The sequence below is a fragment of the Dermacentor silvarum genome, chromosome 4 (genome assembly GCF_013339745.2).
Source record: "Dermacentor silvarum isolate Dsil-2018 chromosome 4, BIME_Dsil_1.4, whole genome shotgun sequence".
In the NCBI taxonomy this organism is placed as follows: Eukaryota; Metazoa; Arthropoda; class Arachnida; order Ixodida; family Ixodidae; genus Dermacentor; species Dermacentor silvarum.
In genome coordinates, this window is record NC_051157.2 from 26,460,099 (window position 1) to 26,532,187 (window position 72,089).

Here is a 72,089-nt window from a genome sequence, read left to right on the forward strand (position 1 = left end):
ATTGACAGAATCTCATTGGGAGGCCTGCATCTCACAAGAATGCTTTAAGCAAACCTTAGTGGATAGCAGTTCATGTCCAAGAATGTCCCACAGCTCAAGTCGCGTGTCGTGTCGCACGTTGAGAGCGTTTCCTCAAGACAACCCTTGAGGTTGTAAAGCGTCCGCAAATACAATTTAAGTGCTCCAAGTCCTCGTCACCACCGCAAATTTGAAGCAATGGCGCGCTGAACAGATGGATTTTAAATAAATAATATCTCGTGTAAACGGAATTCAGGCGTATGCTTGAACGTCTTCTGATGAACGTCTATACGAAATTATTTCTCGACGAACACCCCAGATGTGTCCACACGAGCGATCGCAATTGTGACTTTGTTCACAATGGACTTATGAAAGCAGGTCGTCATGAGAAGTTTGCCGTACGGTTACGGCACGTCATGAGCATGCTCGATCGCTCATACATTGTCGTTACATTTGCTGTCATCGCCGATCATGTCGGGGCTACTCGTGGTATCGAGCAGTGGGCGGTTGTCGAGAACAGGGCTGGCGGGCTCGGCGCCGAATTCTTGGTCTTGTTCCGTTTTGGTCACGGTTTCGCGCTGAGTACACAGTTTATTGTTCACTTCCTCCAGCTGTTCGTTGTCCTGTTCCGCCGTTGAAAGCCTGGAGCGACACATGAGAAAAAAATGTTAAACGGAGATCGAATACAAACTTAACACGACATACATGTCCACGATTACTTTCTTTCGACGTTATCACTTTCTTATCAGTAGGAGCACCGACTTGGCTGGTGGTGATGTTATAACAGGAGGTGGCCAGTCGGTGCTGAGGACAATGCGAAGACAATAAGGAGGCCGACAACGAAGCGCCAAAAGCAACGCAATTAGCATAGAATAGCTGTATTATCCCAGCCGAGGCCAGAACTGGGGCGCTATAACGTAAAATGATTCCAAACTGCTTTGATTCCAAACTCCTGACGTCAAATTTACGTAACCACCGACGCAAGCATCGGGCGGTGACCCGCAGCGTTGTCAGAACAACCCAATCAAATACTCTCCTCGTTTATAGGAGGTCACCTTTGTTCGCTTTCAAAACCAATAACATTGTCTACACTCAGCGGTTTTTCTTATCTATTATAATTGGCTGAAAAGAGGCGAGGAGCACGCTCTAGTGCAGAGGGTTTCGATGGGGCCGAGCCAGCACAGTGAAAATAGATAACAGCACGAGGAAGGTGGTGCCGGCTTCTCCGATTGGTCCGCTTCGCCTTACTTAGCTTGCGGTGGCTGGTCGAAAATTGCGGCGGCGTGCAACGGAAAGATAAGAATGCCGCTAAAACGGATCCTCAGCAAGGAAGAGTTGGCAGAGCGATGTCGTATGCATGCCGAAAGGGCTCGATAGCGTTTTGCTGTCGCGCAAAACGGTTTATCATGCGCAAATAAATACATGCTCACCGGCACGTGCGAGTAGCGAGGGCCTGAGCGATCGGCGGGCAGCCATCTTCTATTCCTTTCGGAACGGGGCAGTCTGTGGCAATTCCGAAAAATTTTCAGTTTTGTTCGGCATATTAATGCATTTTTTTTCGCGTGCACGTCACTTTGACGTGGTGAGTTTTCGCGGTTTTTTTTGAGGTCGCGTGACAGACAGGCGAAGTGGGCATAGCCAGAAAACATTGGACCAATAGCAGAGGGCTAATGGTGAAAAGGCGTCGAATTCAGGAATGATTATTTTTCTTTTCTGCGGTTTAATCATGCATAATCAGTGTGTACACGTTATATCAGATGGGGAGCTATCGCGGATTTCGTGACGTCGCGTGACAGACAGGCGTAGGTGGGAGTGGCCCGAAAACGTTTTGACCAATCGTGGAGGCTGATTGCAGAAATTGGAAGTCAAAACAGTTTGGAATAATTTTACGTTATAGCACCCCTGCATGCGCTATTTACTCTTTGAGAGCTCTCGCAGGTGTTCGATTCGTTAAAAAATAAATATAGGATGATTAATCAGCGGAGAAAATTGAAACTGAACGGTGAGCTTCCCTTTTTTCCCTTTTCTTTTTTACCAACGGTGGTGTCGATGACGTGATTGCGCGATGTTACAGATTGCGCGGTATCTATGAAATGTGGTTCTCTTTCTGGAAGTAAATGTTTACGAATGTTGCAGCGTTGACTTAACTAGGTAACTGACAACACCGAAAGCATTACGCCGGATTGATTTTTCTCGACTTTGTTTCTTTAGTTAAATGAGTATCACGGAGATACTCGCGCATCGACGTGCAGGGTGCCGATTACTCATTGCCCCATAATGCTAATTCGGTGCAGTGCTCACAAGCATTCAGCTCTACATGCATGTAGCGTGTAAATAATGCACACGAGCAAAAGAAACAAGAAAGCACAACCACAAAATGTGCACAGAAACGTTCTTTTCGGGGACACTGGTATAACATGCATATATATTATCCGCTGGTCATTGAAGATATCTACCAAAGACAAAGTTAAAATCACATTTGCAATTTAATTGCAAATTCACAAAGAGAGAGAGATATGAGATGGGAAAGGCAGGGAGGTTAATCGGAAGGTGGATATCCAGTTTGCTACCCCAATTCACAAAAGTGCGCATAATCACTATTGTTCTAATTGTTAACAAGCTGGTGTAGGAGCCAACGATGTTACCAGTATGTTAGATAGCACAGGGATTTGTACTTATTTTTTATTTATTTTTATTTTTTTTTGGGGGGGGGCAACAAGGCTTAGGTCAACGCCACTACAACCACGGCGAGCACGATTCCCTCTGCTGCCAGTCTAGCACGCGCCTGTTACATATCGCATTCGTTTAACACGGGAAGGCAGCTTGTGTCTCGCGCTGGCACGCTGCTTGCCCATAAGAAAGTCCCTTTGTCCCCAAACTCGGATTTCACTGAGCCTAATAACGAGAACGTAGAAGCATTTCGCAACGTAGTTTGTGGACGGCTGTTCTGCCATTGCATCAGCACGTTCCAATTAACTCTAGCCTCGAGGGGAGCCCATCCACTGGCTGGCTTCATTTTCACACCTGCCACAAAACTACTAAATTGAAACTAATTTGAGTTATTTTACCCTTAGAAAAACGATAAAGACACTGCTCTGTTGCTATTGGCTTTTTGTTGCCTTCAGAAGAATGTCTGTTGAGGTGCAATTGAATATCACGCATAATTTCGATAAGGATAGCCAATGTTGCTAACTATAGGACGTATCAAACAAGTGCACCCTCCAGTGCTGCTTGCTATTAGTTTGCTGCCAACGAAAAAAATATGCCTCGTTCTAAACATTGATGCCCCAATGATTTGAAAACATTTTTTTTAACATGCGGCCAGAGAAGTACTTTAGTCAGTCCAAACTTCTTGCAGCATGCGAGAAGTATAATATGAGTGACAAGTCAACAGCGATGCAGCTATAATCACTCCCGATCTCGATGACAAAAACTGTAATAAAATTGGTACACGGGGCCATAGTTCCTGGTTCTGTTCTGGGAACGATATCCAGCTGCCTTTCCCGACGTCGGCATGATGCGCTGCTCCGATTTATTGATCATGAGCTCTTCTTCCAAATGTGTAGTGTTTTTAGGGCTAGCCTTGGTGCCTTTGAGTCGTCCTAGAATGTGGCTTCGGCGGAGAACAAAGTAAATGAGACTTGGTGAACGAGGCACAGAGAGTGAAACACGAGCTTAGCCGATGGTGCATGTCTGGGAGAACTACGGCGCCGGAGGATCTCGGCAAATAAGGGAACACGGCGCCGATATAAATTGTGCGGGTGCTTTGTTGCACAAACGGGCGAAGCGCAGAGCGGCCGCGATTATTTTTATGGGGCATGACGCAACATGCGGGAGTATATGTCTTCCCACGCCTGACGATGTCTCGCCAAGGCTTTACCCACTTCGTCTAGAACACACATTATTTCCCTTCTGCAGTATATTCTCAAGAAAGACGCACTGACGCAAGGAGCATGACGTGAAAGAACAAGATCCAACACCCTTGAAGCGCTCGCCTTTTGTGAACACGAAAGTTAACGATGTGTCGTGCTTTCAAGCGCACGACAGCTTTGCTGCCGTGGATCTCCTAAAAAGCGGACAGCAGCTCTCTACAGTGCATTATTTAAGAGTGCAAATAGATCTGTTAAGTGCATGAGAGCAGAAACAACTGGCCTTAAATATGGCCGAAAGTGCGCCCTTGACATTCAAAGAGTGCATGTTTGTTCTTGAGGTTTATGTGTAGAATGTATGGACCGCACTCATCTTTTCGCCAGTTACACAACTTCTTGCGCTTATGGATTACGACAGCGACACATGCTTTGCCGTCTATATGCGAGGCCGTCTGAGACGGAGCTATCGATTTCTCTACAGGAAATGTAAGGCGTTACCGGCGAAGCGCATGCTGCAGTTTTACTCGTCGTCTCCAGACGTGCACAGACACCCTCAACGCTTTCTCGCACGCGGCAGAGCTGGAGGGCTATGAATTAAATTGTGGCGTGGATGAGCACCTACATCGCATAAAAAGCGTGCGCGCTTCCGCGCCGGTGGTTAGGCATGATGACACGTAATTAATTTAGGTAATGTTTTTACCATCTCAAAGCAAGACCTTGACTATGAGGGAAGTCGTGGGAGAAATCTCGTGGTTAATTTCGACTAGCAGGAACCCCTTGACTGTACATAGAAAGACATAAAAGTCTCGGTTCAAAGGCACTGCCTAATTCAGGGCAAAACAAACTGCTACCGCTGAGGCCGGAAATAGAACCAGCTACCTGCTGTTTAGGAGCAGACAGTCATAGCCGCAAAATTATCACAGCGGAAGCTTTGGAAAAGCAACCCCCCCCCCCCCCCCCCTTCTCTCGTACAATGTACTCGCACAACTATTTCAAAAGAAGGGATGCCCACGATATTTTCGCTGTTTCGCCGACTGACATCATTAGCGGCGGACTGAGAGCCGAACGACGGCGTTTTTATGTGAATTAGCTTTGTCATTTACCAACTGGAATGTCTTCTTTGCTTTGAAATAATTACACATATGATGCCGAATAACGAGGCAAAAAGATTTAAAAAAAGAAAAAGGAACTGAGTCATTGTGACAACCGCGAATAAACAAAAAGAAAAAAAAATAGAAAAATAATTGATATTTTCGCATACCTTTCTTTTCCCTCTCGTTCAACCACACCAGTCTACTCCCTCTTCCCCAGGCAAAAAAAAAAAAAAAAAGCTTGCTGCAGCAGAGAGCGTTCGATAATTAGAGATACCAAGTGATACACAGGGAATGTTTCGTGCACGCTACCACAAAATTTTTTTTTCCAGGCTACGCCAGTTCATCTTCCCTGTAATTTATTACCCATAAACTTGTGGTTCCTCTGATTCTGATGCATTGGTGCAGAAATTTACTTTAGCTCACCTTGTCATCATCTACTGGGAACAAAGATCGAGTTGAAAATGTGTTATAGTATGGCATCGACCGCACGGTTTCATTTACATTAAGATGTTGGAAGCGGCAACCTTGTACACGGACGCAATGGGCGGAGTATCCCGTGGCCAGTAGTGAACGACGCAAGATTTGTGAGGAGTGATTTGATGCGCGATGCCCTACATACAAACAAAATCCCGTGTGACAGTTTGGCTACCGAAATTACTGCAAGACGCAGTGCTGTTCTCGCTGGACATTTTTACGCGCATAGCTCACCGTGTTGCGAATGTCCTCTGGTAGGTCAACCTCTTCACCAAACGGTTGGAGGGACGTCTCTGCCGTGGAAAGCTGCAGACCGCTGGAGACATCGTCTGTGCTGCTGTAGCCGTGCGGAGCCTCAGGAATGAGGAGGTGCTCTCTTGCGATGCGAGTCACGCCGTTCGTAACTTTGCCTGAACACGAGAGAAAACAAGAGTTATACTCACTCAAGCTGGCCCTAACTTGAAGTTGCCCAAGGTAGGCCATGTCCCATTGCCATTAGCGATCTCGGTTACTGCACGTTTGTTTAATGACATGTACATAACTTTATATTTATATAGTTATATTTATAATATATTTATATAACATATTTATATTATTTTAGTCTGCCTGTCATGCAAGCAATAACGAAAAAAAAGAAAAAGAAAAAAAATAACGTTCTTTCCTTCACAGTTCAGCGTCGTAACCAGAAAGAGGTGTTACTTTCTCTGCTTGCTCTTTTGGCTAACACAAATCGTATGAAAGCGTATATTGTATGAGGATTCACAAGCATTGCGCTCTTTGTGTTGAACTTTTCCCAGTGGGGAGCTTGTAGTATATTAATAGTCGTTCGCCCTCAATTCGGACGACTCAATTTCGACGTAGCCATGATAATTTCATTTCTAACATTTTCAAATAATAATATTTCTCGCTTGTCCTCACTTGCGTTAGTATAGCTTACAGTCTTCGAACTTGTGCATTTGCGATCTGATTGCGCGAACTTCGAAAAAAAAAAAAGCAGTACGTTACAAAGTGCAAGTACCAGAAGCAAACGTTTTGTTGGTACTGCCGTGCTGCAGTGACTAGGTAGTACCACAGTATTCCGTTGGGATAACTTTCCTAAGCAACAAAATACATAGGCATTCTGCGGAATTTTGCCCCAGTGTTCTTAGGGAGGATTTGTGGGAGAGTAATGCACAGAACATCAATGGATCTCGCCGCCACTTGGGGACAGATAACTCAAAACTCGTGCGTGTTTGTGCTGTAACTCCAGGCTTGCAATATCTATACTCGGTAGGTTTAGTTAAACTTAGAAATTGGAAAACCTTATTGCCGGTTATTGCACGCTTTATGACATCTGCCACTGCTATGAATTCTGACCAAGAACACTTATCATCTTGTCCCTAATCCCGTATTTTTAATAATTCGAGGCACTTGTCACTGAAAAGCCAGGTGTGTCAGGTTACTTAGAGCCTGTATTTATTACACATGCATGATTGCATATGTAATAAATAAATACTTTATCCCATGGATGAATGTTGAGCGAAAAGAAGGACCCGGTGTGGGTTGAGAAATTCAAAACGGACAGGGGAGAAGGCGGGGAGAGATTATTGCGGGAGGAGGGTTGTGAAGAGAGATTTTGGAAACTCTAAGCTATGTACCTTGTCTCCCAGCTAACATTAGCCTAGTTGTTAAAAAAAAGATTGAATAACATGGTGCAAGATACAATTATAGGACATACGGCGTTCGGTCGTCAGCCGTCATGACAACTGAACACTGTCTTGAAATCATACCTCACACCGTGTTTTTCTAATAATTTTCTTTCGTTGAACAAATTGGTTACATTAGGTGGGACACGCTATATTTGGTGGGACACGCCATATAATAAACTGTGTGGTAACGGTCTGTGGCTTTGTAGTCAGTGCAATTCACGCTCTTGAATAAATTAAGACTTTGTGAAACGTACGCGTTCTGTCTTTATTTTCCCGGTATCAGCACGAAGAAAACTTTGCCACAAGCTGGGATACTACAAATCGCCCTAGGCCATATCACTAAGGAATTATCGAGTTGGACTTCTATCTTCACCGATGGGTCTTGCTCTCAGCAGAGTTCATCGTGCGCTTTGTACGTATCGTCTACTGGTCATTGCTTCTCTTACCGTCTTAATTGAACGTTTAACCTGAAGCACATCGGCTTAAATTTATGGCATAAAAGAAGCCATTCATCACATAATTCAGCAATCACCACTACGATGGGTCATCTTCACTGACTCAAAAGCGGCGGAACAAATCATGTGCAATATGAACAGGAATCGTAACCAACATCCAGTGACACAAGATCCCATTCATCATAAGGCCGCTGTCGCTGGCCACGCTATCGTATTTCAGTGAATGCGCGGACACTGTGGCATATGCTGAAACGAAAAAGTGGTTCTAGCTGCCCGAAGTTTCGCAATTAAAAATATTTCAGGCGAATGTATTTTACAAAATACGATGCAACAGCAATGACAAGGAAATACGCCCACGCCGAAAAAGAATCGCCTGTGGTGTCGATCCTTTAACATCCTTTTCTTTCACTCAATAGACCCAGTCCTAAAATCAACACTTCGACACCAGCTTCTCCGTCACCTCAGTGTTTCCTGCCAGTGATATTTTGTTTGAATAGGGAGTTCGAGGTGACACTTCATCGCGAAAGTTCGGGCGGGCCATTTCAGTATTTGCTCTTAATGTTCTGTCCCTACTAGCCTTTAACTGTTTTGCTGGCATGTACCTGAGCGATTGTGATGAGGTTATACTGCTAAAGCCACTGTCCAAGGCGGGAAACATTCATTCGCACATTAAAGGGAATTGTTCCCAGTGTGGGTGCTTGCCGCTTTTAAGCGACACTACAGTTCTTTCTCACCATAAGGATCAGTTGACCAGGGAAATAGCAGAAGCGTTACACATCTAACAAAAGAAAAGAGGGTTGTATCAGTCAGTCATATGTTCTACTGAGCCATCGTGAAGTCACCTTTTATTGCGATAGCAATTATATGGACACTTCAACCGGATTTCTGCCGTCGGCGTCGCCGTCGCCGTCGCCGTGAGGTTCCGTATAGATAAAATCTTCGCCGCGCGCCGTATGCCCCAGAGGCAGCGTGCGGGGACGCGCGCTATCACGGAGAGCGAACGCACTCAATCTCCCACGCGCAAGCAAGGAAGCGGAAAGCCAGCGCCGGAGGGAGCAGGGGGGGGGGGGGGGGGGGGGCACTTCTCTGCCAACAACCGCGCTCGTCGCTCGTCCGCACAGTCTCTTATCTTTCCCACGCGCAAGCAAGGAAGCGGGAAGCCAGCGCCGGAAGGAGCGGGGGGCGCACTTCTACGCTGCCAACAACCGCGCTCGTCGTTCGTTCGACCGCACCGTCTCTTATCTCCACACGGCTCTGACCTTTATGCGCATTCGCCGCTCAGTTTCCGTTGAAGCGATAGACCGCACGTACCTTCGCCCGCTGCTGCGGCGTATATATCCGCTCGCTGCCAGCGTTTTGACGGTCGTTGTCTGCAGTCATTCAGTGTGATCTATTCATGTTTGTTTGTGCGCGCTCACACCACGCTTCTTCAATCAGTTAGTAATAGTCGGGCCACATTTTCCAACGCACGCTACACATGCAATGCTGCCCGGGTCGGCAGTGCAGCGCTACAGGTGTGTCCCTTCGCACGCGCTGCCCACGGGAAGCGCTTCTCATCAACACCACCGTTTCACACGCGCCTTCTCGTGGTCATCGAGTCTCTCTTCATGTCGGTCTACATACGCCGCAGCACACCTGCTTACTTAATCAGCTCATGTTTACTACAATTCATATTGCTACCAAAGCCGCTCACCTTACTTCGTATGACATTGCTGTGTTGCTATCGCATTCATCGCTTCGCCCTTAAGGCGAAACTGTGACATTTTTTTTGGAAGGTTACTACAGGATACATTTGTTAATAATAGAAATAAATGCGTTAGGGTTGCAACGACTACAGAGCACACTGTGATAGTTTCGATGCCTATCTTTGACGCCCGAGTGTGCGCGGGTATATGATTTTATTAGTGCTTTTAATCTTGTTTTGCATATCTTTGACGTCCGAGGGCGCGTGGGCATATAAATATGAGGTGTTCGTTCTGAATATAGTTGCCAGTGCAGCGAGTGGTCGCGTATTCTTGTGTCTCTCCGCTTTGTCCTGGTCAGTGCGTAGTTTCACCCACAGGAAATGATGATTAGTCAACAACTCGCCCAGTTTTCCCCATTACTGAACTCCATATAAAGTATCCCGCTAACTGCCCACACTGCCTCCTTTTCATGCATTCATTCCCGTGTAGGCAATAAAGAGACATCTATGCACATTCACGCTTCAGGCCTGCTTTGTTTGCACCAGAATTCTTTTTTTAAGCGGGGGGAGGCGAGTGTTTAGAAACATTATACTCATACTATGAGCACCAGTAAACAACAACAGCGCCGTTTGATGGTTGTTAAATGTTCTTGAAATCGGTAGCCGGGAGTTTTCATACTTTTGAACACGACTGCGCGTGAAATTGTTTCTTCCCGCAAAAAAAAAAAAAAAAAAAACAAAAAAAAAAACACAAAAAACAAAGAAGGAGATGTTTGATTTAGTGGGGAAAGAAATGCATATTCAACTCGCATGTTGGAAACTATGTAAAGCAAAGCGTTTACGAAGCTGTTAATTGATTACTCTCAAAGTGTTCGTCGTCTGCACCGCGTTTTGCAGCATAGCGATTATATCTATGCTTGCCCGGCAAGACGGCATGCATGACGTGGTGACCCCCACCATTCGACCCAGGCGACAGCATATTACACTGTCTCCGGTGTAAGCTCAATATTCGTTACATCATTTATTGAAGCTGTCCAGTTTACTACTACACTATCTACAGGATCGGCCGAATTTACTCGGCGAGAAATCGACCGAGCAGAGACGCCGAACCCCGAGGAAGAAGGTGTAGAAAGTTTCACTTTAATAAAGAAATTATGCGATTGAAGGCGTATATTTGTGGCAGTGTGGATAATTAGGTACCCTTTGTTATTTCACTGCGCAATTACGCAAAGAACCGAGACTGTCACTGGTACGTCTGCAGGGGTATTTCAGATATAGGGCTACATATACAGAGTGCCACAACTATCATGCACCAAGATTTAAAAATATGCAAATGCCACGTAGCTGGACAGAAACAAGGTAATGTTGTTTGCCGTCGCTTGGAGATACTCAGATTGATTTTTTTTGCATTCCGCCTAATTAATAATTCGTCTTAATTAATTATTTAATCAACTTCTCAAATATTATCATTAGATGAAAAGTGTCAATGAGAAAATTGTAGAGCAACATGAAAAGCTCCCGATAGAGCTTTCTGTTGCTCAATACGTGCTGCATAAAAGTGTTTTTCCGAGCGTGAAAGAAGCCCGCGAACACACGCGAAATTGCCGCGCGACTGGCTAAAGAAAAAGAAAAAAAATGGCGAGCACGACGGTAGAGTGGGAACACGTGGTGAATGAACAATTACTTTCACCTTATACTTAAGTAAACCCGCAAATCCCTCATGCCTTCCCCCCTCCCTCTCCTCCCGGCGCATATAGAGAGGGTGCAACGACATAAGAATGGCTGCGGTGCAATCGTTCCCACACGGCTCTCAGCGACAATTTGCCACCGCCTCTTGGTTCGCGAGTGGAGCGATTTTCCGGGCGTACGAGGAGCAGAGCGAAAAACCGAGATCGCAGAAACGCGACCTACTTGTCTCGCTTCTGCTGAAGGATAATGGCCGCTCGTTCTGAATACTGCGTGTCGAAAGCAGATGTACGCCCGAGTAGTCAAAGCAGAAATGGAGAGAGCTCGAAACACGGTGATTACCCGCGCGGATCATGACGAATGATCGCTTTCGGGCTCCCAAATAACGTGGCGCGCAGTCTAGAACCGGTACCTTTACAAACAAAAGAGGAGCAAAGATGCGATGGAACAATTTCAGTGCTAGAGTCACTCACGTGGAAGCTCTTGCGAAAACGACGAGAAACTGAGGTGGCATCAGAATCTTTAGTGTTAGCTCTTCGATGAAAAAAAATGTAAGAGTATCAAACGCTTCATGAGCGCAAGCGCGGTCGATGTGGAATTGCCCGTTTCTGTTCACTGTAACCGAGGCTAATGCACCGTATCGTCGAAGAAGTTACGGCTTGTCGATATGTTGGCTCACGAGATTTCGTAAGTGCAACTGAGTTGTAACTGCACATGTCTTACGATTGAACTCAGCCTCATACGCCGTTTTCTTTATTTTGTGTTGTGCAACGAAGTGAAATGTTCGCGATTGAACTGATTGAGCTCGTCCTGCTGTCTTATTTGAGCAAGCGATGTTTCTTTTTTTAATGTATTCTCGAGGAGAGCATCTGCATTAGCCATTTCCCCTTTGTATGTTTCCCACCTTAAATATTGTGCCCAGTTCGAATGATTTGTTACCTCAGAGCGCGCTATTTTTGGGCGTTGGTAATGGCCAGCCATCTTGTGCGCCTCCAGTATGATTCTCAGTTTACTGCGGGTAAGAATGGAGCGCAATTCAGTGCTCCTTCTTGCGTCGACGGCGCTCACTCTATAGCGAGGTTATTAAAGAAAATAATGAAAACATCACAATCAGAAATCACGAAGGAGCAAGAATATCAGAACAAGAAGTTAAAGTTAACTGTATGCTTTTGATTAGGCTTTTTTTTTTAATCTCATGGGCGTTCAAGGAAAAATAAATTGAGGTGATTTGCAGTACTCCATGAGAACAAAGTGCTGTAGCATTGCTTGCCGCTCGGCAACACAGAAGTAGATAGCTCAATACCTACGTTCAAGTAGACACACGAAATCCTCCTGGAAACTTGAAACGTCAGAACGCTGTTCATGGTTACAAGGAGGCACTGAAGTCTTTAAGGTTCTTGCGCCAAATACAACGATATAAGCGTCCGTGCTGTGTTGGTGAACGCATGGCTCGAACTGAGCGGATACATATTTAAATCGCGCAAAAAAATCGCGAGACGAGTTCAAGAAGCACAAGCCATGTCCTGTGTGCCTTTTTCCGTGTCTTTTTTCGCGCTAGTTAAATATGTCTCAAGCCTGGAATGCGCACAAAGTAGTCCAACTTTCTTCTCTCACAGTCGGACTGACCCGTTTCTCGCACTCGCTTCGTGACAGTGCAAAGAAAAAGGCCAACCAGAGCCCCGCGAGAGATAATCACAGTTGCGAACTTCGCACTTTCGCCTTCCACAACAAAAAAATATAAAGTTTTCATGCTGAAGCCCCATCTGAACCTTAAAGGTCCGGAGTAAATGCGGTAACAGGTTTTCCGCAGACAGCTACACTTTGGAGGTCACCGATTTATGCACGTGTAATGGCCCGGGTGCCTAAGTCTGTTTTCCTCAGCAGGGGCGACTGACTCCCGTTTTTCACTTACGCTTCGTCTTCGTTCCATCTCTTCCCTCTCCACTTCGCAAAACGTATCTGAAGGCGTCGCTAATCCGGCAGACGGTTATCAGGCTCACAGTGTTCTTTTCTTCCCTCAAAAAAGCAATCAAGTTCAAACCCACCATCTCTTTGCCTGCTCCGCCAACGGTTCATTGGATCAGAGAACCTATTTCGTAATGCAGACGGTAAAAAAAGTTTGGAAGAAAAAGAGAATCTGCGTATCCTGCACCAACAAACTATGCAAGGGTAAACACTAATTTATAAACAAATGAAGTAAATATCTGTAGGACTAAAATGTTTGTAAAATAACAAGGAAAGATGAATAATCTGTTACGGTAAAGCAGACAAAATATAGATGGAGAGAGAGAGACATAAGAAAGGGGAAGGCAGGGAGGTTAACGAGAAGAGAATATCCTGTTTGATACCCTCCACAGGGCAAGAGGAGAGGGGTAGGTAAAGAGATAGGAAAGTAGAGAGAGGGAGAAAGGGAGAACAGACACACAGTCACAGCCAGTCACTATCACCATGTACTATCACAGTACAGTAGCACTTGTAGCACTGCAAACTCAGTTCAGGTTACAGCCGCTCACGCAGGTCTGCTGACTTTAAAAACTGCAACAGCGCCCTCGTCGCCCTCCGCTGCGATGGCTTGTGACGTCGGCATTCTAAAATAATCTTATTCGTTAACGTTTTTTTTTTAATCAAATGGCGCTATCGCGATTGCAAGCGATCATCTCTGTAAATTGTAGCGAGGACAGTCACACAAAACTTGCTGAAGAGTCTCCTCGCTACCATAGTCATCCCACGATGACTTCGTAAAAGCCACTCCTAGCCATATTCAACAAAGCAAGGTAGCTTCGCGTCGGCAGAGTTAAGCTGGGATGCGAAGGTGGATAGAAAAGTCCAGGTGGTGCAGCTTGAAAACTTGGGGTATTCCACATGGAGAACGTGATACCTCGTGCGATCATTCGAAGTTTTTTTATCAGCATCTGTCCTTAATAACAGTATCAACTCCTCTTTGCTGCCTTGAAGAAACGACCAAGCGGCTTTATCGGTGTGTTCGTTACCTATATGGCGCAGCAGTAACTTGGAAGCCACTGAAATGTCACGTGGTGTCCTTTCTCAACCAAGGTATGAATCTCGAATACCAGTTGTTCGTGTGGTCCGCGGCGCAGGGCTGATAGCAAAGACTTTAGTGCCGCCTTCAAGTTGCTGAATAGTGACCTTCTTCGAGGCTGTTGTTGGCTGATGAGACGAAGAGCAGCGCGAAGAGCTGCAAGTTATGCAGCCGTCGATGACGCCGGGTGGCACGTCTTGGAACTGATCGTGGTGGCCCTCGCTGGGTAAACCACGACTCCAGACGAACACTGGAGAGTTGCTGATCCATGTACGTGATTGGTGTACCTCTCGTGCAAAAGGAGGAGAGAGTTTTTTTTTTAAGACCAGGAGATGACATCTCAGATTTCTCTGTTATTCCTGGTACGGTGAAGTGCACTACAGGTCGAGCAAAACACCATGGAGGAATCAATGGCTTAGTTGCGGGGGTGAAGCTTGGTATAATAATCAGAAATTGTATCACAAGATGATGCCTGCGGCCTTTCACAAAGATAGATGGATAGTAAAGTGGAACCAAGTATTAACCATGAAAAAAAAAAAAAAGACTACAGAGGAAGGAAATTCTTCGAATGCCACCTTGAACAGGTGTTAGCCGGCCCGATGACGGCCTCTACAGGGAGATTAAGTGAATCTACGCATCACCTTATTTTCTCAGTATTTACATTTGTTTAACCTTACAATGCCCAACGTATCACTTTTGATGTTTTAGACAAGGGAAGTTTAACGAAGAGTCCCTAGCTAATGTTTATATTCTTGAGTGAGTCTTTAATTGTAGGATGTTGAGGAAACCATGACTAATTACTTACTATATAAAAATATTGATTAAATGAATATTTTATTATTGAATTTTTGTACGAATATACTCCTCAAAGCCAGATATTAGGCCCAACAAGCCGCTATAATTTCCCTTGATGTGCAATGACATTTTGGCACTCCGGGGTTAATATTTTTTATACTGCAACGAGATAGTTATGATAATTTCTAGCATGGCTTTTGAGCTGACGTGCAGAAAGCTGAAAGAATCCATAACAGCTGCCATATCGTTTCAAAAGCGCTAGGAACCTCGGCCATTAGGTGGCGTATCACCGCACTGCGGGTTCTGTTGTCTACAGGTCACAACCTTTCTCAGATTGATTTCATATAAATGCTTTACCTCTGAACCGAATAACTCTCCTGTAAGAGTCACGATGTCAGCCACTACGATGACAAAGCGGAAGCTAGCGAACGCAAAATACACTACTGAGAAACGCCAACCCGTGACACTTCTATTCGGCAAGCATGAATTGCCTCACGAAGCAGCCGCCACACGCACTAGGTGAACAGATACTGCAGCGCAAGCTGTGACTGGAGTGATATTTTTATAGAGTCATCGTCTGTTTCCTAAAGTAAGAATATAGACCTTAAATAGAATTTCGCTTCCGAGTCGACAGAACGTGATCTGGAGTTCTTGGTAATCTGAAAGCTTCTTCTATTAGTGCGCAGCGCTAGGGCTGTTATAGCATATTACGTTCAATACCTGTTTACCCGCACGTTTGGTAAGTGCATTCGCCGTTTTCTTCTTACTACATAATTTCGTCAACTGCTTTTCTAAAACTATTCGCCCGAAGTACAGTATATGAAGCCAACAGACAGGGAAGCCAATGAAAACAAATAGAGGAAATTAACCGTGGTATTTAATTGAAATACGTATATAACACGGTAAACGAAAAGTGGAAGAAAGTAGAACTTACCGCTGGTGGGTGCCGAGCCCACAATTATGCGTGCGAAGCTCCCAGCGTCAGATCTAGTAAGCATATGCCCGAGAAAGTGGACGGGATGACAGCCGCCATTGTAGCTGAATTGGTAGATGGTCGAACGTGCGATAGTGATCGTACATGTCCCACCGGCGAGAAGTTGTCCTTTCGTCCGCTTTCACTTCCCTTTACCTTACCATATCTATATTCCAATAATAAATAAATAAATAAATAAATAAATAAATAAATAAATAAATAAATAAATAAATAAATAAATAAATAAATAAATAAATAAATAAATAAATAAATAAATAAATAATAAATAAATAAAAGAAAACACGGTTAATTTCCCGTGTGCTTTCCTCGGCTTCATTGTCTGTTCGATTGATATGGTTGTGACCAGCAAACAGTCGAGTCCCTCGATCCCTCTTCACATTCATAGCACAAAGCAAGACACGCGGAGACAGTCACGGTGAGCAGGATTGTGCCCGATAACCTTTCTAGCCTTCCTTCGCTATGCAGAACGAGAACACACCAAAGCAAGTTTCTCGACATGTTCCTGAGGCTACGAGAGGATTTATTCTCTGACGGTGCTCGCAGCCACCGATTAATGGAAGCGAGAGCCCGAGCGAGAGACGGTGGTTACCTGTGCCAACGGACGTTGCCGCGGCTTCTGCGGCACCAGCGTCCGCGGGAAAGGCGATGCTGCACGAGGGAGGTCGGACACTGCCGCCGCGAGGCAGAGCCGTCTTGCGGGACATGCGGCGACTGGGCCACGATGCGATGCGGCTGAACGTGGAGCGGCCACCGCTTCCTCCTCTGCGGCTGCTGCTGCTGCTGCTGTTGTTATTGTACGCAGACACCAGGGGTAGCTGCGACGAGATGCGGCAACGTCTGTGTTAGGTCGCTAGTGCATCGGAAAGGCATCAGACAGCAAGCACAAACCCCCGTTTCATATCGCAGAGATAAAAACAAAAATTGTGTGAGCGGATTTCGGCTGCCTTTGAATGCCACAAGAAGTTTGGCAGAGTAGGCCTACTATGTTGGGCTAATTGGTGCATAGCTTAAGAGGAATACATGGCGCAAGCTTAAAACTAACAGCAGAATTAAGAGGAAACAGAAAGAGTGCCAAACTCGGAAATAATTTTATCCCAAAAAGCAGCCCAATATTGTAGACGATCCTGAAATATTTCCGATCCAGCTTTGTGTTGCTCCATACGGGCGCCACGAAAGTTTCTTGCAAGCCTGAAAGAAAGCCCACGCGTCTTTTCCCGATCCCGAAATTCCCGATCCACATACTGGATCGGGAACTTTTCAGGATGGTCTACAATTTACTCATTGACACTTTGGCTTTAAATAAAATATTTGAGGGGTTGATTATTTAATAGTCCCTAGTGCCGTAATTAGGCGAAGCATGACAAATAGTCTTACTTGCTTCAAGCGACGGCAAACAACGTTACTTTGGTTCTGCCCAGCAACGTCCCCCTTGCATATTTTTTTAGTTTTCGAGCACGTTACGTGAGACACATGGTATATAAACAGAAACGTGAAATAGTTATATGCAATATTGCCCAGATATGACAGAAATTATACAGTTCTAGTAAAGAACCTTCCAGTAAAATGCAAAGTTATGCAGTCAAAACTATGGTTACAAATTAGATGAACTATTGAATTGAGTTCACCAGAAACAGAAACATTGAACACTAGCCTTTAGTTAAGTAAATCAAATATTCCACTGATTTATTGTTACGGGGTCGTTATTGTTAGATATACTATCAGGAAGACCATTCCAATACTTTCTGGCACGTAGCAAGGCAGCCGAGTTAAATGCATTGGTCCGATGAAAATGCGACGGAAACTGAGCTGATTGTGCAGAGCCTCGAGATGTGCCGGATGCTCGAACGAGTTTCAAGGTAGAGGGGTGCACATTAAAATTTAAAAATATTAAATAATGGGGTTCTACGTGCCAAAATCACTATATGATTATGAGGAACGCCGTAGCGGGGACTCCAGATTAATTTTGACCACTTGGGGTTCATTAACGTGCACCTAAATGTATATCCACGGGCGTTTTTCTTCTTTGCTGATTTGTTTTTGGTGTTCCAATCGAAATGCGGCTGGGAATTGAACTCGCGACCTCGTGCGTAGCAGCGCAACGGCATAGCCGCTAAGCCACCGTGGCGGGTACGGGTGCTCATTATGCATGATTCTATGTAGCAGACAAAGCAATGCCACATTCCTGTGCGATTCCAAACATGCTTTTGCCTCCGAGATCAGCCTGAAGGACGCAGCTTTCTGAGGTGGCATTTCTAGAATTTAGGTAAAGTACACGCGCCTCGGAGATACTTCAATCGTCCCCAGCTGTCTGCAGCTACTAATATGTGCTGCAGTCTAGGAATCCAACGCTTTAAATTTGGCTGTTCGGTGAGCCTATTACTTGTATTCGGTGGCAGTGAATTAGCAAATATTCCAAGGACCTTGTTTATATGCCAAACAAGTTTCGTCGGACTACAGGTGACCTTTCCTACACTCCAAACGCATACCACTCCACTGCGCGTTTCTCGAAGCATGCAGGGCAAAGAAGCATTTTATGCAAGGTGCTGCTGATGGTGGCTCTTTTGAGATCTCTCTTCGTGTTGTATTTATTTGCATGTTGTGAATAGTATGAATATAAAAGTTGTGGTTCGTTTTGCTGGCAAAAAAATTTATTTATTCTAATACAAATACTTGCCATGCATCATCATCATCACCACCACCACCATCATCATCATCATCATCATCATCATCATCATCATCATCATCATCCGCCTATATTTATGTCCACTGCAGGACGAAGGCCTCTCCCTGCGATCTCCAATTACCCCTCTCTTGCGCAAGCTGATTCCAACTTTCGCCTTCAAATTTCCTAACTTCATCACCCCACCTAGTTTTCTGCCGTCCTCGACTGCACTTCCCTTCTCTTGGTATCCATTCTGTAACTCTAATGATCCACCGGTTATCCATCATACGCATTACATGGCCTGCCCAGCTCCATTTTTTCCTGTTAATGTCAACTAGAACTTATCGAAATTAGGAATTACTCTGTATTCTGTGTAATTACACAACGGACTGAAAGCTCGGTCGTAGTTCACGCTAAAAATAAAAAAGAACTAACACTCAGACATTTCTGTTTACTTTCTGCCACGAAGAATGCGAGGTAAATGCACAAGCCGGCCCACTTGGATGTTAGCACGTTCACTCACCGGCACTCGGCTTGTCTGGCCCCCCAAGGCCCTCCTTCCAACGGCGTACTCCTGGTACTGGGACAGCACGCACATTATGCAGTAGATCTGTAGAAAACGCAGCCGATGTCAAATAACGGCCGTCGCTTTACACGAAGCTGACTCGAAAAAGCTGAATAGGTCATCGCTTTTAAAATTGCCTGATGATCTGAATCGTGGTAACTGTGCATTTTGTCTTTAGCGACGGGTGTTTTTATTCTGCACCAACTCTATGCGCTCACTGCTGTTTCGTTATCACACAAATTTGAAATTGGAAGTCTAGTTTTTCTTTTTTTTTTTCGCATTAAAGAGGACACAGAAACACAAGGCTGTCGCCTGACGAGGCCTCGGTGCCCACCATACAATTTCTATTTTTACAGCGAAGCTGTTTACCTCAAGCGCCCGTATGAATCCCGCGCATGCGCTCGCAAAAGGGGTACCCTGGGCGGCTTGCGTTTGTATAGGGGACAGGAATGGAGCCGATTGTGCACGTGACCTGCGCTTCTGTTGTTATAACGTCACACGCGTTCGTGGGGAGAGGAGGATAGAGAGTGGTGACAGCGCGGCAGCAATGGAGACGGGTAGGGGAGAGGGGGAAAGTGTGTGGCGACAGCGCTGCAGCAATGGAGACGGGTAGGAGGAGAAGGGGAAAGAGTGTGGCCACGGCGCCTGTGCACGTGGCCTGCGCTTCTGGGGTTATAACGTCGCGCGCGTCGGAGGTGCCGGCGCGGCTGCAGCAGTGGTTGCGGCAGATGCATGGGAGGTGTGGTGCGCTTGTGTTGGCTTAGCGTGGTGCCTATAAAAAAAATGCATGAATTCATAATGTATGCGCCCATGTATCCAGCCTAAGCAGCTTCACTGGTCATATGAATGTTGTGGCCCCACGAATTTTATTTGTTATCTTTATCCTAAATGTACACAAATGCGAAGGCAGGCCTCTTTTGGGCTGGCTGTTCCGCACTGCTATACAGTTGGCATTGTAACAGCAGCACGCAATTAAATGGACAAAAAATGAATAACATATCATCACACAATCGTGCACAAAGTCGCAAAATACCAAATCAAATAAAATACAAAGATATAGTGTGGTCCAAAACATTATTGAAGACTGTAACCAACCCTGTACTTGTCACTTTGTCAACAGGTGCGGCGATTTCCCGAAGTCTCGTATTATTTTCTGTGTTACTTCACCGACTGAGTTCCTGCCACAGATTCCTATGGCCATTCTGGAATTGTTAAAATCGTTATATATAGCCCTCGTTCTACGCAGTAAGATCTTCCGTTAGTTCGTTTCGGTACTTCTTTCACATTCGAAGAAAAGTCCCGCATCGCGACTATGAATGAACTCGGGGTATATACTTATTTTATCCCTCATTCTTGTGTAAAGTTGTATGGTCATCCATGAGTTCCGAAGCTTTTTTGGGACTCCATTTCATTCTCGTTAAAGGCAAGGCATCATTATACGTATTCAAATTTCGCAAATAGGTTGCATTTATTGGCCTTCATCCTTGAGTAGAACACTTGCCATATGTTCGCCTGCTTTGTGTAGACATTAGTGACCGGCAGATCCCGAAATCAATATGCGTCTTTGCAGAAGCTCGCTACTCCGATGGCGAAGCGCACTTACATGTGTAGCGTTTATTATTTGCTAGACGAACCAGGCAAGCAAGGCTACTAAGTGTTTTATTGAATGATGCGGGCAAAAATTCGATCTTTCTACAAAAGTTGAGAGTAAATAAAGTTTTGGTACGTGGAAAACCTTCATATTTAAATGTTTTAGTATAAAAATTATGCCAATCCCTTAGCCCTTTGGGAATCGGCGAACGCGAAGCTTCTTCAAAGGATTCAATCGCACTCTCAATACCAAAACGCTGTTGATCTCACGGTGCGGGTAGAATAGCGAGTGAGGGTCTGTGTGTGCTGATAAATACGCCAGTCGGTATATGCAAAGCAGGTCTTGATTTTATGTGTGGCAGCGACGCAGTCGCACATGAAGACTGTACCGTGGCTTTGACATGGAGCTTCTCGCACCCGGCAAATTGCATCTGAATGCAGACGACAAAGAAGGAAGGCTGATCAAAATCGCGAATTGGGCGAGTTGGCGTGCATTCATTGTCGGGAGATGCGAAGCGACAATGAAGGAAAACTGATGAACAGTTGGTAACGTAGGGCTTATACAAAGGTTAAGTCTTCTCAGGCCTGCTGACTGGTGACACCTTGGATGACGTCACGGATGCCGTATGTAGCCACCAAGATAGACAGCCCGGCTTGAACGACATGCGTTGTGCAAGTTGATGCTATTGCGCAGACTTCCGCAGAATAAAAATGATGTATGCGTTTTCTTGTGCCGCTAGCCGGACTTTCGAATTCTGAGGAAAAGAGCTCTAGACACTAGCGTTCAGTCACACTGAACAATTTTATAAACACGCGTCAGCCTCGCGTGTGAAACACATTCAATATATCTTCGTTGTTGCACGCATGATTGGCGTAGATGCAGTATACGTGCTGTCATTCTGCGGAGCGCGCTAAAGCTCTGCTCTCGTTTTGCGCGGGAATTCAGAAACGATAAGCGAGAAATCATGACCAACAACAGGAGTCGTGATTTATGAGACTAAAGAGCCCCATATAAACGGAGGTAACGCAACGTTTCTTGGCGGCTTGAACGCACGGTGGGAAAGAAAACCTCGAGGACCGCACTTATCTGGGACGCCTACAAATAGATTTTATTTCTCGCTCTGGAAGTTATATTGCGCAGAAAACTTCGCAATCTCGAAGAAAGCCACGCCAGTTCTCGAAGAAACGGCTCACAGGACCATGAACACGGAGGCGTTGAAACCTGACAGCGAGGCGTGTAATGCACGAAGCTGTGCGCTGAGAGCTTCTACGGCGGCACTTTAAAAAAAAGTTCAGCGACAAAGCTTACGAAAAGCAGAAACGGCGTTTTCCTTTCCTTTTCTTTTCTTTCTTTCTTTCTTTTTTTGCAGTTGTCGCGAGGCTTACGATCATAAAACCACAATGCGTGCAAAGAAACTGCAGGGCGTTTTCACTCACCCTTCAGTGCAACCTTTCCTTTTTTTCTTAAACTTGAGCGCTGAACTTTCAACCAAAGCTTTGTGCTTCTGGAGCAGTAAAATCCCATTTTTTTTTTCTCACCGCAGTCCGGGCACCACCACTATGGCATAGCCAAATGGAAAACCCCTGACCTGGTGGCGGGGCTCCTCCTTAGTGGTCATGAGATAGAGAAAATGACACGCATACGCTGTGCTTGTTAATGGACAGCTCGGGCGCGTCAAAGGTTAGAGAATGTTTATGCTGAGAAATAACGAAAGAACGAACGAACGAACGAACGAACGAACGAACGAACGAACGAACGAACGAACGAAAGAAAGAAAGAAAGAAAGAAAGAAAGAAAGAAAGAAAGAAAGAAAGAAAGAAAGAAAGAAAGAAAAAAGAAAGAAAGAAAGAAAGAAAGTTTGTAAAAAGCCACTTTCCAAGGGTAACCCACTCATGGAGCACTTCGAGCGATGTCTCTATAGCGGAACTAAGCAAATCGTAAGGCCACCGGAAAAGTCGAACCCGAGCACTTGGCGTACCGCCAGCGACCGGCTTCAGTTTAAGGCCTATAGAGGAACGACTGGTCCGTAAACATCGTTGCGGTTTTGTTCATACATTTCTCTACCGCTGGGAAGCTTGTTCTGTTAAATTCAATTGTACTGCATTTTTTTCCTAAATACAAAAGCCTATGAAGATAGGATTTGCATGACAGCTCCGTAAACAAATCGCTCGTTTATCCGACACCTTCGTCTGAGACTACACGAGTGCTCTGGTAACAGCCACATCACAACTCAAACGAGCTGCTACAAAAGAATATTTGCTTTTGCTCGGCTGACAACAGGGTGGCGCGACAAGCATGTGTCTGTGCAGTTTTTTTTTTCCTTCTTTTTTTTTCTTGGTTTAGTGAGCACAGTGTTTCGGAAAAAGACTGTACCACGTTGTTACCAACGTTCGTTGTTTGATGGCAATTTTTTTTTTACTTGCTAGCTTGCTTATTCCTCAAGGTCTTCGTGCTCAACAGGCAATCTCCTAAGTGGTTCTTCCGGCTTGCGAGTGCTTCCCTGCTCAAGTCGTCATTGGTCGCGTTTGGGCAAGAAACGAAGGTAGCGTGATAGGAAATGCTAGTGTCGCTATCACTGGCGCAATCGGATAGAATCCCAATTATGCGGTAATGATAAAAAAAGTTCCCACCACTGCAGGAGTGTGTACACACGCATAATTTTATGGTTTAACGGGGGGCTATAGGCGATACTCAATCTCATTCAGCCAACGATCAACCTGACAGTACCTGGGGTCCGGAAAAAAGTAGATATGTCATCGCCTGCTCTTAAACAGCTTACCTTACTCCTATTATATGAAAAATACCGGAATTACACTCACATATACACCGACGGCTCCGTCTTGCATAACAGCTCTACCGCCGCTGTCGTGATTCCAGAAAAAGCCACCACTATCAAGATGAAAACATCTCACTTGACAATTAACGTCGACGGCAGCCGAACTCACAGCATTTCGAGTCACACTACATTTTAGTAATGACGAACCAACACACAAATGGTCCGTTTTCTGCGACTCGAAGACGGCACTGCAGAGTTTACTGTCAGCCTTACGACGCAGTTCACAGGAACAGCTGTTTTTCGAAATCACAGAGGCCATACACAACCTGACTGAGAAAGGACATGAAATAATCTTTCAGTGGCTGCCAAGTAACTGTGGAATCACTGGCAATGAACGTGCCGATCAAGCTGCTCGTTCAGCTCATGAACAAGACAACCGCCTATCGATCCCGCTGTCTAGGACAGATGCTGCAAGGATGCCCCGCCTACTTGCACGCCAATGCACTTCATCAGACTGGAATAAACGACATTTTATGCACGCCTGATTATACACCTTGGATCCAACCTTAAGCCTTCGAGTTCCACCAAGACTTCCCTGAAGAGATGCGACCCTTCTGTGTAGGCTATATGGTTGGGCGTTGCGTTCACCAGTGCCTACGCGTTCCGCATAGGGTGGCCGACAGTGCAGCATGTGGCAATTGTGGGGACGCGGAAACGATTCATCATGTTCTTTGTCAGTTCCCATAATACAGTGTGCAGAGACAATCGCTTTCCGTCGTGCTGAACCTGTTAGACGACCAGCCTTTATAGGAAGAAAGAATTCTGCAACATCGACGTGACTCAACATCGCATCAGAAGGCGGTGCAAGCGCTCCTGCGCTTCCTGAAGTCCACTGGCCTGTGTGAACGTCTGTGACCGGATCGCCTCTTCTGTTACCTAAGACTGTGTTTTTTTTGTGTGTTTTTTCGTTCCCTGTCTCTCTTTGCACTCTCTCCAACCCCTTTATTTCCCACCTCAGTGTAGGGTAGCAAACCGGAAACTCACTTCTGGTTAACTTCCCTGCCTTTCCTCCCTTGCTTGCTCTCTCTCTTGCCTATAGTAACGAGCCACTGCACGTCTGTTTAAATGCCGCCGATAAGCGTGTGATTCTGTTTGTTTTCAATTACTCATTTAGATATCTTGTGTATGAACAGATGTTCTATATCTTTCAAGCAAGAATGTAACGAATACCTGGTAGCCATTTGGCTTGCACTGTTAACACCAGAGAAAAGCACAGACTGATGGGATATTTGGTATTCACATTATGTCTTCCTCTTTCTGCCGCCTAGCGTGTCCCATTTGCGTAATACACATCGCCAAATGCTACAGAATGCTTGCGTACATTTTTGTAACTCTCTTGCACTTGATTTTTGCATATTTTCTAGTCCTTTGTGAGCAAACACGCTTGTGCAACGCTTGATATTCCATATCTTGTTCAATATAGGGAGTTTAAGCAGACGTCAAGGGCATAGTCACGTTGAACACGATCAACAACTAAACCCCTTTTGCACTACTAGGTTTAATAACTATAATTGTCGTTTGTCCCAGCTAACGCTAGCCAAGCTGTTCAAAGAAAAAAATATTTCAGAAACACGGTGCAAGATACGATTATAAGACCTACGGTGTTCGATCGTCAGATAGGTCTTGAAATGGCATCTTGCACCGTGTTATTTCTTTGAACAGCTTGGCTAACGTTAGGTGGGACACCGTAGGTATAGCCCAAACTGTATCGTTCGGCGCCGTTGGGCCATCCTGACAGTCCGAGCGTAACGGGAAGAATCCTCTCATGTTTATTGAGCAAGGCTTTATATACATGCCTGGATCGGGAGAGGGCAACACTGATATAACTTGTACTTATCGGCACGTGTAGTACATGCCGATATCACGCGAAACTTTTGCTGGCCATAGATTATTGAGAGCTCTGTCTATATCTGGCTGTCAGTTCTTTTCCAGGAGACTTACAGTTCTTCGGACCATAACTAAGGCCGGCGCACTCCGATTGCTCTCGCAAAAGCACCAAGAGAGAAAAGATAAGGTCTGGCTCGCCCTTTTCTGTGAGTGGGGGCTCGCGGCAAAGAAACGAAGATTGCTCACTAAGATACCGTCGTACCCCATGTGCTTTAGCGGAGCCATTCGATAAAAGGAGACAGAGAAAGAAGAAGAAAGGGGTGGGAAGGCAAGTATTCGATCTTGTGAAAGTGACGCGATTTTTTTTTTTTGAAATTTACTTCTCTCACGTTGTGGCCGTGCCGATTATTACTTGCGTTAATGGATTCAGAGAGATCTGGGCAGGGTATCAGGGAGAAGTACTCAAACACCTGGGAAGAAAACATTGCTCTTTCTTTATCTTTGAGATGGAACTTACGCGGAGAGTCAACTTAGGCGGAGCTCTCTGCTAGCGTTATTGAGATCCTCATTTGTTGCGACAGGGGACAACCAAACCAAATGTGTGCTCCTATTTAGGGAAAGCCACTTTGCCGACATCGCATCATCAAAGTTGAGAAAGGGTAAGAAAAACCTCCATTATTCCGGGTATAGTGCTAGAGGGATATCACCAGCGTTTCTCTCCTTAACGTAACTTCATTAAAGCAAAACGTTTCGTTGGCCTAACAAATCGGAGATAATACCTCATTCACGTATAGGGCATATCTTGTGGTGTATATCTTTTGAGTCATGGTAAATATCTCAGATAACAGCAGTAAGTTACTCCTCAAACTTTTTCAACCTCGGCCAAGAGTATAAGATATACTATGCTGCGAGAAAACGCCTGAACGTCATGTTTTTTGCGAAAGAGAATGCTGAAACCTCTTCCCGACAAAACAGTAGTACATTTCAGAATTGATACATGTTTATCAAGCACTGAAAAACTTGGAGGTCGCTTAAGCTTTGCCTTTAAGAGTAGAACGTGATAACGTTATCGAGACCCGTTCGCATCGCATCGTTCGCATACGGCAAGTAGGCTTATTCACTGCAACACTGAAGGTGAAAAAGCCAGCTTACAAAGACCAAGCTTACACCGATCCCCTTAAAGTCGGCTTCACTTTTTAACTGAAATGCATTACTGGAAAGACGTTTTTCCATAGCCAAAAGTGGTCTTATATTAAAATGTGAAGGCCCTAGCACCTTTTTTTAATTATTTTATTAATTGTTTGCTATTGCCCCGACGCGCGCAGGTCTGGTAGGAATGCTAGAAAAGGGGTTTGTGTTTGAGTTTCCTCGTAGCAAAATGATTTTTTCTGCTACATTCAAATTACAATCCGACACCGATTGGTAAAGAATGCAACGGCGAATCCGACGCCGAATGGTAAAGTCGTACTTTACCATTTTTCTGACGGATTTCACTGTGAGAAATTCAGTTTTTGTTCACCAAAGCCTTGCACCACGTGGAGGGCCTGCGCGGTCGATTTAGTTGGATGAATTTCTCCGCCACCCGCGATCACACGCCGGTTGCCGACGCCGCGGGTTTTATGCGACACGGTGCCCTAAACGCTATCGCGTTAAAAGACGTAAGACGAAAACGAGAAGCACACAAAACACGTTCCCGTTCTCATCTTACGTCGTTTTAAGCGCTAGTTAAAACATGGCTTATTTCTGGAATACACATACCAGCTATGTAACATTGCACCTACGAGTAATAATAAATGAATCTTCTAAATTTAACTATCACAACCTCTTAAAGCAGAAATCCGAAAAATCAAAGCCGCATTTTTCAAACCTGTCACTGTAAAGCTAGCGAAAATTACAGCACCAAGAAATACGACTGTGGTCAGCGAGCAGCCGAGAGAAGAAACCTGGGCTGCTGTGATCGAACAAAGGGGGCCACCTAATGCTCGAGCTATAGCGATAAGCGTGCAGTCATTTACCGAGTGTTCGGCCCTTTGCGTCATTAAGTGAAGTTCACGAGGTCTCAGAAATCCCATAACATTCTAAAATATGCAAAAGGTTGAATTTGCAGCAGAAAGGTTACCTATAAAGATAACAGGTGTTATCTCAAGAACAAAATGGTTTACTTTCGCAAGCAATAATAAAGGCCTTTTCACAACAGTTCCTTTGTCATTTAATTCTTTAGTGAGTTATTTTCTCCTGTATGTTTCTTAGACAGAACGCATGTTAGCCCTTTGTGGGAAAAAAAGAAAAAAAAATACACCCGTCTTATGTAATCTGCAAAACTTCACCGGCAATGACAGCAGCTGTAAGCTGCTGCCATTCGAGTTCACTTCGAGTTCACTAAATCGTGTTTGCCTGCGTTCGGTACAAGCAGATATTGGCCACTGGAAGGGACCAGAATTACACTGCCGGTCGATGACAAACGAATGTAGCGTTCACTTTCTCTCGCGCACGAGCGGTGCGTCGCACGAGACTATTAACCTAGGAATACGTGCTGGGAATTCGACGCTCTAATGGGGGCACACGACACCGGCGACGCTGTGGCAACGTCGTGTTCTATGTAGCGCGATTGAAGCAGCTGTCGTGCATCTTCGATGGCGTGACCTGCTGGCAGGCAGTGGATTGGGAATCGAATCCTGAGCAGGGGTGGTATGTTTTTTTTTTTTTTTTTGTTCCAGCCTGAAACCGATATCGGTCATATGTTCCTAGAGCTGCATGTTATTTCGAGAGAGAGAGAGAGAAGTCATAGGGCAATGTAAATATAGCAATGTAAAATATCGTGCCCACGATTGCTTAAAAAAAATAAGAGAGAAAGCAAGGGGAAGAAAGGCCGGGAGGTGGTCAACCAGACGAGTGTCGGGTTTGCTACCCTTCTTTGGGGGTAACGGAAAGGGGAATATAAAGTGGGAAAGAGGGAGAGTGAATACTTTGTGTGGACGCTGCATTGTATGCACGCTGCACTGTGCGCAGAGAAGCGCCATGATATCGAAGTGAAGTTCCATAGCTGGTGACGCGCGTTGAAGTCAAAATTGCACAAGAAAATATGGGCCCATAGAAACATACGCATAAGTCACGTGTACGGGAAATCTGCCTAACACATGACGCACTCATAAACCGCTACCTGATCTAAAGAAAGAAGGGCCTCTCTCTAAACCGTCAGCATTTCACGATGCTTCATTACGTCATCAGTTTTTTTAAGTACTCGTTCTTCTGCTTTTGTGTCTGTTCCTGAAGACTGAAGTTTCATTCAACGGTGATATTATCCTTAGGCATATGAATAAAAACAGTTGACTTTACGTCTCCTAATATTTTTTCTAGAGTGACAAGCTTTTTCGAACGATATTTTAATTACGAATAAAAGTAATTTGTTATTGTCTTTTGGGTATCCTCCAAGGAGTGGCGCTAGTGATAGTATCATATTTTCACTGCTGATATATCTATCAAAATATTAAGTGTGTACTGGGAATTCGGTAATGTAAAATAAAGCAAATTTTTTATTTAATTACTTTTTACCGCACTTTCCACACAATATACAAACAGTGCAATGCTGAAGTAGAGACGAAAATGCAAAAGGAATGGAACAAGCAATCATACAGCTGTATCATTGGCACATTATATAATCATACAGCTGTATCATTCGCACATTATATAGTCTTTCAATGAGTCCCGCTTCTTTCAAAAAGCACACTAGCGCTTTCAAAGGAAGGACATAATAAGCACTTGGGACAAACTGTCGCCCAGTAATACATAATGCGCATAACTAATAAACTACGCTAAATCTGTAGACAGTATTGAATTTGTGATGACCACGTATACCGCATTGTGGGCACTCAAACGCACAGGTATAGATTCAGTGTCAAGTACCTTGCATCAGCTGAGTCAATCAGCAGTTCTGTTGGCTTAGCGCAGAACGAACACAGTGCGCGTGCACGCCTCGGCAAGTGTGTGTCTACGCAAATTAATCTATCCTCATTGAAACAACGCAAGATATCTTACGAACTAAAAATAAGTCTTAAGTGCCGGGACGTATAGGTTTAAGCAAGTACAGTGATATACGCAGGACTGTTATATAAATTGTAATAGATATTCAGTTGCGACCAAGTTTACCTGAACTTCCGTGATGCGAATTTAGTGCGGAATCATTTGAAAGCTAGGGTCTAGTTCAAAAGTGTCGTGAATACTTACGTTCACGGAACATAAGCTGTAGTCGACGACATACATGGCCACGACGAAACCGTCGACTTTCTGAAAGAGAGGGAAATTGTTAAAACTGGGCTACGCAAGATCTGCGGCCCGAAAGCACTTCACGGCTACTAGTAAACATTTCAGCAAGAAGACTGAATAAGTTTTCGTGTGTGGCGTGGCACGAAGATACACCTCCGAAGTTTGAACTCTGAACCTAACTTGCTTGGTGGGTAGCAACGGGCCCAGAAGGAAAGCTTTCAAGAAAACGTACAAGTAGGACTTGTTCGTCTAGTTGTTCGTCTAGTTGGTTGGTACGGGAACATCTTGGAAGAAATGGCACAAAAGAAGGCAAGACATAAGACTATAGAAAGTGGGCACCTGTCCCGTCGTCGTGTGCCATTTCTTTTTTGTGTGGCATTTCTTTTAAGAAAACGTGCCAAACCTTTGTTGGCGAACATAGAGGGTAAGGCGGGATAACTGAAATGAGCGAAGCATAGAGTGTAGAAGCTTACGAGATCAGCGATGAAGTAGAGCGAGAGCACGATGTCGAGAAGAGTCGTCATGGACACGACTGCCAGCCACGGTATCAACAGCAGCCGGTTGTCCTGCATAAGAGACGGTTGCATAAAACCGAAACCGAAACGTTATTTGGATGTCAGAGATAAAGAGGCAAAATAAGTTAGGCAGATCTCAACCGCTGTGGGAATTACTGTTATGCGACAGCAACACACGAATATCATTAACAAGTGATTTCACTGTTGCAATGACTTGCTATAGCGTGCAGACGCCGGCAGCTCGCAGTGGACTACAACTACTGGGCGCTCTTCATACAGTACTTGCAAGCCTCCAGTACAGCAAGAGCAGTGGCTCGCTCAGCACCACCTTTTCAAAAAGAGGTTCAAAGAGGCTTCAATTTCTCAGTGGAATGCTCACGATAGGACTTCCCAAAATGGCTGAGACATTGCACAACCGCCCGCCACCAGAGCAAGAAATACCAGGACAGTGGACACATCGGATGTCTGCGCTAAAAGCAGCCAGATCGCTAGTTCGCTTCCTGCGGTCTACGAGCCTACGAGATAGACAGCAATAGTGACGTGTGCCAATTCCCGTTTATACATGTATACTCGTCTTTCTCCTTTCCTATCTTTTGAAATCCCCTTTCCCTGGAGTGTAGCAATTTCCTGCAGCGTAGCAAACCATACTTTTCCTGGTTAATCACCCTGCCTTTCCTTTGTCTCTCTCTCACTGTTATGCAAAGCAATTTGCAGGTAGCTGGCTAGCCAGTATCGTTTGGAGTCACGCAAATCGTTACAAGGTCGACCAACGCGTTTGTCTAAGGCGAGCGGTTTGTTGGCTCCTACGTAGGTAATGAATAAGCGTAAGCAAGAGAAACACGGATTGTGACGTCATCTGCGACTACGTGTTATACAATCGTATCAACCTATGTCTATGTCATGTGGTCTATTTTATAACGACGATGGGCATATATGTACTCCATCGAAGAAACGGGAAACCTGTTCGACCTGGGCCGACTATGAAGGCACTGTTTCATGTCGCACAATTTCTACGTAACCTTAGCTACTAAGAGGAAAGAAGGAATGTGGGTCGATGCTGGAGGCGGAGAATTGTCACAACGTTAAAAAAAATGGAATAAATATGGCTCTAAGACATAATGTAAACTGCAACAACCTGAGAAGATGGCGACGCACCAAAGAGCTTTTGATGTCTATATTATGAAAACACCGTTCATGAGATGGTTTAATCTGTGTGCTCCATACTCTTATTGCGCAGTTCTTTTCTTTTTTTTTTTTTTTGAGGCGCATGCGCTTTTCGTAAAATATGCAGCTCATATAATCTGACATAATCGCTCAGCTCATGCCGTAATTTTAATCCCGGCGACTGCTGCTTGTTATTTCGAAAATGACGTGGACTAAGTAACTTACATGCGGCATGCTCCTCAAAGTTTATGCTTTTCGTTCTTACGACACATACTCTACGGTGAGCGCACCCCCATACTTACATAAATAAGTTTGAAATACGTTGTCAAAATTGTTCGAATGACCAAATGAAAGACGCAGATTAAGAAGTTAGCAGCGAAAGAAACTTTTTGGTTCTCCTAGTTGAGATTATATTTGTCAGGCTTAAAAATCACCTTACACTACAGCATCAAAGGTACGGCAGCTTTGAAAACACCGCCGGTCTGATAACCATAGCTGATAATCTGAGATTAGTCGTACCGCTCCCTAAGCCCTCCTCTGTTCCTTCGGGCATGAAACGAAAGAAACCTTAAATCTGGGTAGCTGGCCTTCTAATTTTATTTGTTGCTCTATAATCACGTAACACGATAGTTTTTGCCTGGCTAGTCGGTGTGACACAATGATCATAACCGCAGGTTAAGTTGGACTTCCTCGTCCGGAGGTGCTGTTTTATCGTTTGTAACTACTTGCTAGATGACTTTTATTGCGATAGGTTTGAAACATACCCGACACGGAAAAGTGGTGGTAAAGTCGCTAAGAAAAACGTTGCCTTTAATTATTAACTTAAATGAAACATAAATATAGGCTGATGATGATGATAATGATGCTATATGCCATGCCATACTATATGACATGCGGTATGTGCGGGTTATATTGGCACGCCATTCTATCACTCAATTTCCTCATACCAGGTCATACATTCTTATAAAAGTTATTCCTCGGAGTTTTGAGAATGGCAGTCCATAAACAAACGTCATGAAACAAAACATCGACAGCGTATGCCTTTTATTTTAAGTCTTTTCAGGCTTAATTATTAAAAGGTCGAAACAATAACAAAGCTCAAAGCTGAAAATTATGTAATTTTATTGGCGCGGCTGTGCACCACGTCCGGGATCGGGCCAGGAAAGAGGTTTGAAACATACCCGACTCGGAAAAGTGGTCGTAAAGTCGCTAAGAAAAACGTTGCCTTTAATTATTAACTTAAGTGAAATTGTCCGATGGCAGAATTCAAACCGAGGACCCCTGGCACAACAGCTCTTTTTTGGTTAGCTTACGTTTACTTCAATCGATACTGCGACAACACCTACGAGTCTTACACTTCGTGTAATATTCTAACATGTCGATATCGCATTCATTGCTTCGCCCTTATGGCGAAACTGTTATATTTTTAACAGCGGAGCTGTTTAAGCCGGCCGTCAGTCCGTCCGTCACGGACAAAAAAAAAATGTAGCTCCAATCCACGCTGTGAAGGTGGTTGGACAGCGAAGCTATAAACAACCCCGAGAACGATTACCCTTGTGACGTCACTTGAATTCACACATGTGGCTCTACAAAGAGTGAAATCAGAGACAAGTGAAATGTACTTAACCACACCCGTTATTACTTCATAATGAAGTTGTATTCACGCTGTTCTTCTGGCGTCTTTACTTTCCGTGGTATACCCATGGTAGCCTGGAATGAACTGAATGAGTTGCTAGACCGTGGTGACGTCACTACGTGATTTCTATGCTGTTGGGTACTTTTCCACTCGGAGTAGCTTACGCAACAGTAATCTTTACAGGGAAACACACGCGGGAGAAGGAATGCTGTAAACGACACCCACAACGATTACCCAATGTGACGTCACTTGAATTCACACACGTCGCTCTACAAAGAGTGAAACCAGAGACACTGGTTTCTCGAGGGTTTTGAATGACGTCAACCCCTTTCGAAGCAGCTGCAAACCTAATCTTTACCGGAACACGTCGGAGGGTGTTCCCATTGTTCACACGCGCCCTATCATCCATCATTTGGTTTTGATGCTTGTTTTGTGGTTTTTCTTTTGAAAACGAGTGCTGAGCTGTATGCTGTATGCCTGATTTCACAGGAGATATGACTCTTATGCCTTTTTTCCCCCGCCGTGCCTTTGGTCTGCATAGGTTTGCTTACGGAGGTACGTAGTGTACACCGTATTCGTATAGTTCATAATATACTTATTGGCCTACATGGACTGTGCAGTGTGCAGTATGTATTGTGCGGATATATTTAACGTGTCTTAATGCGTAGCATTATACAGGAAGCGCAAGGTAACTTTGAATTTTTCTGTTCACCGTAAAAAATCAATTTTCCGCCTGCAAATCCGGAAAAATAATGCTACAATCTTAAGCTAGACCTAATAATGCCTATAATATCCAAATATCATGAGGATATATGTAGTAGTTAATTAATAAAATATAATGTTACAGTCAGTTTTTTAGTTCTGTGAGGATGTGTGAAGTGATAAGCCTACTTAGGAGTTTGAAAATATTCAATCTGCATCATCCGTGTAGTAAGGGTTCAATTAAGACAAGTAGCGTGACCATACGATAATTTGAGGGTCCTGGGTCTTCTGGGCACGAAGGCCACATCACCCATAACTAATACACAACTAAGCTACGCCCCCTACACGCGCTGGAGGCGCGCGCTCATTGGCCCAACGATTGGACACAGGGTGCAGCTCTCCCCTCTCCACAGCTACTCCTGCTCTCAGGCTGCAAACATTCCTCGACCGAAGAAGGGGAGTATTGCTTCTACGTCACACGTCAGAACAGCCGGGGGCATGCAGCGCTGCCCTAAACTAACGTGAGAAGCAAGAACGTTTAACTCGCTAAAGCGCAAGTAAGGAGCCACTATATATGTATAATGCTTCGCACCCCGATAGTTCCGCGTAATAGAGTTTCGGCCATATTTTTTTTTCTATGCCCTATATTATTTGACCTCTCGTACACAGCTTTCTTTAGAAGCTTCAAGGTCTTGGAGCAGACGCGCTCGCATTCAAAGCACCGCAGTGGAGACTACGTAATACTTCTTTCTCTCCCTACATCGAATACACGTCAGAGCATAAAGTGAAAGCGCTGCTTTCTATTTCGATTTCTGGTTCGATACAGGAGCATCTAAACTTAACGCGGAGCGTTCTCACGAGGGCTCGCTCAAATCACGGCGGTAACGTGGAGACAGGCTTGAGTCCTTAGGACAGCACTGTTTAAGAAGTTCTTCGTCCGCTGAATAGTGTCACTGCAAGCACTACTTATTTCGGTAAAGAGGTCATGCAGGCTTAGTAACACATGATGGAAAGCACCGTCGGCTGCGGGAAAGAAGAAATATAATGACGGGATTAGAAGTTCGTAGTTTAATGAGCTTGAGCGCGATCGGCACAAGACGGTTAATTGAACAGTTTTGAAAGAGGCCTTTGTCCTGCGTAATTAGGTTACGATACTGAACGTGATAACGGCAATGAAAGTAGCAGACTCCTTGGGCGTTTTTTTTTTTCGCTATTAACTTTCATCTTGCGCCTCTTCATCATACCATATTTTCCATTGGTAAAGCTAAAAAAAGGGCAATACTCCTGCTCGGGAATTATGTGGTGTTTGTGAAACTGGTACCAGCAAACAAACTTCATCTCAGTGACGATGAAATTCAGGCTCCCTTACGGAAGTCTGAACTTACCAAATATAAGCCTAGCAGAAGAACGCCAGAGAAGATGACGCACAATCCGGAGAAAGACAGGAGTAGGAGGATCAGCGTGAACCCAACTGCACGAAAAAGAAAAGGAATATAAGGGAAATAGATTCGATTACACTTTAGTCGTACTTCGTGAACGAGAAGACATGTGCATGCCATATCCACAAAGCATGACTTGCTTGATTGTGGTTGTTGACTGGTCAAATTTTATGTAGGAGAAATTTAATAAATTTGACCACAGATCTGTTTTTTTTTTTTTTTTGTTATATGGTGCTTAGGAGATGCCGTCACCTTTAATTGGCGCCAGGTACTCCTTTCACATAGAAATATAGAAAGTTATTCACTTAAACGCACTAAAACCACAGTAACACAAAGTTCAGTCACGTAAGTACACTAAAGCCATACTAAAATTGAAAGTCAACTGAGAAACACAGCGGCAAAAAGTCCAGTCGCATAATTAGACTAAAGTCAACACAAAGTCCCGTCACGTAACTACACTAAAATCAGGGCACATAATCAATCACGGATTAGGTTGACACGAAAAACTGAACTGTAGATCATACATTGGACGGGTTCTAAAGATTTGCGTCCGTGTCAGCAGCCGGCACATCAGGCACGTTCGAAGTATCGAATCACAAACAAAACTACCGTGCCTCGGTTAAGTGGGCTTTTCTCCAGCCCTTCTGTAGCACTGCCACTACACAGAGAGAAAGCGACCTCTTGCGACAAAGATTTGTTCAAGAGACATTGCAAGCTCCGTGATTGTTCTGTCTTCGAATTTTAGCTTACTAATGCGAAAAAAAAATTACACCACCCATGCACCCCGTACAGATGATAAACCAGCGAAGCTGAAATGTGCGGCCACGGTGTTTACCACTGGATTAATCCCGATGGTTCATTAAATTATTTCTCAATTATTGGTAACACCTTTGCCTAGCTCGGTCGCACGAGCCGCCGGATCGGCCCGACATTGCCGCTTCTGCTCCGCATCGCGGGCCCGCTCTTCTGCCGAGGCATTGGCACGACGCCGACGAGATCTCTCCCGCTCCTGCTCTCGGCGGCTCATACCCACATATCCAATGCGGGTATGAGCCGCACGCAATTTCTTTATTTATTTCTTTCTTTCTTTCTTTCTTGTCCCTGGCTCATACCCGTTATTCGCTGGCTCATGCCTGCATATCCAATGCGGGTATGCGCCACACGCGATTTTATTATCGTTAATCGTGACGTCACTGACGAGCAAGTGATGTTTTTGATGTTATGACCTATCATTCATTCTATTCATACATTCGCACCCTTCCATGCCAATTTTGGTATATACCAAGGGAACGAGACGCGGGTTTTCGATAAGTTTTCGATAGGTTTATCTCCGCCGGAGGGTTTCTGTGGTCGGACCAGGAGTGTTTCGTCTAGGCATATACGGCTTCGCTGTAAAAATGAAAACTTTTCGCAAATAGGTTATGCACTGTAACTCGCCAAACATGTTACTCCCGTGTCCACAGCACGTCGTCTTTTCAGCGCATCGCATTTCGATGCTGGCTTTGCTGGCCCTCGACCAACGGTAGCTCTGCCCTACATCACGCTTCAGTTGCAACGCGCGCCTTCACCAGCGTCCCTGGACCACTGCATCATGATGCGCACCACGCACATAATACATCGCACGTGGGTAGCTGTCCATGCGAGGTAATCTTCAAGAGCGCTTGTATAGTCGTGCACTGAGGGAGCCATACACAGCCGCCGCTTTTTGCACGGCAACGTGCATTGCTGCTGAACACCCGCACACACGTGAGACTTGTTAACGGACGCTACACGGCCAGTGACCTAGCTGTAGAAGTAATTGCTGGCCCTTTACATGTCAACTGTGTACCTGTAGTATCTCACGATCGCGGGAACCGATAGTTAAACAAGTGGAGACTTGATATATGAGTTAAATAAATATAGACCGAAATATGTAATACAATCTTATATATTGATGTATTTAAGTACCGAATTTTTGAACTTTAATGGCAATTGCCATATAAAGTTTGAAATTTCATTTAAATACATTGATGCCTTTCGAACTCAATATGTCAAGCCTATCACCTTTATTAAGGTTGATTCGTTTTTTCGGAGTCATTTTACTTGTTATGTTATCTACCTCTCACTGATTTCCGGATTCCACAAAGGAAAGCCCGGTTTAATTGCTTCAATTCTTGCGCGAGAGTCAAGGAATAGAAAAAAAGACCCGCGCCGCCTTTGGAAGTAGGGTGGCAGTGAAGGTCATTTTTGGTCAAGCAGACTAATTTCGAACATGTAAAAGTTGAAGTGTTGAGCGAGAGATACATTTTATGTGTTCATGCGTGAAAAAAGGCAAAATACGGAGCAACGCAGACAAGAACACTGCAGGTACTTTTACAATCGCACGTTTCTTTTGTCCCGTGCCAGGTTTCCATGCTTTGAGCCGATGATACGTCATTGTTCTGCACATGTGTTGATAGCGGTTCATCGTAGGCATGCCGTTTGTTTTCTTTCTCTTTCTAATCGGGGTTTTGATAACAGATGTGTTAAGCTCACGTGATTTCAATAAAGCGTCAGTTGCGAGTCAGCGCTCGTCCGTGTTCAGTTTGAGCTGTTTTTCACGTGAACATAAACCAACTTGCTCAACTTTTAGTCCTGTTAGCAGTTCAGTTTTATGAGAAAGATTGGTGCTGGCTACTGTCTGTATTCCAGCCTGAGATACACACAACACCCAGTGGCTTAAAGGCCAACAGAAACGAAATTTCCCTTTGACTAAACTGCTTGGAAATGAGTAGTATGTACCATTGGAAACAACCTTCGCAAAGCATCAGGGCTGCTAGTTGTCTAATTTTCTTATCAACATCCTCTAATAAGAGCTACGCAGATGCCTGGTGGTTAGCGGATGTAACGCAAATCACAGCACGTCCACTCCGAGATCTTCGGCGCGTCGCGGGCGTCGCATAATATCGGAGGTCACGCCTAGGTGCCTCGTTGGTTTCCAGCATTCTGCTTCAGAACCAATTATCGAATTCTTAGTGGTCACTACGCTCATCCGCTTTATGCTGCAGAGGTCGGAGGGAAACAGCAGGCCAGTGCGCGTCATCTTAGTCTCTGCAGCGAACAGTTACCTGCTACAACACCGGCAGGAGTATTTTGAAACACTCAGTAGAATTAATGTGTTTACTATTTCTTAGAAGGCAGCAGCAAATATAACAGGAAATTCCCAATAACAAAGGAAACACGAGACGTATATGGTATATCATGCTTAAACAAGAACCTTATTGTCATTCGGTGATGTTATCATGTATTATTTATAAGTAGAAAAATTCTGCATTCTGAAGAATTGTAAACTCTGCACTGGTTTACTTATCTGCCCCATTATGAGAAAAGTAAGAGCACTCAGAAAACAACACTGAAGAAAGGGGCTTAACAACGGAGTGGGAAGTGAAGAGCGGGAAGTCATGCTGACTCACCCGGTGAGTGAAGCGCCGAGTTGACGTGACATATTCCAGTTGCAATAAGCATCGTGTAGAAGATCTGTAAAGATGCGTGGAGCATTATTAGGTTCTGTACAGCGTGCGTTAACATTTTTAGACCACTCGCATTCTTTTTCTGACGCAAACTCAAACATATCAGAAACAGTTAAGAGACAGCAGCGGGCGTTTCTGGGATGGAACAAGCAAAATTAATAATTGTACAGCTGGGATACCGCCCAATTTGTAAATGACGGAGGATAATGCTTGAACCAGTAGATTTATCAAGAATAACGGCCGATAAGCCTGGAAAGAGTTGCTTTAGGAGCCAGGCAGAGGGAAAGCTCGAATAATGGTAAATTGGCGAACTTATAAGATTCGTGAACATGACTTCAAAAGCTACGTTTTCAGCATTAGATGTTGCATGTGTGAGAATGCACGATGGGCATAATTTGACAAACTTTGATAAACATTTGTTGCTGCCCTATGCGTCGGGTTACAATAAAAACCGCAGGACTCCAACTAAAGAACAAAAGAAAGTAAAGAAGAAAAAAAAAACACAGCAGATCCAACGAGTTGAAATCTATGTACAGCGAGGCTTTGTGTGAGTGCATAAAGAGTCGAAATACGAGTTTGTGTTCATTGAATGCCAGCACAAAGTGATACGGAAGGCTTTATTCAGGCACTGTAGAGAGGCTAACGTAATGCCGACACCGCTGCCGCAGATGCGCGAAGGTGAGCTTTCTGGTTCGTTTTTTTTTTTAAATTGCGATAGCAATTATATGGACACTTCAACGGGATTTCTGCCGTCGCCGTGAGGTTCCGTATAGATTCCAAGGGCGATAAAATCGTCGCCGCGCGCCGTATGCGCGAGTAAAAGCGCTCGGGGACGCGCGCTATCACGGAGAGCCAACGCACGGCGGAAAGCAAACGCGATTGTCGCGCGAAAGGCCGGGGGGGGGGGGGGGGGGGGGGGAGGGAGGCGGGGGCGACGCTGTGCTACGGCACCTAAATGCTTATCTTGCAACCCAGCGCAAGGGGAACTGACAACGCAATCTCCCACGCGAAAGGAAAAAAAAAAAGCGGGGTGGCAGCGCGGGAGGCAGAGGAGGGGGGGGGGGGGGGGAGCAGCTTCTACTCAGTCAACAAATACGCTTGCACTGGCTGTGGAGGCCGTCGCCCGCACCGTCTCTTATCTCCACACAGCTCTGACCTTTTTATGCGCAGTGCATTCGCCGCTCAGTTTCCGTTGAAGCGATAGACCGCACGCTTCTTCGCCTGCTGGCTGCAGCGGCTGCGCTTGCTGCCAGCGTTTTGACAGTCGTTGTCTGCGGTCATTCAGTGTGATCTATTCATGTTTGCTTGTGCGCGATGATACCACGCTTGTCAATTCAGTTAGAAAGCGAATGTGTCCAAGTTTATGCGGCCGATAAAACTACTCTACTATCCCTACTCCGAATAGCTCTCTACCAATTTGCTATCGCAATTGATGCTTCGCCTTTCGGGCGAAACTGCGACATTTTTTTTTCCTTCCCCCGCACGGCCGGCGCCACCGCGGATGCGTAGGGAGCCTCGATGTCCTCCTCCCCCGCCACTCCGTGCAGGGTGGCGACATTCATTGTTGGGTTAGGAGCCGTCGATTTTAAGCGCGTCCTCCACTGAGGTGCCTACGCCTTCGCTGGCGCGCGTGCCAAAGCAACCTCGCACTGTGGGTTGGTCTCTGCGCTCCGAAAAAAGATGCCTGAATGTGGCGTGCTCCTGTGCACGAATCACTCCAGGAATGGCTGGGGAATGGTTTCATTTCCGAAAGAGCCAAAACGAAGACTTGTCTGGGTGGTCCTAGTCAAGAGAGACAAGTGGCAACCGGTGAACTACTGGCGCGTATACAATGCGAGTACATAAGCGTTGAATTCGGCATGCATTTCCAGGCACGTGTGAAGTTTTCCCAAAAACTCAAATGTACTTTTTATTGTTCGCTGCATGCTGCACCTTGTTTGTAGTATTATTTTTTTTAATTGGAGCTCGCGCACGCGCAGCCAGTGTTTCTTTACCTGAGCCTCCTTGGTTTTTTTTTTTGTTTTTTTTTTCTTTGCTTATCCCGCTTGGGCCCGTTCAGTGCCTGCTGTAGGTAATAAATAAAATCAATAGAATACATCTTAACGGCCCATTCTAGTTAGAGTTGAACCATACTGCGTGGGCGGCCTAGTTTGTGTTCCACTTGTAACTAAATTATGTCCCTGCGTAAAACGTGAGCTCACTAGTATGAGGCGCACCTTTTAGTGTACCCCGAGACTTATTATTTCTGATAGAAATAACACCCCCTTTTCATCTGTACAGCAAATAAGCTGACACGCTGACACATCTGAGTTAAACGATGATCTAGTACCTCACTATTTTTCTGTTTTGTTTTATCCGACATTTTTTAGTCGCAAAAGTTTATTTTTGATTGGTATAGCCAGGGACCCTTTGATGGCCGTCATCTCATCATTAATTTCTTAAAACGCCGGATGACGCGTCGAGTTTCTGAAAGTGTTTATTCCTCATGGATTGAATCAAACTACGCCGCAGGCCATTCTCATATGATTAATGGATCAATCAATTAGTCAATCAATCGATCCATCAAGCTTCCTTCCTTTTTATTCTTCTTTGGATCTCCTTCCTGCTTTGCATTCCATAATTCTCGTTTATTTATGAATAGTGTTAAATCCTAATATTGCATGTCGCCAGAAATCGTACACGTGTGGTTTTGTTAGACATATGGCAACAATGGTCTATTTCTCTACTGAAAGAAAACTACTTGTGCATGTATCCATTGCATGCATGCCACATATTGCAATAGAAAGTTTTCAGCCTTCGGTTGGAGTAGAACTGGGAGATTCACTGTCGCGTGAAAGCTAATATGTCTGCCCTCTTTGATACAAAACGCTGTGGACTTCAGGTTTGGGCTGGGGAGGTGGCCCTGTTCTAAAGGTTTTTTGTGGCTGTAGAACATAGAGAAATAAAGTAGCCGAGGTACTACCTTAATCTCTCCACAGCAACCGATTTATCAAATAACCTAACAGATGTATGAAAATACGAAAATGGTCTACTTTATTCAGGTCCTTGCTTAACGGCATGGACGATGTGATACGAGACGCTTGTGTCGCCACATCTTTTTGCATCGCTCCATTTGCACCGTGCTTTAAACATGAATGGGTTTCGTGTAAATGGTTTCACCTTTGTGATAACTCTGCGAAGCGTGCATCTTTTAGGTATACTCACTTCTTTCGTACATAAAGAAACAGAAGCAAGCAGTGACGTTAACGTTACGCTCATTCGAGCGAACACTCGTGTGAGTGGATATCAAGATGCAAAATCTTTTGGCTCAAAGGCAGGGAGGACATGCGTACTAAGCTGTGAATCGATTCGTCGACCATAGCACAGTAGGGCCTTTCATATAACATGACCAGCACGCGACATGTCGTTAAATATTCAACTTGTCATTACCCGACCCTGCCTGCCTTCATAGCCTGAGATGGCAGAGATGACAGTGATGGTGAAACTAACCATTTAGTCTGCAAACTTTCCTTCAGTCAACGTGTATTTACGCACATCCATCTATTGTCGGAACAGGTATAGGTGTGTGACGGTGAACGTGCCACGTTATGGCGCCGGTGAAACCTATCTACTGCGAGCTCATCGAATACAAAACACCAGCGCGGCGAGTCCTTTTGTACGGGGAACAAAAACCTTCGTTCGGTTCCGGGTAGTTGACGTCAGCCCGGACACCTTCCTGCAGTTCTATTTTCTGAATACGGCGACGCCATGAGCTTTCCAGCTCGTCCTGTTAGACTGTTGCGTTAGACTGTTAGACAGGTTGGGGTTTTGTCTATGTGCGCAAGGTGTTAAAGATATTGTAGCTTTTCGGTGCAAAGCTTTATTAACTTCGGCCATTAGACCCAATCGAATTAATAAATGTACCCAATTCTTCAATTAAAGAAGCATAGCTAGAATCTCATCATCATCATCATCATCATCAGCCTATATTTATGTCCACTGCAGGACGAAGGCCTCTCCCTGCGATCTCCAATTACCCCTGTCTTGCGCTAGCGTATTCCAACTTGCGCCTGCGAATTTCCTAACCTCATCATCCCACCTGACTTTCTGCCGTCCTCGACTGCGCTTCCCTTCTCTTGGTATCCATTCTGTAACCCTAATGGTCCACCGGTTATCCATGCATCCTACGCATTACATGGCCTGCCCAGCTCCATTTCTTCCGCTTAATGTCAACTAGAATATCGTCTACCCCCGTTTGTTCTCTGATCCACACCGCTCTCTTCCCGTCTAGAATCTAACCACGTTTAATTCAGAACTAAGCCAATATGGAAGAGATAAAACGACGACAAAAGCTTGAGACATATTTCGTTCGGCGATATTTTTGTGTTAGAGTGAGAAATGAAATAGCACGGTCTAGTTCAGCATTGTAAGCGCGTTCAAAGAGCTGGAAATTAAAACGCACTCCGGTTATTTGTGGATAGCCCAGCATCCAAAGTCCAGTGTAACGTTTCCCGAGAGGGAAATTAACATCACCGAGCATAAATGTTCTCTCCTCACAGTGGATGAAACCTGGATATTATTATCTATTAAACGCTTTTCTTTACCTTGCTTGTATTGTAGTTACACAAAGTTGAAAATGAAACATTTACCGGATTCGCGGACTTCCAGAGGGTCTATCCGGACTCGTTTTTGGATTTCGGCAAAGACGCGAAACTTCTAGGACAGCTCTAAAAGCCCCCTCTCCCCCTCCATCCGCGTCTCCCTCCTCCCCCCGTCCCCCCTCCTTAACAATCCACCTAATCGGTATTTCGAGCCAAGCTTTAATAAAAACATTTTAATTTTTATTGTCATATGTAAGAATTATAATTACCAATAAATTTAGTGAACGCAGAACGAACGAGCTATCCAGCAACACCGCAACAAAGTTTCATTTTTTTTTCCAAATCACCGATAAGCGGGCTGCGTATTTCAGCTTCCGAGCTGCAGAATTCGCAATGCGAATAACGTGTGGAGAGGTCGATTTTCGCTCTGCCTGGCTTGCTTTCCGCACGCTCTCTCCCATTCCAAAGATGAGCTTCGCCGCGCCTACGTCGCAACGGTAATGATCGACCGCGTCCATCATGGCAACGGCGAATCGGCTGCACCCTGGGAAGCACATAAATAATGCAGGTGCCGTCGACCGCACGACACACTGCCCTATAGTAGTTGCAGGAATTCGTAACAGTAGGATTAGCGCAAGAAGCTCGCCAGCTCAATTTTTCACCAGCTCGTGCACATGACCCCGCAGGTACCTTTCGGCCTAGTGCAGTGTTGAACGCGTCTGCTGCACTGATTGATTCTAATGAATCTCACCAGCGTGCACTGGTAGATGAAACAGCTCCAAGTAGCGCCGAAATGTTGTTCCCTGCCTTCTAACTTGGAAACTTTCAGACTGGCATATGCGAGCGCCTTTGGCTGCGTGGTGCTTCCGGCACGCGTGCACGCTTCTTCCCCCCCCTCCTCTCTCTCTCTCTCTCTCTCTCTCTATATATATATATATATATATATATATATATATATATATATATATATATAATCTTTCTACTCCCCTTTCCCTTCCCTCAGCGTAGGGTGGCCAACCAGAACCTTTTCTGGTGGTCATGCCTGCCTGCTTTCTTTCTTCCTTCCTCTTTAGTACCGATGACGGGCGTTAACCTTCGCATGAAAAATCACACGAAGGCAGATGCTTGAAGTTCTTGGCGGGACATTTCGATTACTTATACAGCGCAGGTATACAGCACAAAGAGTCAGAGTGAATGCTATGCGTCGTCCACACTGTGTCTTTGTCCTACGTCTCACGCTTCAGAAATTACGAAATTTAATAGCAGAGTGTCATGCACAGTACGCATTCTCAGCATCGAACCTCGAGTAATGCCGTCTATGGCATGCGACGCTACTTGGCTGCACATTTACAGAAGCCCACTTGATAAATGACGAAGATTATGACGTAAGTATACTTAGCATGAGCAAAATAAAAATGAGGAGTTTCATGGAGGTCGAAAGGATAAGTCTTTGTGGCAAGGCTGCATTTTCCTTTCTTTTTCTGGCGATTTACTGCTTTCTTTATTTACGGAGTCAGCTTCTACGCGGTTACCATAACACAAACTACTCTTGCGATCATTGATTGGACACGCGATGGCAGATGATCGAACATGCTGCATAAATGAAAACGCGATTGTTTGCGCCGTTGTTACGAAACAGTCAGCTAGGCTTTCGCTTAGACCGCTATCGAGGGGCAAGGCTACAGAGGAAATATTGCGCCTTCTTTTCTAAAAAATAAAGTTATCGATCAGCGCTGTCGATCGCTTCCGAGACTCGAAAGCACGGTTCTAGCATTTAAGAATAAAGAATAAGGAAAAAATAGAATAAGGAAAAAATAGGATTCCGGAGGCGGCAGGTTTTAGACTTCCCATTAAATCCAGAGCAGCGTACGGAGTTTCAGCGCGATGATTCAGCGGCGTCGTTCGTTTTGAACAAGTGTGTGGATATATATTTTTCATGTGCTCGCTAGGTATGAAGCAAGAAATTCCGAACCCGTACGCACGCAAACGCACGCACGCATGCGCACACACGCACAAGAAGAACGATGGAAAACAACCTATATAAAGATCAGCGTGTTTACGCTGTTAACGTGCAAATCATGTGCCGCCCAATGTTGACTGACTTTCCTTGTTTTTGCTCCGCCAGCGGAGCAGAAGCACTAAATCATTGCAGAAAAAGTCCGCGCTTCAATTCTCTTAAGATTTCAAAAAAACATCTGCTGTGTACGCCTTTCAACTATGAAGCCGACGTAATATCTTATTCTCCATTTACAAGTAAATTGGAGGAACAGGAAGCAAGCGCTACCGACCACCCTAGCTGGTCTCCCTGCTAATCAAATATATGTAGAGATGAATAATTGCTTTCGAAAGCGTGTAATGACCTTTCTTCTGTCGAACTATATTTCTGGAGATGCTGTAAGGTCCATTCATTCGAATCAGATGCAGCAAAGATCATATTCGCACCATTGCTCACTATGACAGCAGCTTGTGCGGTCAAAAAGAAAAGACAGCATGGAAAACAAAACAAGCTGCAATAACGTTTGAGTTCTCTCTTCAACCAAACTGGGATAGTTTCTTAGTTTCTATTAAAGCTAACCCCGATAATTGCACAACGCTACAAGTTCTTACATTGTTTTTTGCTGTATGATAATGAAACCGTGTTGACGAGCAAAGTAATAACGCACCCTGGGCGAGATAATGTAACTGAATTTCATTTCCACCTAAAATTGTTTTAAAACTGCATTTTTTTTTCTTATTGTTCAAAGTTCCCACCCTACATTTTGTGCGTGCGTGCGTGCGTGCGTGCGTGCGTGCACGCACGCATAACGGTAAGATATTGAAGAAGCTGCAACTTTATAAACAAACATTTGAAAACTCCCAGGGAATTGGCTTGCATACCAGTGCACGAGAGACTTGGAGTTATTGAATGAGCTAGCCTACTTGCCCAATTAATACGGGCCGAATTTTTCCTAGACTCTGACCGGTCACTCTTGAAAACAGAAGACGTATTCTCAAATCATACCAGGAAAATAGAAGACTGTTCCTATACAGGGTGTTTTAGCAAAAACGTCGTTTTATGCATTGAAGCATGAAAGTAACTGGAACGTCAATGCATTTCGCCGCAAAGTTCGGGAATTAATATCTCGAAACTAGGTGTCATCCTCGGAATTCGTTCCAAGTGGATCCGCCTTGCGAACTCCAAGGCTAGAATTTGTAAATTGCAATATGGGCCATAAGGTAATTAGTTTAAAACTTAATTAGTGATTTTTTAAATTAGTCGATTATGCATTTAAATTTTTTGTGCAAGTAATGTCCACCTTTTTTAGTAGACCAGCTCTTGAACTAGAATTGTGCTATCTGCCACAGGCAACCTTTAAAAATGTTTGGAAGGTTTCGCTGAAGCACCCGGTATATCGCCACGCATTCAACCAAACGGCAAGGCGTCTATTTCACGTAAGCGCAAAGGAGTACTTCATTAACGCCTGTCAGGAACAATGTCATTCGGGAGTCAATAACGAATGTCCCACGATGGTGCAAACACTATAACGGGCCCCCTAAAATGCCACACATTCCACGTAAACGTGGAACCCGGCCGCCGTCACTACCCTCTAAATCAACATGCCGAACAGCTTACTCAGGCTACATCCCCCGGTGGTCAACGGTGCTTGACCGCTTACATCAGATCGCAAATTATGCTAGTGGCCAGCGAGCCACTAGACCGAGAGGCTTGGTCACTTACTAACTTATATTAAATAGCTTTCTCTCTCTCTCTCTCTCTCTTTATCTGCATCTCTTACCCTCTCTGAAAGGCTTGTTAGTAAGATATGCATGTCTTCTTTCACACCTGCACACACGCACGCATACACAAACACATGAGCAGCGGGAAGTTGCAGAGCAGGGTGGAGGGAGACGTCGTTGCTCGAGGATTCTTTTTCTTTGCAAAATATTGCGCCGGGGATGACACACACGCTAAAGAGCATACATGCACAAGCACTCTGGAGCAATATTGAGGTGAAGCTACGATCAGCCACTACATGGACAAGGGCTATATGGCGGACGCGCAAGCATCGCGCAGCTCGAGCCACCGACAATAACAGCGGCACGCTCGGCCACGCCGCTATAGGCCGCAGCCATGAAACCCTGAACGCAAGAAATATAAGTGGACAGCAACAGCTGCCACGTGCGATATCTTCCGGTAAGGTACTTTTCCTTTTCTCCGTAGTCCCGGTCGCGAATGTCTCCCAGCCAATCCATTGCTTCCCTACACTAGAGCACTGTGGGGCCCGATTTCAGTGTTTACCTCCTGCACGGTCCGCAGACAACTTTATAGAAATAACCGCCCATCCCAAGAGATCGCAATGTTTCAAGAGTATGAACACTTGCAAACATTGGTTTTCTGCTTCCTCTGCCGGCGCCTTTGGCGAAGTCTCTGACCATGCTACGTGTAAGGCACGCTGTTAAATTGAAGCTGCAACGGAGAAAATATAAGGGTTGCTTCAAGAGCTTCATATCTTTCGTGAAGGACCATTTCTATAGCTTGAAAAACTATGTTTATCCTAGGAAGTGTCTGGCAAGTGGTTCCCATAGCCGTGCAATATGTTTTCCGTAGCAGATATCAAGCACTTCAATTCTTTCACACGTGCCCACAACTCCTTAAGCTGTTCAAACTAAAAAGTTCTTTTTTCTTTATTTCTTGTTTGGAAGCTTCACCAGTGCAGAAATTTCGAGCCTCTTGCTTCTTTTTTATTTTCGAAAACTGAGAGTATTTTAAGACATCCCTTTGTACCATGTTGGTGTACGTACGCATTGAAAAAAGTCGGGGCGGAAGATTCGAACGTAGAAAAACAAGGCACTTCAGATTCGATGGACAATTTGGGCAGGGAACATGGTATTTAGCTTCTGGGAACTCGTTAAGACTCTGACGCTTTAAAAACGGTTCTGAGAGTTCCGGGGTTTCCTTGAGGGCCGAGCGTAATCCGGATCTAGCGGCGCGGCAGTTCTGTGCTCCGTTCTTTACTCTCCTCACCTTTCATCAAACACGCTCAAATCTCTTGCTCTCATTGCCCAATAAAATCCTTCAACAAGCCCTAGACAAAAGCCTTCTACAAGCCCTAGACGAAACAGCTAAGCTCGAACAAACGTAAAAGCATTGACGTAGGCCCAACTGTCAACAAACAAAGCGAACAGCTTTGTTTGTTGCAGAATTTCCCAAATATATTTTTCTTGTGGCTTGAACGATGACTGTAATTCTCGAAGAAAGAAACGATCAAACGGCACAACAGGATGCTCAAAAAAATGTTCAAAAATGTGGAATAACAGTGTGGCCGTGAATCCAAGAAAACTCTGCACAAAAATCAATTTATGCGTTTTGGGAATGTCACTGGCTACAAAATCCTGGTGATGTGGCAAACCACATACATCCCTTTCCACTGGTTTTGAGATTATCATAATATACACGTACGTGAGCATAGTGCAGGTATATAAAATAAACAATCGCGAGAATAGAACATGTTATCTTGACAGGTAGGAAAGAAATGGTTAGCACTCACTGTTGGCGTCCTGACGTTTGAATATGGTGTGTTAAGGTGGCATCGTTTACATCCTTGGCTAAAGTTATTCACAAAATAAGAAATTGAATTTAATGTACCATAACAGCATGCCTGAAGTGTACCAGTGCCACCTTTGAGAGAGTAATGAAATATGTGTGTGCTAATGCAGGGTTCTAAGTCGATCTTAAGTTGGTTTCGTAAATCGCCTGATACAAAGCGTTGTTCGATCTGAAAGCGGTAAGGATCGTCTTTTCGGTATATAACACAACGGGTATCTAAGCATAAGGAATCAGCTTATGAAGGTCGCCGTATAAGATACTGCGCGGCTCATGGTCACTGCGCGGTTGTCTGGGCCTCGAGGCACTGCGCATTATTCCCCAAATGCAGAGTCATGTGGGATCAACGAGGCGTGGTGATAGGTTTCCAGGGCAACGCAAGCCGCGTCCAAAGCCAAACGGGATATAGTAGAACGGCGACACTTATACCGCCCTCGGATGAGGCATAAAAACTGTGCTACGCTCTGCCCACGGAAACGACGGCGATGGAAACACGATTTGTGCCTAAGGTCCGGGGCGCGCAGCTTCGGGCACGTCTCTCCGGCGTCGTCCCTTGAGGCGGAGGGAGATGCTCCGACGGTGGCCGCCTAAATAGAGTTTATGGACGCCAGCTAGGCGTCCGCGATGTGTGCACCCGAATAAGTAAGGCGTTGCCGTATCTCGGTGTGAGTGACTGCGCGAGCGACAGCGAATCGTCGTGGGAACGCGATTTCACGATTCTGCGTTTTCAAAAGGCATCTACAGAGAACGGCCACCGTGGATTCTCAAGTGGATGGGAGTAAACAAACGGAATGTCGATGTGGTAAAAGAAGCGGAAAGGCGTTTGTTTTGGTTGTGGTGCTGCATTTTAGTGGCAGTTTGCTGCCTCGCGCATGCCTTTTGGGCATTCTCAGATCCAGCTAGAAGGTGGCTAACTCATGGTAAACTCGAACTACAAGCGTCTGTCACTGAACCGCAGTATAGGAATCTCCAGTAAGTTATTCATTGATGCGAGGCTTTTCTGCAACCTAATTCTCTCCTGGGTGACACACGGGAGACTATACATACATACATTTAGAAGAGCTATGAATTGGGCTAGTTGGTGTGCATTCATTTTTTCTTGCGCTATGTATAGTAGGACGCCACAGGGATGACACACGCTCCCGTGTGTCACTTCGTGTCCGCTTCATTTCAGTGTCTGTTTCATCCCTGTGGCATCCTACTATAATTAGCGCAAGAAAAAATGAATACATACATACATACATACATACATACATACATACATACATACATACATACATACATACATACATACATACATACATACATACATACATACATACATACATACATACATACATACATACATACATACATACATACATACATACATACATACATACATACATACATACATACATACATACATACATACATACATACATACATACATACATACATACATACATACATGTATGTATGTATGCACGTGTGTATGTATGTGTGTATGTATACATGCATAACCGAGCGAGAAAGAGTAGGTTCTGCTGTTCTCATAACCGTATACGCCAGAACGCTCAAGACGACAATCTGGCTACTTCATTTTGACCTCAAAACAACGCCCTTGCCACTTAGGGAGATGCCTAGAAATATGCGACGAGGCTCGCGATAGCTGCTTAAAACATATTGACAGCAGAGCACCAAACAGGCTGACTTGATCCACGCTTAACGTATAAATAGTTAAAGCGTCTTGAAAAGAGTCCTTGAGAAGCAGCAGTCTTGAAGACACCTTTTGACTTTCACTTCAGAGGACTATGTAACCCGCATATAAAGAAGAAAAAAGCGAGCTGTCGCATCAAATCCTAATGTAAGCGTCTTTTTTCTTAATATAGGATACAAATATGTTCTGACCACTTTCTCCGCTTCGTTTGACTTCAGTGAACGAGTCATTGCGCAAAGGTCAAAACAGTTCACATCTTTCTCTTTTCGCCACAAAATGTTCCAAGGCATAAAGCTATCTTCCGAAAAGATTGGCTTGAATTTGTTTTTTATCAGAAATCGCTAAGGATAATTAAACTTCAGATGCAGAGTTGCTTGTGCAATGTAAAATTATGTTCAGAAGGCGAGAAGCAAATTGCAAATGAGTTTTTAAAATTAATATTTTCGTCCTTGCATGATTAGCTGAAGGAATGCTTGTATGTTTAGTTTGTCAGACCAAATTACGTCGATAATATCTCAATCAAGCTGAGCAGCGGAGCGACCGGTGCGAAGCTCTCGTTATACACAGTGAGGAGCTAACGTGGTTTAATTTCTAGAAATATTATTTTCCAGCTTTCTCTTTGTCAAGGGCTATAAAATGCGGAAAGGTCAGGGTCTCGCGTAATGCAGTGCTGCGTTATGTGGAATGATCCAGTTTCGTAACAGCGGCCCGATATCCTGAAAGTGGGGAGTCGTTACGGGCACGACCATTTCATCTTCCGCAGCGATGCCTGGCGCCAGAGACAGCGGGAAGACACTGATCAATATCTTGCCTTCTCCGTGATGCGTATTTAGGCGCTATGCCAAGATTGACAGAACGACGAAACTCGCACATATCAAATCTCGTATAAGCAAAACTGAGAACGAAACGTCAATACTTACTGAGGTCTACGCCGCTTCCCAGCATTACTGAGAGGTTGAGTGCCATTATATTTTACTTGTTTTTGGTGCGTTATTAAGGAGCGAACGTGAAAAAAATATTTCTCATTACTGGTATGAAAATAACCTCACAATACAAGCAGCGAGATCCTGAAGAGCTCCGCTCTTAGTCGTGGAATGAGGTTCAGATGAAGTCCCTAAGAAATTGCTTCGCTATTTCAACCAAAGCTTAATACTGACATTTCTAAATCATCGGGTCATGTTTTGCATTTGGCATAATGGACTCGCCTAGAACTTTCAGGTAGTAGGTGAATATAAGCCTCGATTTGGCGACATTCTTTCTGGGTATATTTTTGCCTTTAAATGTCCGGTAAACTAGGCACTGATACCCCAGGATACAAATGACAAAAGTTCAGACGTCGTGCAGCCGCGAGGTACCAAGGACTGACCAGCTATATGTTTAACATGTACTTGGAATGTGACGTTGCCACGCTTTTGACTAATGTGCCTATCACACTATTTTTTTTTCTTCTCGTGCCTGATACCACACCTATCGGCTACGGTTATCGAGTGCGATTGTCGGAAGCAACCTTCTTTCGGCTAACCAATTTCACTTGTGGTTTAAATCCGCGAGAGACCTGGTAAACACAAATAAATTTCAAACTGGATGCGGGTAGAACAATTACAAATAATTGTATATAACATATGCAGATCCAACGAATACATTGGAGTCCATGTGAAGCGAAGCGTTCGTGAACCGTTTAGGTGAATGCTATACAACTGTTCATATTCTGCACAGCGTTCTGTAGCATACGCGCCCGCCCGGAAAGACGCGGAGGTCCCCACCATGCGACCTACGCGTTCGCGGATTACGCTGTCTCAGTTATCGGACAAGTTTGCTTTTGCACTATCGCCGGGATCGGCCCACTTTATTTGGCGAGAGACCGAGCGACCGAGCAGATGCGCCAAACGCCGGGAAAGGCGGCATAGAAAATATAGCTTTAATAAAGTAACTATGCGCTTGAAGACGATATTTACTTCCTGCATGTGAGGATATTTAGGTGCCGTCTGTTGTTTCATTGCATAATTCCGTCGAGAACAAGGTCGAGCTGGCCGCCGCCGCCACAAGTGCAGGGGTGGCATAAGCCGATTGGTTGTATGAGTGTTGTCGCCCCGTGTGTGAGGTAATCGGCAAGACAGCAGCAGTGGAAACCATGGTCAACAAAGTACGGGAGGGTTTGATACGAAAGCTTAGCTTTAAAATCTAAACTTGTCAGCTAGACAGACGCGGAAGCACTAGAGAGAATAGTTAAACAATCTGAAAAGAAAATACTTTGCGGACCTTATACTCTGGGTGAGACAAGAAACTCGACTTTTGGCCGCTGCCTATATTACACGACACACATAATCGCTCACGGCTTCATTCCCTAAGGAACGTTGAAACTTGAAAAATATAAAAGTATAAGAAAACCGCGATGATATTAAATATTTAAGAAAGTTACAAGCAGCGTGAAACGACGCAAAGAGTAGAGAAAACAGGCTGGACAGGCGATACTACGGAGCACTTCGAAGTTTTTTCGCTTTTTCTATGTACATACGAGTAGTAGACATCTGTAAAATGTTCACGAACACTTATTTGAAAAGCAGTAAAAATGAGCCCCCCCCCCCCTCCCACACACACACACACACACACCACGCACACACACACACACACACACACGCATATTCACATACACAAAAGCAAGTTTAGACGAGCTGCTTTCGGTATCTTTTTGTTCATATAAGGACCTTCCAGAAAGTTCAGAAAAGAGAGAAGACTGAACGAAGAGTGACATTTGAGCAACCTTGTGTCTTTTATATAGCATTCTAGGTAACAATGGACGATGCTAAAACATTTTCCTCATCGTTAAGGAAATAGCGATTGTAATTAAAGATAAATGTTAATGAAGAATACAGCGGTCGTTGTCTATTAAGAATATAACTACCATCTACCCCACAAGTGAAAGAAGGTACACGCAAGAAAACGTCGTTATTCATTTGTTTTTAAATTAGCGTACACTGATCATTCTCATATCGTCGTCATTAATTTTGTCACTGACATGTAACATCTGATTGACGAGGTCTCAAACGACTTGGTCTTTTCGTAGAGTGTGTAACTAGCACTCACGAGGAAAGGGCAGCAGCTGCAGCCGTTAGCGCAGGCGAAATGCAATTTAATAACTTACAATAAACCAATAAAGACTAAGCGTTATGAGGCGTTACGGCAGTTACGACGTCACGGCGTTTTGAGGCGCCGCTGTGAGACGTGACGATTGTTTGAGTGTGCAGCTAAAATATGCCAACACCATCCGGCAGGATGGTCACGAAATTTTCACATTTTGAACGATACGTTAGAAGTGAACGATACGATATGTTAGAAGCATGCGATACGTTCTCCGGTGCCCGGTGTATACCGGTGCCCCATCAGGCCAGAAGCTGGACACATGTGCCTCAAGATGAGCGGTGAAATTGCTGACGCGAAATCGCACCTTGTGCTACTAAGAGCTGTTTCCACCTCTCGCTAGGCTGTATTGCTGTCACGCGGAGTTGCAGCGCTGGTTGTCCATATACACCGACAATCTTCACCGAGCACTGGCCGATTAACATTGGTAGCGCTGGTATCACGCACACGCGCTTACCACGAGATTCGAAGAAAAAACCCCGTTAATCCTTTCTCGCATTGCCTTATAAGGCCTTGTTCGGGCTTGCTCAAAGATGCGCGGAACATCACGTGACCAGTCTGCCACCGCCGTCGAATCGGTGGCGCACTGCCGCTTGTGAAGCTGGTACTATAGTAGCTGGTACTATATGGGGGTCGTGCCGCACGTCCACAGTAAATTACATTATATGGCCAATGCCTTGCCTCCAAGCGTTATTCGTTCGCTGCCGTACGGGTACGTATAAGGACAATAAAATTTTTCCGAAAACGCATTCGGCCGTAGAATTAGCATGCCCCCACTGTCTTTTAATTGCAGGGCATATATACACTGCGCCAAACAAACATATAAAAATTGGTGCACATAATTCGAAGTTCATTTCACACTTTACATTGTGGGTGTAATCTTATGCCTTTGTCATGTTGATTTGTAGCGACTTTTTTAATTTTTGGTTTGTTTTTGTGTTCTCTGAAATTGACGATTCGAAACAAACCTGCCCGCTCACTATAGTATCTTCAACTGGCATTTACAAAAAAAAAAAAAAAAAAAAAGCAAGTGTGGCGGCGGCTGCATGGACAAAATGTCGGACTTGTTATTTACATTATGGAAACATTTGATGTCATTCGTGTTTTCCCTGCAAAAGTACTTCTATCTAAACCGAATACATGGAAGTTCACAGGTTTGAGGGTTCGAATGCGGTTCCGTAATTAGTGATATATTTTCTCTCTTTCGTTATTTATTTTATGTTTATTAGCGTTATTGCCTCACATTTCCTGATGTCTACTATAGTGGATATCAGGCAATGTGAGGCAATAACGCTAATTCCGTGAAAATAATGCCGTGAAAATTCTGGTGCCGAACTTATAAGTTCGGCAGTAGAATTTTCACGGCATTCCGATCAATGCACATTATGTGCGCTCTGATCCAGAGTCCATGTGTCGGTATTTTTTTTTTCGTAATGTTAAGTGATCGCCGGTGACGGACTTCCTTTATATTGATCGGAAAAACTATTGGATATCCAGCAAACCTGCGGTATTTTTAGATAACATGGTGAAGTCCAGCGGACGACATTCCAATCACTTAAAATAAAATGAAAATGTTAAAATGTGTCGTTACTCGTTGAAACTGCAGTAACTTAATTTTGCAGAGCGGAATTTTGATATAACGAAGGACGTGCTCGTGAAATGTGATGGATGTCATAGAGGAGCAATTATTGAGAAGCTTTTTCTGATTGGACATTATCTTTACCTCTTGAGTAAACACTTCCAATGGAAAGAGAATGCACGATATACAAATAACCTAAACGCGAACAAAAGCAACGATCGGTAAGTATCTCCAACACCACAGGCACAAAACCAACCTCCCTCTCTTGCATCGATCAATCTCAACTACTAATGGCACACCAACACTGGATCTCCCAAGCACGCTGAGCCGGACCGATAACAAAACGAAACACGAGCACAGCACCACTGCAATGAAGCACATTCGGTATCTAGCCGAAGTACAACGCGAAAAGTGCGACTCATAAAAAAAAAAGCATCTCCCTTTTCCGACCTTCATCTGTGTGAGAAAATTTCAAATAATCCTCTAAGGAGGAGCGATAGAGCTTACATAACGCTGAATCGTCAACACTGTGCGCACAGACAACGCCTGAAGGAACCACCACTAATGCGTGAATTTTCCGACCGTTTCCTTCCGACCGTATATACAGTGATTGGCGGATGCAGCACATGACGCGCGCGTGCTTTCAAAGCGCAGTCAGAGCGGACTGTTCCATAACTCACGAGTGTGTAAACACCGCAGGCGCAGCTCCCCTTCCGCAGGGACAGCCAGCAGCAGCAGGACCGGAGCAGCGCCATGCTGATTGAACGGGACAGCGCCGCCGTGCAAGGTGCATGACGCGCGCGCCCGAGGCCCACGCCGAGAAACACACGCCCGCGCGCGAGCGTTAGCCTGACCGACTGATTCCTCGGAGTTCGCGCGCCGCTCTGCTCCTCTCCGCATCCCGAGCTGACGCCTCGTGTGGCGCGCCATCACGCCGGCAGCGTCGCGCTGGTCGCCGTTTCGCTGGGGGGCTGCGTGCTTTTCGGAGTTTGTGCCACACGGCCTTGATTGCTATACAGAATGCCTAATGCTGCGCAAAAATAAAAATAAATAAATAAACTTAAGTGAGTAAGAAAGAAAGAAGGAAACGAGCACAAGGGAAGAGACTAACGGGACGTGCGAGAGCTGTTGAAGTAGGTCCTCTTTATTCAGAAGTGCAGGCCAGTTGATGTAGCATTGTCAAAGATATTGACAATGCTTTCATCGCCTGGCTACGACTGCATTGCCAGTAAATTCCTTAAAAGTGCTAGCCTCTTTAGTTCCATGATGCTAACAAAAGTTTTCCAACAATGACTGAACTCATGCGAGCTTCCAAAGGAATGGAAAGTTGGCAAGGTGGTTCCAATCAGTCCGGACCCCAGCAGCTCACCTCTTAATTATCAACCCATATCCCTTACAAGTAGTTGTAAATTCTTATAACATGTAGTTTTCTCCGAATCTAGCTAGCTTTCTAGAGTGTAACTTATTTTTTTACTAACACACAGCATGGTTTTAGAAAATCATATTCCTGCGAAACTCTAGTATCTTTCATTCATCAGCTGCGTAGCATCCTGGATCGCTCATGCTGCGCTGACTGTCTTCTTGGATTTTAGTAAAGTATTTGATAAAGTATTCCATAAATTGCTACTTTTTGAACTCAGCTTATTAAATATCGACCCTAACCTTCTGAAATGGATAGAATGGTCTGTGCTGGGACCACTATTATTTCTTATCTATATTAATGATCTGACTGCTGTAATATCCTCTAACATACACCGGTTCGTAGATTAGTGTGTTATCTTCCGGGAGATTACCAACGCTGATATGATACCATAACACTTCAAGCTGATCTGGATAATGTAGTTGACTGGGCGAGAAGTGGCTAACGGAGTTAAATATTAATGCAAAATAATGCGCGGATCCAGATCTAATTCTAATCCTAGCACCTACCAACTTAACAACGTTCCCTTAGACTTCGTCATGTTTAGTACGGCATTAACAATGCTAATCGCATGCTCGGGTACTTACGGCGTAACTTTTCCAAAGCACCGTCTACTTCAAACGTACTCTCAAGCTACTCTCATACGCTCGAAACTTGAATATGCATCTGCAATATGGGATCCCAGTCGCGTTAATCTTATTACTTCACTTGAACTAATACAAAATAACTATACTTGTTTCATTCTTTCTAATTATAACCGTACAGCGAGTATAACCTCGATGAAAACTAACCTAATACTTATTCCACTAACTAACCGCCGCAAAGTCACCTGTCTTTCGCTATTTCATAAAATTTTCCATCACACCACACTTCACGACGACTTCATACTGCGGCCTCAGTACATTGCAAACCGAGAAATTGATCGCATTAAGGTAGGAATAGATTAATGTTACACGAAGTCTTTCTTTCAATCTTTCATCCCCCGTACATCTCATGAATGGAACCACCTTCCCTCAAGTATCGTAGCCATCACCGATAACAAACTTTTTCGCGAAACGTTAGATAACATCGTATAATCAGGAGAATCATATTAACCAGAACTCCCTGCACTTGTTCGTTTGTTTGCTTTACTCTACTACTTTGTAACCACTCCCGTCTTTAAAATACCCTCAGGGCCAAATGGCATGAAATAAATGAATAAATAAATTATAGAACGCTATACCTTCAAAGTATGGCATTCTTGAAGCTATATGGCATTCTATAACCTCTTCAGGCCTTGTGTCCCTCCCCGTGGACAACATCTTTCATCAGTTTCAAGATTAAACCAGGAATGATAAGCTAAAATAACCTGTGTAACAAAGATAGATGCAGGCGACACGGCCTTTCGTGCGTCAGAAGAAGGCGCGTTTGATCTACATATATGGTGATCACGGCCGCTGGATAAAAAAATTTGCCGCGTATCTGCGTGCTTCGCTGCAAATGTCGTCGAAAGACGATAGTCTTCTGCCGGCCGGACTACATGAGTGCTGGTCTGAACCGCGGCCACCCGTGATGCTGTTCTCGTACCATTTCCGTCCTGGCATGAAGGTTTGTTTGAACAGATTTCATTTTACCGCATTATTTCATCAAGCGGCCATTATGTTTTGCCCTGCCTCAGACAGCGCTTCCTTTATGTTGAATCGGCCGCATCTGGCTGGCATGGATAAAATTGAGGAGGCGCTGCGTGAGACATGGACGCCATCTGGCAATACATCGGGAAACATGAGCTTGTGCAGAGGGTTTCCTTCCTCCATGGCAGAGGGCGCTCGTCGGCGCGCAGTCGGGGAACGTCGTTCGTCGGCGCGCATAGCATGGCATTTTCAGCGCAGCTTAAGAAAGTAGGGTCTTTAGAGTTACGTATCTATGTATTTTCTATTAAAGTGTAACAAAGATAGATGCAGGCGGACACCATATGTCAAGTGTGCAATAACTTTGTTGCCACAGGTCAACAAAATTTACACTCTGTATAAGTCGTACTGCTGCGTCGTCACCTACGACGAAAAAGGAATGTGTTGTACATTTCAACTAGCAGAAGATGTCGTGGCAATCAAGGATGAAAAGTCAAGGCGAGGAACCGCCATATGATGTTAAACCGTTTAGGAAAACAAAAGACGGTTTTATCAGCCCGAACTGGAGAAATGGCCTGCCTCTCCACATATATGGAGGTGCTGAAGTGAGCTCAATTGGCCCGTGCAATCAGATCAAGCAAGTACTTTTTCGGAATCGTGACAGACCGGTTGACAATAAGCACTGACTTCAAAATGTGTTGTGTCACTAAGGTTTTGTTGGATCGGAGGAGGATAATATAAGGTAGGAGGAACATTGAAGCTATATACGGCTCGACTTAACTGCGTTGCTCAATCGACTGTTTGCCAGGTGTTATTGCGCTGAAAAAACTTCATGCTCTTGGTTTATTAGCAGCTTGCGTGAATTTTCTGCCATTCACCCGTCGACTGAAGCGTGTATCTGAAAATAACCTTATATCGCTGTAATAATGGCTTTCATATGTGACAGCAATAAAAAGAATTCAAAAAGGTTTGATGTACGCATGCGTGACTGTTTGCGAAATCGATGGTTTCCCAGTGGCTGAAATAGCACCTGCCTTGTTTATTTTGTTCATTGCCTCCCTGTATTTAGCGCTATTTTATCCCTGACAGCCTTTTTATACCTTCTGTTATCCTGCTCCGTGTTATTTCTCTCTCTCAGCTCTTTTGCAGTCCCGAACCAACCCATGTTTACTGACAGTCATCGCTGGCGTCTAAAACCATTGTTCACTATATACTCTAATATCCATTGATTATACAGGATCGTTACACTAAGCGAAACATTAACCAAGTAGAAATTAAAAAAAGATTAAATTGATAAAAGCCCTGAGGTTTATTACTACTACGGTCGGACGTCAATCGGTGAGCACGAAGTGGCTTGCTACCTGTTGAGGAAAGAAAGCGCATTTGTCTCCTAAAGTTCTATTTTTAGCTAATAAACAGTCATTTCGGTATTGATGGATCTGACACCATACTTCCTTATTTCTCGGTTTATCCCACTCAGAAACGACACGGTAAGACAATTAACCACCTGAATCAATTTTAAGTACCAGTTTTTCTTATTATAAAGCTATTATTGATTGGAATAATCTTACTAATAACGTTGTAGTGGAAGATACACTCTCATTGTTTGAAATTCACCTGACTTGATCTTATATATTGTTTTGTATTGATGAAAAAATTGGTACCTGCCTTTTGTACTCTTCTAAATTTTTATATATCCACCCTGCTATGATCTTGTACAAGACCGCAAAATAAATAAATAAATAAATAAATAAATAAATAAATAAATAAATAAATAAATAAATAAATAAATAAATAAATAAATAAATAAATAAATAAATAAATAAATAAATAAATAAATAAATAAATAAATAAATAAATAAATTGTTAACACTCTGAACCTGCGCTCAGTCAGACGCAGACTCCCACGGAGGCAGATGCAGAGTAAGGCTCGCGCTGTTTCAATGTGGCATTTCGAACAACGTATGAACATAAAATAAAAGAGCTGGTTGCGGCAACAGCTGCTCGTGGCAGTTATGTTTCTGTTCCCACGGCATGAACACCGCGAAAGTTTAGCGTTTCGAGCAGGAGTAAAATCGCCGCAGTTTATAACACATTCCCAAATCGATCAGAACCCCTCCTCCCCAGGGCGAGAAGAATAACCGTCACAAGGGAGCGGCCGCCACGAAGTTGATGCTGCTTAAAAATAAATCAAGTTGAAGAAAGCAAGCTTCGTCACTGCGTTTGCAGCAGCCACTTCGATCATTGAGCTAAGTTAATCCGTCAGACGTCTACGTTAGAAACGGAAGCTTCCCACTAGCAACACATTCGTATGCACGCACAAAAGCACGCACGCACACACGCCCAAACAAACAGCCATTCACGCACCCTGCCAATTAAGGGAAAGTCTCGAAACAGACAATAACACAGCAGTCGCTCCAGCTGCCACACTTGTGTTTATTAACTTACGTTCATAGTTTACTTTCATGCGGCATAATACACACCACAACGATTCGCTGCGTACCGCCGGGCACCCGTATAACAACACTTTTGCTGCCCTCGTGTTAAAGCACTCAAGTGTGCAACGTGAAGTCAAATCTGATGGTTCGTCAGGCCGTCCACGAGATTATTCCGTTGTTTCAGGCCAATATCTTTCAAGCTCTGGGGCGCGGTTTCTAAGGGGTGATAAATTGATAAATAGCTCATGACGGTGAGCTGGATCGTTCAAGAGATGCACCGTTCATTAACTTTTGCGACGTCCCCTCTCCGTGAAACTGCGTGGGTTCTGCTTACAATATAGTTACTGAGAAAGATGACGGCACCTTCTGACAAAAAGGAGGCTTAAGCTTCGTTTTTAAGAGTGGAACGCGATAGCATTCAAAGATCCCTGACTGCTTCTCACGCTTCCCGACAACTGCAGCTTAAGCAACCGTAATGGTTACCGGGAAACATTTGCGGCGAACGCTATGCATGAAGGCGAGCTTTCTGGTAGAAACGTGGCCTCTTGCATGGGGCGATCCCGGAGATATTGCGCAGCCGCGCCAAAAAAAAAAAGACATAATTTTCAGGTTTCCGTTTTTGTTTCGTACTTTTAATTTCGTCTGAGAAGATTTAACATAAAAGGCATGCGCTATGGGTGTTTTGTTTCATGACATTAGTTTGTGGATTGTCATTCTCAAAATTCCGAGGAATAGCTGTGCCAAGAATCCAAGACAAGTTATGAGCAATGTTAATGATAGAATAGTGTGGCATACCTAAATATATTTTGAGTGCCTGCGTGGTTGGGGATGTACGCAGAGTCGATCCTGATGCGGAATAAAAGCGTCGCTTCTTCACGGGTAAATCCATGAGTCACACAGGCTTCGTGGGGATTCTTGTGGTTCTCCCTAAAGTGAGGGCGGATTGCACCCTTCCTGCTTCAACATCACCACCACCGCGTGGTTGGGGATGATTTTCTCGGCCGTGGGCGCCGACACCGACGCCGACACCGACGCCGGATTTTATGCGAAACTGGGCCATTAACGTTATCGCTTTAAGAGAAAGAGATTCAAGAGCGGCGAAGACCCGTGGTGAGACGCTTCTATAAATAAGTATCGGCTCGAGACACGACACTTACACACGACCTTGAAAACATAAAATAATGGTAAACGCTTGATCATCCTAACGAATACGGCTATTCTTATTTCAGAATTACATCAATGTGTCCACACACTCATGCCCGTATATGCAACATAATCTTTGCTCAGTGGTTGCAGTGTAGGAGTAGTTTACTACATATAAAACAATGCACTACAAGGGGAGGCAGGAGCCAGCGGCACTGGCTAACACCTTCGAGTCTAGGTTACACACAAATCTACGCAGGTTTCCATGAGAGGCGTAGGAAGCGACAGCCACGATTGCATTTCAATCGGTGTAATTTGCATGGATGATGTGAGCTCTGCTCCCACCGGCAGAATGTTCGTGTTTCCTTTTATTTTCATTTCCTTGCGAATTAATAATTCCGTTTGTTATCCCTCAGTTAAGTATGTCGAGAAGCTATATTAGGCTATCCAGTGCAACGTCGTCGACGACAGCCGCGCTGTTCTTGCTATCCTATCTGCACTTAGGTTATAGCACTGACTCAAGGCGCACAAAATAGACTATTTTCAGCGATTAAAGGTCAGTACATAGCTATATTTGCACCCTTTATGATATAGCGCCAAATCTATAACCTCTTTATAAATTTATAAAACAATCAAGTACTCCCGGAAATTACTCAGGTCAGGCAAGAGCGACAAGTATATCAATCCCTCTGACATGATGGTCGGAGCCCCCATAACTGGACCTAAAATACATTAAATATTAAGAAACACGTCTGCCCATAATAGCAGAACACTTTTCTAAGGTAATCCTAGAACTTCTGATTTTTATTACATTGGTCCTCATTGCTATTCTACGTATATAGCGACAGAGTTCAACAAATGCGTAAGAACATTTATGCACCGTTTGCTACTGAGCACCGCCTACACGAAAACCTTCACTGAACGCAGATGGTTGTATGCATTCGTTTTCATCCAGCCGCCATGGCTCTAGCAATGGTCGCTCTTCAATAAACTACTTTATTAGAGTGAAGCTCCTAGGCGCCGGTTCCTGCGGCACGCGTCGGCGTCGGCGTCGTACCTCGTAACCGAGCGAATGAGTACAGCGAAAGATGAGAGCGACCGCGGAGCGCCGTGGGTGATGAAAAAGGCGGCGAGAGCGAAGAGAGCGCGTGAGGCGGAAAGCGGAGTAGGTTATGGCGAAAGCGTGAGAAGAAAGGCGTAGTGCCGCGCAGGTGGGGTTTTGCGGCGACGATGACTACGAGATGCCGCCAGAGTAGTCCGCGTCGTCTGTATGGAAATAAAGCGCTGAATGAGCGGAGGTCTGTCTGCGGCGGCTGCTGTGAATTGCGGCCACGCGTCACCCACGCGCTTCCTCTCGCGATCTCCCGATTAGCGAGGCCGTCGCGCCCCACTTCGCTCCGTTTGCAACGTGGAGCACGAGGCAGATTGTCCGCGCCAGCCAATATATCGCGAAATGAAAACACGTATACAGCTGCGCTCAAATTTCGCATTAGGGAGTATCGTAATCGTCTGTTACTTTTTCAAGCGACATTTCCGGTGCGCAAAAACACCTTTATTTTTTACAGCTATAAGTGAAATGGAGTACTGGAGGCGTACTGGTTCCAACATCTCCAGCTAAATCCTAGTTAGTACACTATCCTACCTAGCAGCGCAGAGGAAGACGTACAGTGATCTGCGTATTATTCTTTAAAATTAAGAAGAAACAAACGATGTTAGGATTAGCGCTCATATTTTTTTCTCTCAAATTTCGCATCAAGTTCGCCTTATTTGGGGCTGCAATACCAATAGCAATATAGTATGGTCTGAATCGTTCACTAGGAACTATTATTTGTCTGATTTGTAAAAAAAAAGGAGTTTCGGCCGTAAGAAGGAAGCAGTAACCCGATAGCTGGCGAAATATAATGCGCTGTAAGAGGTAGACTCTTTCGCGCGGTGTTTGTCGAAGTGAACATTCGTGGGTGCGAACAAGCAATCACCTTTCAAGAAGTAAAGGAAGTGTTAGTCGTATTTGTGGAAGCTGCTCCTACCAGTGATGATGATGATGGCGCTCGCAAGTGTAGCGCGAAGTCACCTTTCTGCCAAATGCTCTCGTTTCAACAGTAGCCATGGTCCCCACTCTTTTCTGGGTGCTTTATTTTGTAATAAAACACATTCCTATACGCGGCGGCTATTGGTCGCTGCGGTCGGCTACACCGCGGCCGCCGCGAGGTGCCTCCACGAGAGTCCACTGGCTAAGCGCACTGCGGCTCGCCGAGGACAACCGCGTTTGGCTTACGTTTAGCGCGTCATAGGCACCAAAATCGGAAGTCGTGGCGTCTACGTTAACATCCAAAATGAAATTTGAACTACGCGCAACGGTGACATTTCGAAGCCGGAGCGTTGTGGCACAGCCGCTGGATAAAAATCATATCATAAAATATAACCAGAACAAATAATCATTAGACGAGCTGTCACAAAAGAAAGAAAAATGTATCTTTTTGTTCTTTTTGTGACAGTTTGCGTTACGAGTATTTGTTGTGTTTATGACATTAAATGATGCAATTGTTCTCGCTTTGTGGTATTTTGGGACTTCATACACATTTAGTTTTACTTCGTGTCAAAGAAAGAAAGAGAGATAGAGAGAGAGATAGAAATATCTCCATTGAAATGCAAAGAATTCTGTCGGCGTTTATGTAGGTGCCTGCATGCTATACTCTGCATAGAGAAGGGGATCAGGAACAGAAAGGCCCTAGGCGGAAGAGGGCGGGAAAAAAACAAGAAAGATACAAAGGTGATGATGTTGATGTAGACAGGTTAGAACTTATCAGTTCGGTCAATTCCTAAAGAAATATGAAACGAAAGTTTAAAGTTGACGTTGTTTTGAAGGAGAAGGCATACGATCTAGCACGCTTCCTAGACCTTGTGGTTCTTAAAAAGCAGAGCCCATTGTACTGAAGTAACAAATTATCTCGTCTCTGTAAACCTTGACATTCCAACAAAATGTGTTCCACTGTTTCTATCGCACCAGAGCTATCAGAATATCGGTTTTGGGCAGTCCAAGGCGGCACAGGTAGTAGCTACTGGTGAATGCGGCGTTCGGACGAAGTCGATGATACATCGTATCAAGGTGACAGGGTCGATGACGTGGGAGAATTCATTTCAATACAAGGTCAATTAATTGGATAAAGTGTTGTTGAAGCGATAGACTCCACGGGCGATTCCTTTCCGCGTGGCCGTATTTCTTTGCCATTGCTGGTGCGTCGGATTTTATGCTTTGGTGATTACGTATAAAAGTGAGGGAAATATGGCGCACTTGAAACGAAATTATGTAAGTTGCAAATACAGCAAGTTAGTTGTGTGGCCTTCGCTCCGTGGGTACTTTTACGCATGTTTCTGGTTTAAACTAAATAATCTAACTGGCCTCAGATGAATTGCGAATGGCCAGTGAGCCCGTAGAGGTGTCCTGGCGGGTTTGGGAGCCAGTTCTGTGCACACGCCATGTCCGCTCTGGAGTACGCGCTGAATCTGCAAGAGCATGGGGCTAAGAAAAAAAAAATCCGCTTTACACTGCGCCTAATGGCACAGACACCAATTCCCCTGAACACCCATTATATGCACTGTCCACAGAGGTAAACGGCACACCAAACACAAGCCTGAAATATACGCGGAGTGATATCCTTGCCTCCTGCGTATTTTCTGGCGATTGTGTTCTTGCGTAGTTCCTGTAGTGCTTGAGTCGGACGCGGCCGCTGTCCGGGTAAGCGGAGAGCATGCCACCCAATGTCAAGGACCGCTGCTCTGCCCCATTCAATTCGCACGTGTCGGCCGAGAGTCTCGCAAGGGGGAGGAAGTACTTCATTTGGCCGGCTGAATAGCGACGATGTGCGTAGTTCCATGATGACGGGCCGAGCGTCGAGCTTTAATAGCGCTCGTTTGCTCTGGTCCCGCCTATTGAAATGCACACTATGGAGGTATACGAACAGCTTTCAGTGATCGTTGAAAATACCAGGCCACTCAATCATAGCGTCGTCTCTTGAAACACACCTTGTTGGACAGGTTTATACTTTATTTTCAGAAATATCAAACTGTACTTTAAATGTGATATTGAAGTAAGCATGGCGGTAAACTAGAAGCTTGATTGAGTGAGAAGCTTGACTGAGAAGCCGCTTAGATTAACGCGTCTCTTGAAGAGCTTTACCTTTACGCCACAAGCGCGTAGAAGCAATAGCTTAGCCAATTAGTTGACTGTGCACATCATCACTTACTTCCATATTTGCCGCCAAGCGTTTAACGCTAATCTGCTGTCATATTAAACTCATCTTCACAATTGAACTCATATGCAACCAATCAGTGTGTCGTTAAGTGTTTCACTTATGTACTTAAACGTTTGACTAGTTACCTACATTACCTGTACTTAATTTACGTAATACCCGACCATCCTTTGTCCAAATAGAGAAACAATCGTAAAATCCAAAGCCTATGTTAATTAGAATTACATTCTTGTTATCGGCGTCCTTTTCACCTTCTGTATATGGTCGTCGCGAAGCGACCTTGACGTTTGTGCCGTCCTTGGGCTCCAACGCGTGCGCGTGTGTGTGTGTCTGTGCGTAATATATTGCCGAGCGTTTCCACAGAGACGTTCTTCGCTCTCGTCATACAACCACCGGTCCCGTTTCTCGGCCACCCGTGAATAGGACATTACGTCGAGAGCGTCCTTTGTGCTCTGAGTACAAGAAATGCTGTGGCTGCCCGCGCATCCAGTATGCGCCTCGAGGGTGTGCTTGTTGGCCTGGCGCCAGAATTTTGCGCTTGCTTGCGGTCCCTCCTTACCGCGCAGTATTCATGTTCTCTGTCCTCTCTCCTCTCGCGTTGCACTACCGCCATGTTTGTCTCTGAATTTCTTTATTTCTCTTCTGTGGCAATAAATTATCAGTGTGCGGTTTCAACGGGCATCATGCGTGAGCGAATAAACAGAAAGTATATAGTGCGCATTACAGGGATAGTTTGTTTACAAGGAATTACTCTACTGCTGCATGCGCAATGTTCACCTACAACCTACGAGGATAATTTTGTGATCAGTTGTGTTGTCTCTGCACATCGGTATGCAAGAACTATTGAAAGCACTGTCGCTGAAATGTCTATAATAAAGTAATTACCAATAGTATACACACCGGATGGTCTTGGAAAATGGTTGATCATTGCGATTGTGGAAGCACATCGGGGAAGGCCGAGACTAACTCGAAGTGCTTGGGACATGTACACTTTGGAGGCTGCCGAGGTTGGTCTCGCACATGTTCGACAATACTAGGAGGCTGCAGCTTAGAGAGAGAGAGAGAAAAAAAAATGAAAGAGGGAAGGCAATAATGTTAATCTGAAAAGTGTCTGGTTGGTTATACCCTACGCTGGGTAAGGTAAAAGGAAAATATAAAGAAGGGAACTTCAAAAAAAAAAAGTCCTCTGTACATAGAAGATGAACTTTAAAAGCTACCCAATGCATATAAATTTTCTCTTCGTGTGAGCAAAGTGAGGACTCCCGGACAAGTCGCGATCTGCGATGACGCCAAAAAATTAATTAGCCTTTTTATAGGCGATTAGATGGCCGTAAATAGACATGTTGCAGGGCGTCATAGGCTTGCGCGTGAACGTGACTAATGCGTATTTGTAGCTGTGACGTAGCTTTGTACCTACAGAAAAAAAAAACGTGGGTAGATTGCACTAGTGGTGCAAGGCTGGAGTAAACAGCGGAGCCTAGCACCACTAGTGCAATCTGCCCACGAGTGCCATAGGCTGATATCATGATAGGTCAAGTGGAGGCTTCCCAGGCTTTAATAAAGGAACCAGGCGGCTACATTCCCATTAATGGGGAACGTTGCATTTACGCCATGACTCGAAACAAATATTTAGTATCAACAGCTTTTGTAATCCCGTACTCGCAGAAATCTCGGACTGTCGTCGTTTAGACCACAAAGTTCGTTGTTAGAGTGCAAAGGCGACAACGCTTCTTCCTCTGGAGTCTATTTCGGTGCTCCACCAAATTTAATTACCCGTATTAAAGTCCCCCACTGATGATCCGTGGACCTAAGAGCCGCAGGCACGATATCTAAATTTTTTGAGTAAACGGGTCTGGATGACTATAGGTGAGCGCCGACAGGAGTAAACGTGAAGTTGTTACTTTTCCCGGTCAAACAGTCCTACTAGTTGTCGTGATATTGCACTGGTTGGAGCACGTATACATCGAATGTAGAGGACGATTTTGCTGCAGTCGTTACAGGTGGATGATGCAAATCACTCATAACCTGATAATCGGACACCCACTCGCAAGTTCGGCACGCATATAACAAGGACGGAAAAATAATTGTTGAAGGCGTATTGTAGAATATCTGCAATTTGGGACTTCAGAACGCGTGCTTTCCACTGAAAATGGAAGCCTCTTTGACTTCTCTTTGAAAAGTTGACTATGAACTCGCCATTTAGCTTGCTACTGGAGGCTTGCAAGTACTGGATTGAGAGCGTCCAGTACTTGTAGTTCACTGCAAGCTGCCGGCGTCTGCATGTTCGTCAAAAACACGCGAATTACATTAACAAGGGACTTCACTGTTGTGCAATCACTTGCTGGTTTTCGTCTTGTTCACGACATCCCGCGAGGGCAGGCTGCAGGCTGTCGGGACTCTTGGGTGCGCTGTTGTTCCGAGTGTGTGCGCAATTTCGGTAGCACGGGCCACATATATTCAGCGACCGTGGTCCTGGCTTCACATTTCGTTACAGTTTCGGTGTGGGTTTAACGCTTCATAGGATAAAGGACGAGTCGTAGGCGGGACACGACGTGTCTCTCGTGGCAGCAGCCTCCTTCCCTGAAGACCGTCCTTGGCGGACCCGACGCCGTCGCACAGTGCCGACGGCCTCCTTGTGCGTCGAATGGTCTCTCAACATTTCTTTTAGCTCATTCTTGATTTTTGTGCTGTCTTTCAAAGAGACATGACGGAGACTCTCGCAGTCAGTATATACATTTAAAGTAAAAATGCTGTGCAGGTGTAAGAGTTGTGCAGTTCATAAAACTTAGGGCACCCCTTCGAACTGCGGCATATGTCGCTCAAGTGGCCCAGTTTTAAACAGCTTAGACGCTGAAGCGGCTTTGGGATAAGAAGCGGGACTACGTGTCGCAAAAAAATCTCACCTTAACGTGCGAATAAATCTCGTCACCTTCGAAGGTTACTTCACGCGACGTGACTGTCTAACAACATGGGCCTGCAGTATAACACTACTGCATGTCTTGTACTAGTTTAGTGACAACAACAGGTCCCTGTCGCAGATGGACTAATTAATCTGGTAAATCACGCCACAATTGTGTAGCTGTTCTGCGGCTTATAACAGCGGATGTTAATGTCACCCTGGACCTTAATATATTTAGTTGCTTAAATGCAGTTTTGTTATTTACGTCCATCACCAGAATGTTCTTTTTATCATTGATCCTCACATCCGGGATCGCACTGGAAGCAAGGGCCTCAAGGTGCACATAAATGGGAGTGATGTCTCGGCCACGCAGAGGTTGTACCGAGGCACCTCCCGTTGCATTTACCGTTGAGTTAGTTGCTCGGAGAGGAGGAAGGCCGTGACGATTCCACTTTTCACCTTCTTCCTTACCGCAGTGACATAGTCGCTGTCATCAGATGCATCGTATTTTCACTGACTTCATAATTTGAGAGGTGATTCCTCTTCTTCGTATTATTTGTTGTCATCAGATCTGCATCTCTCGGGAGTCCAGACGACCCCGCTTCCCCTACACGGGGAAAATGGAGCGTAGTCACCTCGAAATACACGAAAAACAGGTCGAAAAAAGCAGCACAGGCGGAAACACAGATTACGCGCATGCCGAGCCACTTTATTCTCAGTTCTATCCTCAGTCGCCGACAGCAATTTGGGTTAGTTAATCTATCATACTAGGAAACTTGTTAATACTAAAACGACAACGACGGACATATGAGATGCGACAACACAACGCCCACAACACGGCGCCCTCTGTTTTCGTATCTTTTGTCCATCTTTTTTAGTCCTATGCTCTGTTTCATTTTCACATCTTGCACTCATGAGATGAGCCACTTATTTTGTTCGCACATAACAATGAAACATGCTGACGATAACGTAGTATTTGGGGACATGTGATTCTACAAACTAAAAAAAAAAAGTTTTGCAAACATCTGAATAGGGTGGTGTATAGTGACATTGGCGTTGTACTAGTAACCCCGAGGGCGCGGGATCGAATTCCGGCCGTGGCGGCCGCATTTCGATGGGGCGAATCTCAAAAGCGCCCATGTACCATGCAGTGGGTGCACGTTAGAGAACCCCAGGTGGTCCAAATTAATGCACAGTCCCCCACAACGGCGTGCCTCGTAATCATATATCGTGGTTTTGGCGCGTAAAACAGCACAATTTTTAAACTTGAATTAATAAAATAATAATCAGGCTAAACGGAACTTAAGCGGCTCAAAAACTGCTAACGTGCATGTCGCGAAGCAAGTCGTGTTTTGGCTTCGCCCAATGAAGACTACCTCGAAGTTAATGCATGACGTAAATTGGAAAAAGTATCGCATGATGGCCTGGTTTAATCAATTTACAGAACTAGCAGACGCAGTCCAGAGAACTTGGATGCACCGCCAGAGTTCAGCGCTCTCCATGAGTGTGCGTCTCATTTTCGACGTTTGAACTATACCTTTGCCAAGTTTACCGAGACGCACTAAGATTTTTTCGGCCGCCAGTACACATATACGCACGGGGACATATTAGACCCAGTTAGAGTGTCTATATAACCTAGCGTGACCGTCATATAAGACACGAGAACACGAGATATTCCTTGTACTCCCGAGTTGAAGCGATCTGCAACGGCCCGAAACGGAAGCAAATAATTCACATCAAAGGATTCGAGAAAAACGAATCCTCCGCAGACTGCAATCTCTCTTGGAGTCTCATATGCCCATAGAGCTCGCGGCTGCGCTCGAGAAGCGCATAGAGAACCGGATGAGGCGAAACAGCGGTCTGCACCGAAGATCTCTGCGAGCATATTGGCTGTGCGTATACCGCGCTGCCCGAGATTTTCTTATCTCCCGCGCGTCGCATTGCCTCGGCGAGTCGCCTGCTCCGGAGGAGCATGTGCGGCCGTGAGTATATTTAAGATGGCGCGCTGCAGCCGCTGAAACTGAGCGTGGAGCGTGAGTCAAGACCATATGTCAGCAGAACTTGAGAAACTCGGACGAAAACCACTATTTGTGAACTTTACCAAGTTTACGCAGGAGCGATGACAAGACATAATCAGCCTGGTCATATTGTGGGTGGGTGCGTATTACTGATGATAAAATCCACAATTGTGATACGAAGTGAACGTACGGACGAGAGTGTTTTCTGATATATGTAATTACAGCTAAAAAAATTGTATAAATAAAGGAAAGTGACTATGTAACAGCGCGAAAGTGATAAAATAGTCCTAATAATTAAAGGACCAAACCGGCGGTTGAAAATTAGAGCAGAGGCCCGTGTGGCGCTGGCATCTCAACTCTGGTAGCCGGTTATATGACATTGAAGTGCAGTGCTTTGGCTGTATTCGTAGCTTCACCACACTAGTGCCCGTATTCGTATGTCACATAATCACAGCCATCTCCTGTCGAACGCGATTTAATCATGTCGGGATCATTCTCAGTGATGCTGTCAGAATCATTAAGCACAAGAAAAAATGTCTAAGCATATACACCCCAGGAAACAAAGAGTTGAGTTGATTATGCATACGACAACACTGATTCTTACAAAAGCTTTCAGCGTACCCCCTTTTCTTGCTGTGCGGCTACTCAATGCCCGACACATTCATGCTTTAGAAGAGCAAGATCAGTTCATGCTTCATGCTTTAGATGCTATAAATTCATGCTTTAGATGTTATCAGTTCGAGTACCAAACAACTTGCGCTGCGTAACATTTGCGCCATAATGCGACTGCTCATGTCCCGATGTTTGGAGCAAAACTTGCAAGAACCGTACTACACCGCAAGGGAAAGAAGCGAAACCAAAGAGGCAAGTAATCTCGCCGAGCCTGGGAAGGGCAAGCTGCAATGCCTATCACGAACGGTAACAGGCAACTCGCGCAGAATGTCGTTCCCTTTAGTATAACGATGTTGGCAGCGCTATCTAGCGCAAGTCGGTGTTATCCCAGACAACACTCAAAGCCCCGAGCGACCTCTTTCCCTATGGTAATGCAAGCAGAGCTCTCCTCTAGATAACGAGTAGGCGGCCATTCATTCTTCCGAGGGCTCAGGATTATTTTTTTTTTTGTCACCCTTTGCAGCAAGGTAACGTAGTCGTAACGCTGTCCTTTGACGTCGACTATAATCGGAGCAGTGGCGCCTTCAGCATTGACGACCCGTGGTGCACTTCTAAGTGTAACGCGGTAACATCTGTC

At 44.8% G+C, this 72,089-nt stretch overlaps 1 protein-coding gene across 1 annotated transcript; it reads right to left on the reverse strand.

Moving 5' to 3' along the window:
• Positions 1–452: 452 nt before the first annotated feature.
• On the reverse strand, positions 453–55,882 carry LOC119448390 (uncharacterized). The gene is made up of 10 exons (XM_049665157.1): positions 55,746–55,882; positions 38,429–38,492; positions 34,944–35,029; positions 30,015–30,107; positions 29,503–29,562; positions 18,983–19,069; positions 16,387–16,612; positions 5,690–5,865; positions 5,405–5,415; positions 453–660 (listed from the first exon to the last, which is right to left on the reverse strand). Exons 1-10 carry the CDS (start codon positions 55,818–55,820, stop codon positions 453–455), a joined length of 1,086 nt encoding a protein of 361 aa, XP_049521114.1. The 5' UTR covers positions 55,821–55,882.
• Positions 55,883–72,089: the final 16,207 nt, after the last annotated feature.

What these genes read in the sequence shown, in the direction of transcription:
- LOC119448390 (XM_049665157.1), bottom strand. Translation starts at nt 55,820, where the DNA reads ATGGCGCTGCTCCGGTCCTGCTGCTGCTGGCTGTCCCTGCGGAAGGGG. An exon ending in CTCGGCGCTTCACTCACCGG is followed by an intron (nt 35,030 to 38,428) that starts GTGAGTCAGCAT and finishes TTTTTCGTGCAG; the next exon opens with TTGGGTTCACGCTGATCCTC. An exon ending in TCTACTTCATCGCTGATCTC is followed by an intron (nt 29,563 to 30,014) that starts GTAAGCTTCTAC and finishes CCTCTCTTTCAG; the next exon opens with AAAGTCGACGGTTTCGTCGT.